The 72,089-nt window shown below is 42.9% G+C and overlaps 2 protein-coding genes across 6 annotated transcripts; both read left to right on the forward strand.

Moving 5' to 3' along the window:
- Window positions 1-4,427: 4,427 nt before the first annotated feature.
- On the forward strand, window positions 4,428-47,252 carry LOC110487638 (protein PRRC2A). Of its 4 annotated transcripts, none has more exons than XM_036971665.1 (16): window positions 4,428-4,563; window positions 7,748-7,899; window positions 16,730-16,907; window positions 17,221-17,317; window positions 17,413-17,506; window positions 17,647-17,790; window positions 19,495-19,751; window positions 24,047-24,287; window positions 24,813-24,936; window positions 25,186-25,390; window positions 25,568-25,666; window positions 27,974-28,568; window positions 31,331-31,587; window positions 42,189-42,531; window positions 42,787-43,009; window positions 43,452-47,252. In XM_036971665.1, exons 2-16 carry the CDS (start codon window positions 7,785-7,787, stop codon window positions 46,492-46,494), a joined length of 6,015 nt encoding a protein of 2,004 aa, XP_036827560.1. In that variant the 5' UTR covers window positions 4,428-4,563; window positions 7,748-7,784; the 3' UTR covers window positions 46,495-47,252. The 4 variants fall into 4 exon arrangements, with proteins under 4 accessions (XP_036827560.1, XP_036827561.1, XP_036827559.1 ...); XM_036971666.1 differs by having other exon boundaries at window positions 4,449-4,759; window positions 24,092-24,287; XM_036971664.1 differs by having other exon boundaries at window positions 4,450-4,759.
- Window positions 47,253-57,387: 10,135 nt separating this feature from the next.
- Window positions 57,388-64,608, forward strand: LOC110488421 (casein kinase II subunit beta). 2 transcript variants are annotated; one of them, XM_036971229.1, is made up of 7 exons: window positions 57,388-57,544; window positions 58,247-58,327; window positions 58,597-58,699; window positions 62,239-62,354; window positions 62,471-62,546; window positions 62,889-63,078; window positions 63,327-64,608. In XM_036971229.1, the coding sequence occupies exons 2-7, from the start codon at window positions 58,256-58,258 to the stop codon at window positions 63,415-63,417; spliced, it is 648 nt and encodes a 215-aa protein (XP_036827124.1). In that variant the 5' UTR covers window positions 57,388-57,544; window positions 58,247-58,255; the 3' UTR covers window positions 63,418-64,608. The 2 variants fall into 2 exon arrangements, with proteins under 2 accessions (XP_036827124.1, XP_036827125.1); XM_036971230.1 differs by lacking the exon at window positions 57,388-57,544 and adding an exon at window positions 57,616-57,765.
- The last annotated feature ends 7,481 nt before the right edge of the window (window positions 64,609-72,089 follow it).

The raw sequence follows: 72,089 nt of genomic DNA on the forward strand, positions 1-72,089 counted from the left end.
AACTGTATTTTTTTGTGAAGAATCAACAACAAGTGGGACACAATCATGAAGTGGAACGACATTTATTGGATATTTCAAACTTTTTTAACAAATCAAAAACTGAAAAATTGGGCGTGCAAAATTATTCAGCCCCTTTACTTTCAGTGCAGCAAACTCTCTCCAGAAGTTCAGTGAGGATCTCTGAATGATCCAATGTTGACCTAAATGACTAATGATGATAAATACAATCCACCTGTGTGTAATCAAGTCTCTGTATAAATGCACCTGCACTGTGATAGTCTCAGAGGTCCGTTAAAAGCGCAGAGAGCATCATGAAGAACAAGGAACACACCAGGCAGGTCCGAGATACTGTTGTGAAGAAGTTTAAAGCCGGATTTGGATACAAAAATATTTCCCAAGCTTTAAACATCCCAAGGAGCACGGTGCAAGCGATAATATTGAAATGGAAGGAGTATCAGACCACTGCAAATCTACCAAGACCTGGCCGTCCCTCTAAACTTTCAGCTCATACAAGGAGAAGACTGATCAGAGATGCAGCCAAGAGGCCCATGATCACTCTGGATGAACTGCAGAGATCTACAGCTGAGGTGGGAGACTCTGTCCATAGGACAACAATCAGTCGTATATTGCACAAATCTGGCCTTTATGGAAGAGTGGCAAGAAGAAAGCCATTTCTTAAAGATATCCATAAAAAGTGTTGTTTAAAGTTTGCCACAAGCCACCTGGGAGACACACCAAACATGTGGAAGAAGGTGCTCTGGTCAGATGAAACCAAAATTGAACTTTTTGGCAACAATGCAAAACGTTATGTTTGGCGTAAAAGCAACACAGTTGAACACACCATCCCCACTGTCAAACATGGTGGTGGCAGCATCATGGTTTGGGCCTGCTTTTCTTCAGCAGGGACAGGGAAGATGGTTAAAATTGATGGGAAGATGGATGGAGCCAAATACAGGACCATTCTGGAAGAAAACCTGATGGAGTCTGCAAAAGACCTGAGACTGGGACGGAGATGTCTTCCAACAAGACAATGATCCAAAACATAAAGCAAAATCTACAATGGAATGGTTCAAAAATAAACATATCCAGGTGTTAGAATGGCCAAGTCAAAGTCCAGACCTGAATCCAATCGAGAATCTGTGGAAAGAACTGAAAACTGCTGTTCACAAATGCTCTCCATCCAACCTCACTGAGCTCGAGCTGTTTTGCAAGGAGGAATGGGAAAAAATTTCAGTCTCTCGATGTACAAAACTGATAGAGACATACCCCAAGCAACTTACAGCTGTAATCGCAGCAAAAGGTGGCGCTACAAAGTATTAACTTAAGGGGGCTGAATAATTTTGCACGCCCAATTTTTCAGTTTTTGATTTGTTAAAAAAGTTTGAAATATCCAATTAATATCGTTCCACTTCATGATTGTGTCCCACTTGTTGTTGATTCTTCACAAAAAAAATACAGTTTTATATCTTTATGTTTGAAGCCTGAAATGTGGAAAAAGGTCGCAAAGTTCAAGGGGGCCGAATACTTTTGCAAGGCACTGTATATGAAATCCCACTACGACCTCCGACGAGCCATCAAACAGGCAAAACGTCAATACAGGACTACTACACCGGCTCTGACACTCATTGAATGTGGCAAGGCTGGCAAGCTCTCACAGATTACATGCGTACTCAGAGCATGAGCTGACCAGCTGGCAGGTGTCTTCATTTTCAACCTCTCAACCTCTCTCTGTAATACGTACAGGTTTCAAGCAGACCACTATAGTCCCTGTGCCCAAGAAAGCCAAGGTAACCTGTCTAAATGACTATCGCCCCATAGTATTCACATCTGTAGCCATGCTGGGCATTTATGAACATTTGAACATCTTGGCCATGTCCTGTTATAATCTCCACCCGGCACAGCCAGAAGAGGACTGGCCACCCCTCATAGCCTGGTTCCTCTCTAGGTTTCTTCCTAGGTTTTGGCCTTTCTAGGGAGTTTTTCCTAGCCACCGTGCTTCTACACCTGCTTTGCTTTCTGTTTGGGGTTTTAGGCTGGGTTTCTGTACAGCACTTTGAGATATCAGCTGATGTACAAAGGGCTATATAAATAAATTTGATTTGATTTGTAGCCATGAAATGCTTTGAAAATCTGGTCATGGCTCACATCAACACCATCATCCTAGACACCCTGGACCTCATATAGAGACAATGAGACCTCATATAGAGAGAAGGTGAGTGACCTGGCATTGTGGTGCCAGAACAACAACATCTCCCTCAATGTCAGCAAGGCAAAGGACCTGATCGTGCAATACAGGAAACTGGCTGCTGAGCACGCCCCATCCACATCGACGAGATTGTAGTGGAGCGGTTCGAGAGCTTCAAGTTCCTCGAGGTCCACATCACTAAAGAATTAACATGGTCCACACACACCAACACACGGTAGTGAAGAAGGCACGACAACGCCTCTTCCTCCTCAGGAGGCTGAAAAGATTTGGCATGGGCCTTCAGATCCTCAAAAACTTCTACAGCTGCACCATTGAGAGCATCGACTGGCTGCATCACAGCTTGGTATGGCAACTGCTTGGTTTGATTAATAAATGCATTTCTATAGCTTTCAAAAAAAATGTACAATAGTGAGGGAGTGCAAATATTTAGGTATGGTGGCTTCAACACAGCACCCCTTGATAGTCATCTAGTTAAGATATAAAACACTGTGAAAATGGCTGAACTGATTTTTAAGCTTTACATTTTAAAATGACACTAGTGACCGGGGCTTTCAAAAAATTATAACACACAGACAGGCAAAGAAACTTCAAACTTATTTTACAATGTATTTTCCTACTGGAAACAAGTGAAATAAATGAATGATGCATATGGAGGATAATTTCAAGGTAATGACACATTAAAAGTGGATGGAAAAGAAATGTGTTGCATTACGATGACCACCAGGGTGTACCCTTTCCATGCATACAAAATGTTTACACTTTTGGTGACTTGATCTAAATTGAACATGACCATTGCCACTGGTGGAAAAAGTACTCAATTGTCATACATTAGTAAAGATACCTTTAATAGAAAATGACTCAAGTATAAGTGAAAGCCACCAAGTAAAATACTACTTGAGTAAAAATCTAAAAGTATTTGCTTTTAAACATACTTAAGTATCAAAAGTAAATGTAATTGCTAAAATATACTTAAGTATCAAAAGTAAAAGTATGAATCATTTCACTTTCCTTATATTAAAGCAAACCAGACAGCATGATTTTCTTGTGTTTTAATTTGCTGATAGCCAGGGGCACACTACAACACTGACATAATTTACAAACAAAGCATTTATGGTTAGTAAGTCCGACAGATCAGAGGCAGTAGGGATGACCAGGGATGTTCTCTTGATAGGTGTGTGAATTGGATAATTTTCATGCTTGCTAAGCATTCAAAATGTAACGCAAACTTTTGGGTGTCAAGGAAAATGTATGAAGTAAAAAGTACATGATTTTCTTTAGGAATGTAGTGGAGTAAAAGTAAAAGAAGTACAGATTTTAAAAAAAACGATTTAAGTAGTACTTTAATGTATTTTTACTTAATTACTTTACACCACTAACCATAGCTGGTGATTTACGGCCTCTGGCCAAAATTGACAGAGTGGGTACCACTTAAACTCCGCTCAGAGTTTAACAGGTTGAACTTCTGGTCTAAAAAACATGTTAAAAACCGCTACAAAACACTCCAAGCCAACTCACAATACATCAATCAACAATAGGTTTGGAGTGTTTTGGAGCGTTTTCTAACATGTTTTAGACACATTTTCATAATTAATTGTAATCAATGGCAATGTGACAACCATTTTTTTTCTGTAATGAAACAAAATATTTAAAAACTGTTTGGGTGATCAGCTACAAGCACAGAAAGATTGAACATGTAAACATGGGTGAACTTCTCCTTTAATTATATGGTCATGCATGAGAGATGATCAAGAGGGATAAACCATAAACTATTGAATTGCATTATAGTGAGAATGAAAAACACACACTTGATTTTGTTTTAGTGTTCATAAATAGCAGCCAGACAGTGTGACACGATAAACAGTGCGTTCAAAACAACTGGGGACTCTGGAAAAATATGAGGTCAAATCAGTGATCTTCAAGTACGACAGTCAAAGTTCTCGAAAGTGGTCCGAGATCCCCAGTTGGAAATTCGAGTTGGGATGACCGTTCAAAATGAGTTTCCCTCGTCTGACCACATTTTTCCGAGTTCCCAGTTGTTTTGAACGCGGCAACAGTAGACTGTTCACTGGATGAACTGCTACAAATACATTACGTAAATGTTTCCACGACATGACAATGTAGGGTACAGGGCGTGATTTAAATCCATGCAAATTGAAAATAATCCAACATTTTAGATCTGATAGGCCAAAATGCGGATTCGGAACTCATTATTTTAATCTGACCCCGCCCTCTTTGCGTGCCCTCCGCCCCCCTCTGCACTACGGTCTGTAGTAGCCGTTGACGGCTCTTGTAGTGACGGATCAAGTTCTCCTGTAATATTTTTATTTTGTTTTGTGGAAAAAGAAAAAGGAGTACAAGTAAGCCGCTTTTACACACGTCAATCTACAGTACCCCCTCTCTGGTTTTATAATATAAATACATTTGTAGTTTCAGCTAGCAAGCTAGGGTAAACGTTACTTTATAGCACCAGCGTGAGCAATAAGCTAGTGTAGTGAGCTAACGTGATTACATTATTCTGCCGTACAACCTCGAGACAAGTCGGGACAAGACCAGGTTAGTAGCTACATATTGTATTTCCTGATGTAAAAAAAAGCTAGTTATATTATAGTGGATATGTAACGATGGCAACCGCAATAGATGTGTGCTAATGAGGTAACCTTAGTTAGCTAGCTAATGTTAGCGTCGGCTAACAGTCACTCGCTAGCGAGAATAGTGTTGTTTAACAATCTGCTCAATTGCTGTCTGGTTTGGTTCTTAACAGGACGAGTTGTAGGAAGATATATTGGAGATGGCTAGGTTACTATTTTCGATTCGATAGTTATACAATAATCTGGTTACACAACAGCCAATTGTGTTTTCACAACGTGGGTGAATGTTCAATGTTCGTAACGTTAGCTAACTAGCTAGATTCATTTCTCACCGGTTTGTTCTAAAGATGGGCCTACCCGCACCGCCATTTTGTTTTGTTATCTTAATGAAATAATTTGCCAAATCGCCTAGTTCCTAGTATTTGGGCTTTATACGATCATTATTATCGCATTAAATGTGAGTTATGATTGACGTATCCACTGTGATTCCACGAGGAATGCAACTAAATTAATTTCACCAACTGGATATGCATTACGAAACATCGCAGCCCCCCCCCCCCCCAACGTGAATATGGAGGCCGCATTAACTACCTGGCTAGCTGTTCACTGAGCTAACGTTGGCTACAGTGAATTATATGTGCTAACAAACGTTCTTGTTTAAGCATATTCTTGGGATGTGTGTGTGTTTGACTATTGCCGTTGAGGGTACTGTGTTGGCGGTTATGATGCTGATGATGACAGGCTGTAGCTGGTCCTGAACTCCTTTCTGTGTTAAAGGCCCTTTCCTGGTGTATTGTAGCGATGGCTTCCATAGCTGCCCTGTTAATCCCCGCACAACATGCAATTTGCCGGCCATCCCACGACCTAATTTTCTAATCTCATTGGGCTACTTAGGCACACGAGGTTCATTGCTATTTGGTAGTTTTTGAGACAGTAGTATGACTTTCAAGTATATTTAAATCATTAAGGCAATCTTCACTAAATACAATCGTGCATTGAAAACATTCTTGATTCATCATCTGGCATAGTTATTGATGGGTGCCTTCCTGTCTTTATTGTTGCAGTCTTTAAATGTGTCAAGTTATCTTGTCAATTGCTCTTGTGGTTTGCAGTGCACTATTGAATACCCATCTAACATGACACTGTTTATGCTGTGTACTCATGGCTTGTCACTGCTCCTTCTCTCTTGATATAACTACATGAAATCACAGTATAGTGATGCTGCCCATTTTCTGGCAAGATTGTCAGAGCTCAACATTTCAGTTACAGCCTAAACAGTTACTGTTTATTTCAATCTTGCAAGAAAATGTTACTGAAATGTTGAGCTCTGACAATCTTGCCAGAAAATGGGCAGGATCACTATATATATTATGTGTTTGTATATATATATGTATATATATCTCACACACACAAAAGTTTGGATACGCCTACTCATTCCAGGGGTTTTAAATGTTATTTTACTAGAATAATAGGGAAGACATCAACTATGAAATAACACATAACTATCCTGGCATTGCAAATACCATGCTCTACCACCTGAGCTACAGAGGACCTCCGATAAGCATATATTAATTTGATATTCCTCAACTCATTGTGCATCTTCCAATTTATCTCCATCTTGTTAAATTACATTGAGGGCAACATTTACCTCTAACAAGATGGCACTGCCTACAAGACTGAGATTGTTTTTGTAATGTTTGACAGGGTTTGTACTGAACTAAATTATAATCAATCGCAACATGTAAGGTGTTGGTCCCATGTTTTAATGAGGTAAAATAAAATACCCCAGAAATGTTAAATCTCTCTCAAATTGTGTGCACGGAGTTGTTTACATCCATGTTAGTGAGTATTTCTCCTTTGCCAAGATATTTCATCCACCTTACAGGTGTGGCATATCAAGAAACTGATTAAACGGTATGATCTTAACCCAGGGACACCTTGTGCTGGGGACAATAAAAGGCCTCTCAAAAATGTGCAGTTTTGTGACACAACACAATGCCAAAGATGTCTCAAGTTTTGAGGGAGCATGCAATTGGCATGCTGACTGCAGGAATGCCCACCAGAGCTGTTGCCAGATACTTTGTTAATTTCTCTACCATAAATTGCCTCAACATCATTTTAGATCATTTTGTATTATGTCCAACCAGCCTCACAACTGCAGACCACGTGTATTCACGCCAGCCCTGGACCTCCACATCTGTCTACTTCACCTGCGGGATCATCTGAGGGGTGGGGGGGTGCTGAGGAATATTTCTGTCTGTAATAAAGCCATTTTGCGTGAGAAAAAACATTTCTGATAGGCTGGGCCTGGCTCCCCAGTGGGTGGGCCTATGCCCCCCCCCCCCTTGCCCACCCATGGCTGCTCCTCATGAAAAATCTGTAGATTAGGGCCTAATTTATTTATTTCAATTGACTAATTTCCTTCTATGAACTCAGTAAAATCTTTGGAAGTTTTGAGTGTTGTGTATATATTTTTGTTCAGTATACATACACATAACACCTCTAGCTGTCACCAAATCTTTGAATTGGACAGATGTCAACCCAGTGGATTGTATTGGTGAGCAGTACAATTGGCTCAACCCTGGTGTTGCCATGGAGGCAACCCCTCTCAAGGCAAACCTAGTAGAACTGAACATAATTTATAATGCATCACCATGGCAACTGTGCCATGGATTGCATTATTCTCTCGGTACAGTATTTCCTGTGTTGACGTGTTTATGGCAATGTACTAGCTCTGCTCACACACACAGGTCTCTGTAATGCTACTGACCTGTCCTGAGCACGGTCTTCTCCCTCTTTGTCCACACTACAAACTTTGTCACGCACACACTGCAAACCAAAGACTGGATATCTGGACGTGTTTTGTTTAGATACCTGCGTGAACTCAACACCACATTTACCCCCACGTTCTAGTGCTGCATCAAATGTCTCCATTTCTTTCTCTCTCTCCCAGTCTCAGGGCTCACCATACTCAATGAGCGGACAGCGCAATGTCAGAGCGCTCTGGGCAAACTGCAAAGGGGAAGGATGGCAAATCCAAGTATGCGTCTCTCAACCTGTTTGATACCTACAAAGGAAAGAGCCTTGAAGCACAAAAGCCTGTTGGTGAGTATTCTCGTTTCCGTTGTCCAAGTTTTCTGTGTGCGGATAGTGCAAAGCCTTCCCTTTTAAAAGTCGAACATTGTCAGGTGTTGATGAGAGGTGTCCCGATCGGACCGTCGTGTTCTGATCATAGTTTGATTGTTCTTGTTGATACAAGTTATAATAAACGGGTCATATTATACACTAATTTTGTCAACATAGGATCTATGGGCCGACTTGGTTGTGCATGCACACCTAGTCCACTTGTTTTAGCACGTTGCATCAAATACATCCTTCACAAGAACTGGAGTTATTGTGTCCCCATTACATATGAATGCCTACATTATTTTTTCCCCCTTTGATCACTTAAACTCGGTTATTGATTTAAAAGAAAACAGACTCTGGCATTGTGTTGTGTGACAACTGCACATTTAAGAGTGGCATTTTATTGTCCCCAGCACACCCGTGTAATGATCATGCTGTTTAACCCTAAGGTCGATGTCCACGCCCCCTCTGGATTCAAACTTTCCTCCACATCCGCCTATGAAACATTGAATGGCAGTATATATGGAGACAGTTTAGTGCCAAAAAATAAGGGGATAAGTACATCAACAACAAAAAAAGTTTCCTGATCTCTCACATGACAGACACTTCAAAACAAACTTCCTTTTGATTTGTTTTGGGACTTTTGTGATCTGTTGTTCCATGTAGTGAATCTGTTGTTGACTTGATTTGTGTGGGCTAATAGCAGGTGGGTCCCAAAAAATGTTTTTGTCAAATAATTGTTATATATTTTCTTAAAATTCTAAATCAAATAGCAAAATGATCCTTGGTATGACCTTGAAACAATTCCATATACAGTGCATTCAGACCCCATTACTTTTTTCACATTTTGTTATGTTCCAGCCTTATTCTAAAATGGATTAGATAGTTTTCCCCACCCCCCTCATCAATCTACACACAATACCCTATAATGTGAAAGCAAAACAGTTTCAGATTTCTTTTGCAACTAAAAAAAAAATAATAATAACTTAAACATCACATTTACGTAATTATTCATACCATTTACCCGGTACTTTGTTGAAGCACCTTTGGCAGTGATTACAGCCTCAAGACTTCTTGGGTATGATGCTACAAGCCAGGTTGGGTGCAGATCATTGGTGCACAGCTATTTTCAGGTCTCTCTGATTGGGTACAAGTCCGGGCTCTGGCTGGGCCACACAATGCCATTCAGAGACTTGTCACAAAGCCATCTCTTGGCTGTGTGTTTAGGGTCGTTGTCCTGTTGGAAGGTGAACCTTCGCCCCCAGTCTAAGAACCTGGTCCCACCGTAGTTTCCTCCAGACAGGATGCTTGGCATTCAGGCCAAAGAGTTCAATCTTGGTTTCATCAGACAATAGAATCTTGTTTCTCATGGTCCGTTAGTCCTTTAGGTGCCTTTTTGGTAAACTCCAAGCTGGGTGTTATGTGCCTCTTACTGACGAGTGGCTCCGTCTGGCCATTCTACCATAAAGGCCTGATTGGTGGAGTGCTGCAGAGATGAGCGAACCTTCCAGAAGGACAACCATCTCCACAGAGGAACTCTGGCGCTCTGTCAGAGTGACCAATGGGTTTTTGGTCACCTCCCTGACCAAGGCTGCAAACATTTTTTGTTACCATTCCCCAGATCTGTGCCCCAACAAAATCCTTTATCGGAGCTCTACGGACAATTACTTAGACTTCATGGCTTGGTTTTTGCACTGACATGCACTGTCAGCTATGGGAACTTAGACAGGTGTGTGCCGTTCCAAATCACGTACAATCAATTGAATTTACCTCAGGTAAACTCCAATGAAGTTGTAGAAACGTCTCAAGGATGATCAATTAAAATGTGATGCACCTGAGCTCAATTTTCGAGTCTCTTAGTAAAAGGTCTAAATACTTATGTATGGTATTTCTGTTCAAAATTTTGTTAATTCAATAATAAAAAACTAACAGCCAGTTTTCGCTTCGTCATTACAAGGTATTGTGTGTAGATTGAGGAACATTTTGTATTTAGTCAATTTTATAATAAGGCTGTAATGTAACAAAATGTTGAAAAAGTCAAGTGGTTTGAATACTTATCGGATGCACTGTAGTTTCTTAGAACCTGTCTCCCGGCTTAGACGGGGCTTAGACTCTTATGGGTTAATGAGCTTCATGATATGCCACACCTGTCAGGTGGATGGATTATCTGGCAAAGGAGAAATGCTCACGAACAGGGATATAAACACATTTTTACACAGAATTTGAGAGAGAGGGCTTTTTGTGCTAAAGAAAACGTAGGGGATTTTTTCCCTTCAGCTCATGAAACATGGGACCAACCCTTTACATGTTGCGTTAATATTTTTGTTCAGTGTATGAGAAAATGACCCGTTCTATGCAGTGTTGTTATCTTCTTATGGCTTGAATCCCGTTAACGGCCAGTGAAAGTGCAGGGCGCCAAATTCAAACAACAGAAATCTCATAATTAAAATTCCTCAAACATACAAGTATTTTTACACCATTTTAAAGAAACTTGTTGTTAATCCCACCACAGGGTCCGATTTCAAAAAGGCTTTACAGCGAAAGCACACCAAACAATTATGTTAGGTCACAGAAAACACAGCCTTTTTTCCAGCTAAAGAGAGGGGTCACAAAAAGCAGAAATAGAGAAAATTAATCACTAACCTTTAATCTTCATCAGATGACACTCATAGGACTTCATGTTACACAATACATGTATGTTTTGTTCGATGAAGTTCATATTTATATCCAAAAATCTCTGTTTACATCGGCGCGTTATGGTCAGTAGTTCCAAAACATCCGGTGATTTTGCAGAGAGCCACATCAATTTACAGAAATACTCCTAATAAACGTTCTTAATTTTTTTTTTTTTTAAACATAAATCTTCAGTAATGTTCCAACCGGAGAATTCCTTTGTCTTTAGAATTGCAATGGAACGCAGGTCGCTCTCACGTGAGCGCGCGTGATCAGCTCATGCCACTCTGGCAGAGCCCTTACTCAAACAACTCTTATTCCCTCCTCCTTCACAGTAGAAGCCTCAAACAAGGTTCTAAAGACTGTTGCTATCTAGTGGAAGCCTTAGGAAGTGAAATATGACCCCATAGACACTGTGTATTCGATAGGCAATGACTTGAAAAACTACAAACCTCCTTCCACCTTCCTGGTTGGATTTATCTCTGGTTTTTGCCTGCCATATGAGTTATGTTATACTCACAGACATCATTCAAACAGTTTTAGAAACTTCAGGGTGATTTCTATCCAAATCTACTAATAATATGCATATATTTGCAACTGGGCCTGAGTAGCAGGCAGTTTACTCTGAGCACCTTATTCATCCAAGCTACTCAATACTGCCCCCAGCCATAAGAAGTTATCTAGTGAACAGTGTTCAGTTCAATTCAATGTATTTTGTATTGAGTAAAAGTGTGAATATCAGTGACCATTTCTTTGTGTAGCACATGCTCATAATGTTTAGAAAACGGGAACAAGCATAAGGGAACAAGCATATGCTATGCCACTGAATTTTTCCCTTTTGGTATTGCAATGCTACTCGCTATCGTGATACTTGGCCTGGTATTGGATCTTCAGTAAAATGTTGATATTGTGACAACACTGTGTTGTGCTATTTTTGTGAAACCAAATGAGACACTTCGCCTATAGCTGTGTCCTCAACTGGAATCTGCTGCCTTTTGCACTGAAACATACCAAGCATTTAGGGTGTCATACATGACTCTTACTGTCAGTGAAAGAGAGATCTCCAATACATGGTGACAAGCCATATTAGCTGCCATCTAGGCCCCTGTATAAGGAATATCGATGGAATTGTTTTGGCTTGGTGCAGTCGATTGCGCTGATTGCAAAAAACTGTCTCTAGAATGATTTCAGCATTCGATGAGTCTGAGGAAAAGTTAACTGAATATTCACCTTTTCTTCACTGAAAAGCAACATTATATGGGAAGTGATTGACAAGCCTTGTATGAACTGTAGTCGCTGGGCGCAGGCCCCATGGTCTGGTGGTCTAGGCATATGCAAACTCAATTATAATGTAAAAAATGTTTTGTCACATTCCCCGGTGCAGTGAAAGGTGGTGTTTTACATGATCAGCCATAGTAGTATGGCATCCCCGGATAAAATTAGGGTTTTACGTGCCTTGCTCAAGAGCCAGCGACCTTTTGGTTACTGGCCCACCGCTCTAACTACAACGCTACCTGTCACCTTACCAGGGCACTTAGAGCTGCCCCGGTCAACTATCAGGGCAGAAAGTTGACGAACTGACTTGTTGGAAAGGTTGCGTCATATGACGGTGCCACTTTGAAAGTCACTGAGCTCTTCAGCAAGGCCATTTTACTGCCATTGTTTGTCTATGGAAATTTGAATAGTTGTGTAAGATTTTATACACCGGGCAGCAATGGGTGTGGCTGAAATAGCCGAATCCACTCATTTGAAGGGGTCTCAACATACTTTTGTATATACAGAGCACTCAAAGACATATTTAGATCGCTTCCCAATTTTCACATTTTGTTACGTTACAACCTTATTCTAAAATGGAGTAAAAAAAAACAACTCTTCAATCTACACACTACCCGATAATGATAAAGCGATAATAGGGTTTCAGACATTTTCAAATGTATTTAAAATAAGAAAACAAATACCTTATTTACATAAGAATTCAGACCTTTTGCTATGAGACTCAATTAAGCTCAGGTGCATCCTGTTTCCATTGATCATCCTTGAGATGTTTCTACAACTTGATTGGAGTCCATCTGTGGTAAATTAAATTAATTTGACATGATTTGGAAAGGCACACACCTGTCTATATAAGGTCCCACTGTTGACAGTGCTTGTTAGAGCAAAAACCAGGCCATGGGGTCGAGGGAATTGTCCTTAGATTTCTGAGACAGGATTGTGTCAAGGCACAGATCTATGGAAGGGTACCAAAAAATGTCTGAAGGATTGAGGGTCCCCAAGAACACAGTGGCATCCATTATTCTTAAATGGAAGAAGTTTGGAACCACCAAAGCTGTGTTCGAATACCCATACAAACATACTGTTTACGCCATACTTAATGAGTATATACTTAAACTATGTACTATTATTTCATTTTAGTATACTGTAAACTAACAGTATCCTTTCAGTTGAGCGTACCAGCGCTTCGTCTGTCTACCGTAAGTTAATGCAGTTTCTATGCAACTTCTAGCTAGCTTGTTAGCATAACAAATTAATAGCTAGATATCTTACAATTTCGGGTGTGTTCGTAAATTCAATCTGGAGTGCCAAAGTGCGCTCTGGGTGTTCATCAATTCAGAGCGTTTTGCTCGCGGAGCGTTGAGAGTGCACACTGGACGCTCTGGCCAAGGTGTAGTGAGGTCAGAACGCTCTGATCAACCCAACGGCACCCAAGCTAACTTGCTAACAGATTCCAGGAAACAAATGAGAGAACACCTCACTCTGACCATTTTACTCACCCTAGCAGAGCTGGTTAGGCTGTTTTCATGTTATCCAGCGTGTTGGTGACTGTAACTGTGCTGCTGGCAGCAATTTAATGACACTTTTTTGCCGGCGTTTACACACCGGCCATATTCAACAGGTGTTGTGCGTTCGTAAATTCATCTGTTATTCTGTGCTCTGGCACAGGTACACGTCAGACGAGGGTGCTCTGAAGTCGGAGTATATAGCCAGAATTAACAATGTTCACTGAGAACGCATAATGACTTTACCATTTAGATAAGCTAAGAATTACGTGAATAATCAAGTCAATAAATAGTTACATAGCATACGGTTAATATACTGGCAAGTTCGGCAATCTATTAGTAGCCAACTAACGCTAGCTAACATACTGCTACATATTGCTGTAGCTAACAAATTGACAGACAACGTATCCTGTAACGTAACTTATTTGAAAAGTCATTACTTTATTACATTGCTCAACATATTTTCTTTTGTCATAATTAGTTAATTTAATTTGTATACACTCTTGTCGGACTTCGGCTGCATATTTTCCGCCATTTTCATCAAATCTGATAACGTTATGAAGTCATGACATTTGCATTATTGGCTCTAAAAGCACAAGAATAGTGTCCAATGCTTATATACTTTGTGTATTTTGGCGAATTTAGTACGACGTCCGGGAACTTTTGGCATACTAACGATATCCATGCTATGACCAATAATCATACTCAATTTACGTCACAATAGTACAGTTAGTGTGGTTAGTATGAGTATTCGAACACAGCTCAAGACCCTTCCTAGAGCTGACCGCCTGGGCCAAAATGAGCAATCGGGGGAGAAGGTCCTTGGTCAGGGAGGTGACCAAGAAGCCGATGGTCACTCTGACAGAGCTCCCGAGTTCCTCTGTGAAGATGGGAGAACCTTCCAGATGGACTACCATCTCTGCAGCACTCCCCCATTCAGGCCTTTATGGTAGAGTGGCCAGATGGAAGCCACTCCTCAGTAAAAGGCACATGACAGCCTACTTGGAGTTTTCCAAAATGCACCTAAAGACTCTTACACGGAACCCAAACCGGCTGCGCTCATGCGCCATCGTGCATAAATGTATTTTGTCCCCCCACACCAAAAGCAATCACGACATGCAGGTTAAAATATCAAAACAAACAATAAACCAAATATATTAATTTGGGGACAGTTCAAAAAGCATTAAACATGTATGGCAATTTAGCTACATAGCTTGCACTTGCTAGCTAATTTGTCTTATTTAGCTAGCTTGCTGTTGCTAGCTAATTTGTCCTGGGATATAAACATTGAGTTGTTATTTTACCTGAAATGCAAAAGGTCCTCTACTCTGACAATTTATCCACACACAAAACGGTCAACTGAATCGTTTCTAGTCATCTCTCTTCCTTCCAGGCCTTTTCTTCTCTTGACTTTATAATGCGATTGGCAACTTTCATAAATTAGGTGCATTACCGCCACTGACCTTGTTCGTCTTTCAGTCACCCACGTGGGTACCTGCTTCTATAAACAAATGAGGAGATGCAGAGAGGCAGGAATTGCAGCGCAATCTGCATCAGAAATAGAACTGACTTCTATTTTAGCCCTTGGCAACGCAGGCGCTCGCGAGCTGTGTGGGTGCAATAATTGAATAACATAGACTTCTACATTTATTTTGCAACGCGCGGCGAGCAGTGTAGTCACTCTGTCAGACCATGAGAACCAAGATTCTCTGGTTTGATGAAACCCGAGCTTGAACTCGTTGGCCTGAATGCCAAGCGTCACATCTGGAGGGAACCCGTCGCCAACCCTACGGTGAAGCATGGTGGTGGCAGCGTCATTCTGTGGGAATGTTTTCCAGGGACTGGGAGACTAGTCAGGATCGAGGGAAAGATAAACGGAGCAAAGTACCCAGAGATCCTTGATGAAAACCTTCTCCTGGGTGCTCAGGACCTCAGACTGGGCAATGGTTCAGCTTCCAACAGGACAACGACCCTAAGTACACAGCCAAGACAACGCAGGAGTGGCTTTGGGACAAGTCTCTGAATGTCCTTGAGTGGCCCAGCCAAAGCCCGGACTCGAACACGATCAAACATGTCTGGAGAGAGCTGAAAATAGCTCTGCAGGGTAGGTCCCTATCCAACCTGACAGATCTTGAAAACTCCCCAAAAACAGATGGGCCAAGCTTGTAACGTCATACCCAAGAAGACTCGAGGCTATTAACACCGCCAAAGATGATTCAACCAAGAAATAGGTAAAGGGTCTGACTACTTATTTAAATGTGATTTTTCAGTATTTAAAAAATAAATACATTTGCTAATTGATATTCCGTAGACTCACTTTTTACAGAAGGTGCCCGTATAAAATGGCTGCAGCCTTTCCAACATTGCTTGAGCACAATTTCTTTCTACTGGCCTCGAGCAAACAAAAACTAAAATCTTCTATGCAGTTGAAGGCAACTGCTACATTTTAGTGATGGGCACGATTATTTGAATATCCAAACATACGTTTGTGTATACTCTCCGAAGTAATAGAACACTATTATTTATGTGACATTGCTATGTAGTCTACAAGGATGCACCATTACATTTGACATTTTCAGTACAACTGTTTTATGACAGGTTTTGTGAATGCGCCCTATTAAAGACTCACTGGTAGCCTACATGTGTAGCTTATTGTCAACGTCGGTCAATCAAAGCAGCGCTACAGTCAGAGGCTCCATGTGTAGCAAGTGAAATGGGACATCTTTTTTATCAATGCAAAATGTAATTAAAGTTACAGAATTACGTTTGCTAAGTGAGGAGTAGGCTAGTGTTTCATATGAATAGAGTTGTTATAGACATTGGACAGGTAGTGCCACAAAATATCCTCAATCAGCCTTGCTACTTTAGCTAGCTAGCTGGCTAACTTAGCTAGCTAGCTTAATTAATTACATTTTGCATTGATAAAAAAAGATGTCCCATTTCACTTGCTACACATGGAGCTACACTCGAGTTACCCTCCCCCACATTCTGCTGAAATAAGAGGAGCGCAGCTCACCGGCTCTCTCAAGCCAGCGCGAGCAAGTCTCTATTTGAAGTATCTCTCCAAAAAATGTCCCTTTAAAACATGTATTCCGACTATCCAGATATCCAGAAAAAAATAGTGACATCATTTGAATACCGAAATCATTTCAAATGCCGTCCCTATTAATTATAACCCAGCATATGTCAACTCGTGTTGTAAAGCAGTTCTCTATCGAATTCCTACATATTGTGTCGGCGATCACCACTGTCGTTCTCATGTCCCCCTCTCCCCTCCATTTTATTCTTAGTGGTCTCGAGTTACTTTGGTCTTTCTGCTAATGACCTCATCTCACTCCTCTTTTCCTCCCCCTAATCAGTTCCCCCCCGCCATGGCCTTCAGTCTCTTGGTAAAGTTGCCTCTGCGCGGCGCATGCCACCCCCTGCCAGCCTGCCCAGTCTGAAGGCAGAGAACAAAGGCAACGATCCCAACGTCTCGCTCGTTCCAAAAGACGGCACAGGATGGGCAAGCAAGCAGGAACCAGCAGACCCAAAGAGGTGAGGAGGCCCCCCTGACATGAATATACCAAATCCTTGTCAGTGTTCGCTCTAATCTTCACTATGTTATCTGCAGTAAAAAAAAAAAAAAAGAAGAATTGACTAGCACATCTACTAGTGATTTGAATGCGCAGATGCTATATTATCTCAAGAAATAGCAGCAATAATGATGTGGAACATCACTAATAGGCCCCTACTAGCTCGGTAATTGGCGCAATTGTCTGTCTGACTGACTGGTGCATCTGACACTTACCACTTCTGGTGTTTCTCTCCTTTTTCTCTCTCTCTTCCTCTCTCTCTCTCCATCTCTCAGTACCGATGTATTGTCAGCACCGCAGCTGGAGTCGCAGCAGCCTGTGGTTTCACAGACGCCTGCACCGACCCGCCCGAGAACCCCGCCAACTCCAGAGGTACACAACAATTCGATGCCAATGTAAACCGAAACACAAAATGGTTCCATCCTGCCAATGGTGCTTAATGTTGTGCTTTTTTGTGTGTCTCTCAGGTTCCACCTCCGGTTCCGGCCACGGTTTCAGCCCAGGCCGCAGGGGCAAGGTCCTGGGCTCAGGCCAGTGTTACACATGGAGCACAAGGAGATGGTGAGTATCTTTACATCTGTCTGTCACTTCCCTCTCCTATGGTACTTTGCAGCAGACTTGACTGCCGCATCAATTGCCTAATTAACTCACGTTTGGAGATTCGACGTTGAGCAACCCCTCCTCTCTCTCGCACCATACAGGTGGAAAGGGATCAAACCAACGGTCGCCATTCTCTCGCGAGGAATTTCCCACCCTGCAGGCGGCTGGCGACCAGGAAAAAGCTGGCAGGGAACAGGGCACTGCAGATCAGTTGTATGGGCCCGGACCAAGCCTCCGCCCCCCGAGTGAGTAACGCTAAATCTCCTCTTTGTATTGTTTATTGTAGACCACACGTACAGTGAAGAGGGTTGCCGACAGAACAGAAGAACCAGCGTTCAGAGCAAGAGCTTATTTTAACGACTATGATTACAAAATTCCGGTAACTGTCCTAAAATTTCCACATTTTCCAGAAATACCAGTTGTAGGATTGCCACTTGGAGGATTAACTCCCTGCTTATTCACACCTGATACTGAGAATCCTCCAACTGGGAGGAGAGAAAAAAGGATTTCTGGGAACAGTTTTATTAGTGATGCATCGTCATGATGTTTTTGGCCGATATCCGATATTTTTTTTTGCCCCCCAAAAAAACCTGATACCGATATTTGAATTTTTAGCGGCCTTTTAACTATTTAACTGTACTAGAATGCTTAACATACACACACACATGGACGCAACGGTCTAAGGCACTGCATCTCAGTGCAAGAGGCGCCACTACAGTCCCTGGTTCGAATCCAGTCTGTGTCACATCCGGCTGTGATTGGGAGTCCCAAAGGGTGGTGCACAATTGGCGGTCATTGTAAATAAGAATTTGTTCTTAACTGACTTGCCTAGTTAAAGAAAGGTTACACACACACACCACACTAACCAAAAAGTTATTTTGTTAGCATTTACGTATGTCCCCATTACCAGTAAAGCATAATCAAAACCTATTTCTTTCACTTACTTTCTGTGTTTCATTGTTCATTTGTTCAGTCGTTTCATTCTCAACCAGGATTTCTCATACTATGGAATGCCGTTTGGGTCTTTGCATGTCAAATAAACTTGTTGACCAATCAGGACCTGAATATGACTGCACGCCACATAATAATTTAACGCGTCCATACCTTTTTTTACGTAGTTATTCCACATAGATTACACTCACTCGTATTTCATATGTCACAACGATTCATCGATACGTATGCTATGATGCTGGTAGAGTTGTCTCACGCACCTACAGTGCTGGTCATAAATAAAAGCTAGCTTGCTCATGGATGCAAACAATGGCGTTTTGCTATGTTTTTGGGGAAGAACAATCTGTTTCAGTAGCTATAGCTAGCTAACTATATAGCTAGGTGTCATATAAAATAATCCTCATTTATAAGACCGGTCTTATTTGATTAATGGTAGTCGGACCTATCTAGATGAAGCTAGGTCGTTATTGCGTTGGACTAGTTAACTGTAAGGTTGCAAGATTGGATCCCCCGAGCTGACAAGGTGAAAATCTGTCGTTCTGCCCCTGAATGAGGCAGTTAACCCACCGTTCTTAGGCCGCCATTGAAAATAAGAATGTGTTCTTAATTGACTTGCCTAGTTAAATGAAGGTATAAAAAAAAAATGGCGCCCAGAAATACCGATTTCCGATTGTTATGAAAACTTGAAATCGGCCCTAATTAATCGGCCATTCCGATTAATCGGTCGACCTCTAGTATGCACATCAGCTTTGACATCGGTTTTGCACATCGCCGTTAAACTAGACATCGGGCTGTTGGCATTTTTTAGCTAATATCGTCCGATTCCGATATGTTCCCCAATATATCGTGCATCCCTAATTTTTATAACTATGACATTCGCTGTGGCATGATTCTATTGCATGTCTATTATTAATTTCTGAATACAAACGCTGGTATAAGTGGCTCCTATTCCATCCATTTTTTAACCTTTTTTCCTCGTTTTCCCTTTCTCTCCCCAGACATGACGAGCTGGCGGGACGGTGGGGGCCGTGCCTTGGCGCCCACCGGAGAGGGGGTCGCAGAGGGTGGCCCGGACGGGGTGCTGGCAATGGAGGGGGCTGCCGGTGGTGGCCAGGCAGGCCCCCTTCTTCTCCAGCAGCAGCAAAACCCCCAGTCCCATGGGCTGCCTAGGAATCCCCCCGCTGGCAGCCCTGGCGTGCCCCAGCCCCCCATGGGCCCTGGGTTCCCCCAGTACAGAGGGATTATGCCTCCATTCGTAAGTCTACTCCTGAGCTGTGTTTGAATACTCATACTAGACATACTATTTGTGACGTATATGGAATGCTGATTAGTCATAGTATGGATATAGTTAGTATGTCAAAAGTTCCCGGATGTCATACTACATTCGTATACAAGCAGTGGACACTATTTCCGTGCTTTTAGGGCCCATAATGCAATTCTTCCAAAAATGGGCGTGGCCTCATAACGTTTTCAGATTTGAAGAAAATTGCGGAAAATATGCAGCCGTGAGTAAAATGGTCAGCGTGAGGTGGTCTATCATTGTGCCTTGAAGTAGTTAGCAAGTTAGCCAGTTAGCTTGGGTGCTTGACTGCCGTTGTGAGTTAAGAACGCCCGGATCAACCCTACTCCTCGGCCAGAGTGTCCAGTTTGCGTTCTGAACGCTCCGAGAGCGAAACGCTCTAAATTTACAAACAGACAATCTGACAATGCTCTGAATTTGCGAATGCCCAGAGCGCACTCTGGCACTCCAGATTTAATTTATTAGTAACACACCCGAAGTCATAAAATGTCTAGTTAGTCATTTATTATGCTAACAACCTACTAAGAGGTTGCATAGCAACAGCATCAACTTCCAGTAGAGAAGCAAAGTGCTGGTACGCTCTCAACTGAAAGGATACCGTTTGTTTACAGTATTCTAAAATGAACTAATTGTATGTAGTGTATATACAGTGCTTTGCGAAAGTATTCGGCCCCCTTGAACTTTGCGACCTTTTGCCACATTTCAGGCTTCAAACATAAAGATATAAAACTGTATTTTTTTGTGAAGAATCAACAACAAGTGGGACACAATCATGAAGTGGAACGACATTTATTGGATATTTCAAACTTTTTTAACAAATCAAAAACTGAAAAATTGGGCGTGCAAAATTATTCAGCCCCCTTAAGTTAATACTTTGTAGCGCCACCTTTTGCTGCGATTACAGCTGTAAGTCGCTTGGGGTATGTCTCTATCAGTTTTGCACATCGAGAGAATTACATTTTTTCCCATTCCTCCTTGCAAAACAGCTCGAGCTCAGTGAGGTTGGATGGAGAGCATTTGTGAACAGCAGTTTTCAGTTCTTTCCACAGATTCTCGATTGGATTCAGGTCTGGACTTTGACTTGGCCATTCTAACACCTGGATATGTTTATTTTTTAACCATTCCATTGTAGATTTTGCTTTATGTTTTGGATCATTGTCTTGTTGGAAGACAAATCTCCGTCCCAGTCGTAGGTCTTTTGCAGACTCCATCAGGTTTTCTTTCAGAATGGTCCTGTATTTGGCTCCATCCATCTTCCCATCAATTTTAACCATCTTCCCTGTCCCTGCTGAAGAAAAGCAGGCCCAAACCATGATGCTGCCACCACCATGTTTGACAGTGGGGATGGTGTGTTCAGCTGTGTTGCTTTTACTCCAAACATAACGTTTTGCATTGTTGCCAAAAAGTTCAATTTTGGTTTCATCTGACCAGAGCACCTTCTTCCACATGTTTGGTGTGTCTCCCAGGTGGCTTGTGGCAAACTTTAAACGACACTTTTTATGGATATCTTTAAGAAATGGCTTTCTTCTTGCCACTCTTCCATAAAGGCCAGATTTGTGCAATATACGACTGATTGTTGTCCTATGGACAGAGTCTCCCACCTCAGCTGTAGATCTCTGCAGTTCATCCAGAGTGATCATGGGCCTCTTGGCTGCATCTCTGATTAGTCTTCTCCTTGTATGAGCTGAAAGTTTAGAGGGACGGCCAGGTCTTGGTAGATTTGCAGTGGTCTGATACTCCTTCCATTTCAATATTATCGCTTGCACAGTGCTCCTTGGGACGTTTAAAGCTTGGGAAATCTTTTTGTATCCAAATCCGGCTTTAAACTTCTTCACAACAGTATCTCGGACCTGCCTGGTGTGTTCCTTGTTCTTCATGATGCTCTCTGCGCTTTTAACGGACCTCTGAGACTATCACAGTGCAGGTGCATTTATACGGAGACTTGATTTCACACAGGTGGATTGTATTTATCATCATTAGTCATTTAGGTCAACATTGGATCATTCAGAGATCCTCACTGAACTTCTGGAGAGAGTTTTCTGCACTGAAAGTAAAGGGGCTGAATAATTTTGCACGCCCAATTTTTCAGTTTTTGATTTGTTAAAAAAGTTTGAAATATCCAATAAATGTCGTTCCACTTCATGATTGTGTCCCACTTGTTGTTGATTCTTCACAAAAAAATACCGTTTTATATCTTTATGTTTGAAGCCTGAAACCTGGCAAAAGGTCGCAAAGTTCAAGGGGGCCGAATACTTTCGCAAGGCACTGTACTTATTAAGTATGTAGTATTTAGTTTATGTATTATTATTTTTGTTAACCTTTTTAACTAGGATAGTCAGTTAAGAACAAATTCTTATTTTCAATGGCGGCCTATCCCGGCCAAACCCGGACGGTGTGGTGCCAATTTTCCGCTGCCCTATGCGACCGGTTGTGATACAGCTTGGATTCGAACCAGGGTGTTTGTAGTGACACATCTAGCACTGAGATGCAGTGCCTTAGACTGCTGTGCTGTGCAGACTGCTGTGCCACTCCCTCGATTGTATGTTAGTATGGATATTCGAACACAGCTCTGGTATAATCTCTGCATGTGTGCTATCTATTATAGCTACAGTGTATTTGGAAAGTTTTCAGACCCCTTGACTTTTTCCACATTTGTTACATTACAGCCTTATTCTAAAATAGATTCAATTGTTTTTTTGTTCACACAATACCCTATAATGATAAAGCCGTTTAGAATTTTTTGTAAATTTAAATTTAAAAAATCAGTTACATATGTATTCAGACCCTTTGCTTAGTACTTTGTTGACGCACCTTTGTCATTGATTACAGCCTTGAGTCTTCTTGAGTAAGACACTACAAGCTTGGCACACCTGTATTTGGGGAGTTTCTTCCATTCTTTTCTGCAGATCCTCTCAAACTTTGTCAGGTTGGATGAGTTGGACAGCTACTTTCAGGGCTCTCCAGAAGTGTTAGCTCGGGTTCAAGCCTGTGCTCTGGCTTGGCCACTCAAGGACTTTGAGACTTGTCCCGAAGCCATTCTTGTGTTGTCTTGGTTGTGTGCTTAGGGTCGCTGTCCTGTTGGAAGGTGAACCTTGGCCCCAGTCTGAGGTCTTGAGCACTCTGGAGCAGGTTTTAATCTGTGATCTCTCTGTACTTTGCTCACGTCATCTTTCCCTCCATCCTGACTAGTCTCCCAGTCCCTGCCGCTGTAAAACATTCCCACCGTGTAATGCTGCCACCACCATGCTTCACTGTAAGGATGGTGTCTGGTTTACGCCAGACGTGACGCTTGGCATTCAGGCCAAAGAGTTCAATCTTGGTTTCATCAGACTTGTTTCTCATGGTCTGAGAGTCCTTAAGGTGCCTTTTGGCAATCTCCAAGTTGGATGTCATGTTCCTTTTACAGAGGAATGGCAGAGTGACCATCGGGTTCTTGGTCACCTCCCTGACCAAGGCCCTTCTCCCCCGATTGCTCAGTTTTGCCAGGCAGACAGCTCTAGGGACAGTCTTGGCAGCTCCAAACTACTACTTCAATTTAAGAATGGAGGCCACTATGGTTTTTTGGGACCTTCAATGCTGCACAAATGTATTGGTACCTGTCCCCAGATCTGTGCCTCGACACGATCCTGTCTCGGCGCTCTACATACAATTCCTTTGACCTCATGGCTTTGGCTCTGACATGCACTGTCAACTATATAGACAGGTGTGTGCCAAATGTCCAATCAATTGAATTTACCACAGGTGGACTCCAATCAAGTTGTAGAAACATCTCAAAGATGATCAATGGAAACAGGATGCAGCTGAGCTTAATTTCGAGTCTCATAGCGAAGGGTCTCCATACTTATGTAAATAAAGTATTTATGTTTTTTATTTGTAATGCATTTGCCAAATTTCTAACAACCTGTTTTCGCTTTGTCGTTGTGGGGTATTGTCTAGATTGAGGAAATGTTTCTATTTAATCCATTTTAGAGAAAGGCTATAACGTGACTTTTTCAACATTTTGTTAAGGCATCTAAATGCTTTCCGAATGCAATGTATGTTTCCATCCATTTGGCAAATATTTTCAAGAGAATATACAAATGGTGGCACAGAAGCAGTGTTAAAACATCTCACTGTTAGAGGTGTGCGCACAGATGGGCTCTCACCCTGTTACCCACCAGTGTAGCATTAGTGTACTGTCAATCTCTGCTTTTGTGCATCTCAGGGTCTCTAAATGTTTTCTACCCTCTTTCTGTGTCTCTCGGTCTCAGATGTACCCTCCCTTTCTGCCCTTCCCGCCTCCCTACGGCCCCCAGGGGCCCTACAGGTACCCCCCTCCTGGTGAGGCCCCTCCCAGGTTTCGCCAGCAGGGTCAGGACGGCCGCGGGCGTCCCCAGGGCGGTCCCCGTGGTGGGGGAGGGGAGATGGTGAAGCGACCCTCCATTCTGAAGCAGGATGACCTGAAGGAGCTAGATGAACTAGACCACCAGGACGGAGACGAGGGCTGGGCAGGTGAGAGAGAGGAGACGTCAGGACTCATGAACACTTGTAATTATTGGTAGAGTATACTGCTCAGAAAGCAGTGGCAAGTGCAAAAAGCCATCACATTAAGAGTAGAGACCTGTACACTGTTAAATTGATATGAGAACCTTAAACAACGTGGGACAATTGACTGGATAGCCTGAAAGTATTACAAGAAAGCCAGCCACCTTCATTATTTTAGAATCCGAGAGACTATCACTCTCTATCATATCAATTGTATGATGCTGATATGGTGGGAGTTTGCTAATACATGGAGAAACACAGTGGGTAGCACATTCGACGGCATCATCTCATCTCATGGACTCAGTAGTGCTTTGTGTGGGGGAGGGGAGACATCAGGTTTATCCAAGTGAGGGAGAGATGAGAAGCATGCATTGTTTCAAGTCTCCCTCATAGTGTGTGTGGCTGTGTATAATGGTCGAGGATGGCAACGGTGCAAATGCGGTCCGCATGCCTATTATGCTTCCCCTCTGAACCATTGAGTCTGTCAAACAGGGGCACACGAGGAGATCGACTACTCGGCCAAGTTGAAGTTCAGCGACGATGAAGGAGAGGAAGATGAGGAGAGGAACGAGAGACCCGAGAGGAGTGAAAGAAGCGAGAGCAAGAACGGTGCACGGTATGTCCCACAGTACCTGCCCAACATAAGATTCACATGGTTTGGAAAATACAGTTTAAACGTTTAAAACTATTTGTACTGTGCTGTGCTAGCAATCCTCCTTTCTGCCACGAAGAGCCACACGCTCACATAAATTGTTTCTGAATTAATAAATGACGGAGCCAGAATGTAATGAATTCTTGAAATGGTTGTTGAATGTGGGATTGCTTTTGACGTGACAAATGTGTCGTCTCTTATTTCCTTCCCCAGGGAGATGCAAAGGTCTCAGGAAGGTCCCCCTCAGGTGGTGCAGCGCTCCCGAGTCTCTGACAGCGGAGTGGACAGGGACACCCGCCGCACCCCTCCCTCCAACGCCGACCACGACGGCCCCCCACCCCCCTCCAGCAAGCCAGGATGGGCCGAGGAGGGGGGCAAGAGCGGCTGGGGGAGCCAAGGCGCCCATGCCACCTACCAGGTACGACCCTCTGCAAGGGCTAGTCTTGTGGACTTTCAGAGGCATCTCAAGTGAACAGTGACCATTTTATAGTAAAAAGCAGGATTGCTTTGAGGACATGGATATTAGCGTATTTAGCATAATAGTTAACTAGATGCATCTGGCTAACTGTAACCTGTGGCTGCCTGTACACTACAGGGGCGTAGGCCTGGACTGGGTGGGTCCCGGGAGCAGCTCCCCCCCCCACCAGGGCCTCTCCTCCACCAGGGACAGGGGCCTTACTCCTACTACCGACAGGTATCTGCCTACCTGGGGAGAGAGAGGGCCTCGTGTGTGTGTGTGTATATATATGCGAGAGTGTGTGTACAAAACATTAGGAACACCTGCTCTTTCCATGACCGACTGGGTGAATGCAGGTGAAAGTGATGATCCCTTATTGATGTCACTTGTATATCCACTTCAATCAGTGAGTGCGTTCAGAAAGTTATCAGACCCCTGACTTTTTCCACATTTTGTTATGTTACATCGTTATTCTAAAATGTATTAAATTGTTTTTTCCCTCATCAATCTACACACGATACCCCTTAAAGACAATGCAACATTTTTGCAAATGTATAATTAAAAAAAAAAACTGATATGATATTTACATAACTATTCAGACCCTTACTCAGTTTTTTGTTGAAACACCTTTGGCAGCGATTACAGCCTTGAGTCTTCTTGGGTATGATGCTACAAGCTTGGCACACCTGTATTTGGGGAGTTTCTCCCATTCTCTGCAGATCCTCTCAAGCTCTGTCAGGTTGGATGGATAGCGTCGCTGCTCAGCTATTTTCAGGTCTCTCCAGAGATGTTCGATTGATTTCAAGTCCGGGCTCTGGCTGGGCCACTCAAGGACATTCAGAGACTTGTCCCGAAGCCACTCCTGCATTGTCTTGGCTGTGTGCTTAGGGTCATTGTCTTGTTGGAAGGTGAACCTTCAACATAGTCTGAGGTCCTGAGCGCTCTGGAGCTAGTTTTCATCAAGGATCTCTCTGTACTTTGCTCCGTTCATTTTTCCCTTGATCCTGACTAGTCTCCCAGTCCCTGCCTCTGAAAAATCCCCACAGCAGGAAGCTCCCACCACCACCATGCTTCACCGTAGGGATGGTGCCAGATTGTCCCCGGATGTGATGCATGGCGTTCAGGCCAAAGAGTTCTGTCTTAGTTAATTCAGACCAGATAATCTTGTTTCTCATGGTCTGAGTGTCCTTTAGGTGTAATTTGGCAAACTCCAAACGGGCTGTCATGTGCCTTTAACTGAGTAGTGGTTTCCGTCTGGCCACTCTACCATAAAGGCCTGATTAGTGGAGTGTTGCAGAGATGTTAGTCTTTCTGGAAGGTTCTTTCATCTCTACAGAGGAACTCTGGAGCTCTGCCAGAGTGACCATCGGGATCATGGTCACCTCCCTGACCATGGGCCTCTCCTGCTCAGTTTGGCCGGGCGGCCAGCTCTAGGAAGAGTCTTGGTGGTTCCAAACTTCTTCCATTTAAGAATGATGGAGGCCACTGTGTTCTTGGAGACCTTCAATGCTGCAGAATTGTTTTGGTACCCTTCCCCAGATCTATACCTCGACACAATCATGTCTCGGAGCTCTGCGTAGAATTCCTTTGACCTCATGACTTGGTTTTTGCTCTGACATGTACTGTCAACTGTAGACCGGTGTGTGCCTTTCCAAATGATGTCCAGCCAATAGAATTTACCACAGGTAGACTCCGATCAAGTTGTAGAAGCCTCTCAAGGATGATCAACGGAAACAGGATGCATCTGAGCTCAATTTCGAGTCGCATAGCAAAGGGTCTGAATACTAATGTAAATATCTATCTGTTTTTTTATCTTCAATACATTAGCAAAAAATTCTAAAAACATGTTTGCGCTTTGTCGTTAAGGGGTATTGCTTGTAGATTGATGAGGAAAACAATTTATTTAATCATTTTTAGAATACGGCTGTAATGTAACAAAATGTGGACAAAGTCAAGGGGTCCGAATACTTTCTGAATGCGCTGTAGATGAAGGAGAGAAGACTTGTTAAAGGATTTTTAAGCCTTGAGACCATTGTGTATGAGACATGGATTGTGTGTGTGCGCCAATCAGAGGGTAAATGGGCAAGACAAAAGATTTAAGTGCCTTTGAACAGGGTATGGTAGTAGGTGCCAGGTGCACCGGTTTGTGTCAAGAGCTGAAACGCTGCTGGCTTTTTCACGATGAATAGTTTCCTGTGTGTATCATGAATAGTCCACCACCCAAAGGACATCCATACACAACTGTTTGAATCATTGGAGTCAACATGGGCCAGCATCCCTGTGGAACGCTTTCAACACCTTGTAGAGTCCATGCCCTGACTAATTGAGTGTTCTGAGGGTAAAATATTAGGTGGTGTTTTTAATATTTTGTACACTGTGTATAGCCGGACAGCATTTTCACACACTTTTTTTGCGGATCAGTTATTTGGAATTATTCATACCATCCTAGGAAAGTTTTTTTTTTAAAATTATTATTATTTTTTTTATTTTTTTTATATTGCAGCAGAGTTTGTTGTCATGTGTGTCCTCATTCAATCTCTCCAGGACCGCAACTCCCCTAATCAGTCCAGCCCGGTGGTAGCCCCTGAAACTGTCTCCCTGGCCCCCGGGAAGGTCGCCCCCTCCTCGCAGCTCCAACAGCAGCAGGCTACTTCCCCCATCCCCGGAGGCCCCACCCCTCCACCTCAGACGACTGGCCAGCTGGCCCCGCCCACCGGCGAAGATGAAGAGGAGACATGGCGCCAGCGCAGGAAGCAGTCCTCCTCAGAGATCTCGGCCGCTGTTGAACGCGCCCGCCGGCGCCGCGAAGAGGAGGAGCGAAGGATGGAGGAAGAGCGGCGTGCGGCCTGCGCTGAGAAGCTGAAGAGGCTGGATGAGAAGGCCCAGCAGGGTGGTGGTGGGAGCAGCGGAGGCTCCAAGCCCCCCAGTCTGGACGGCAACTCCACCACGGCCGGAAGCCCCAGCCCTTCCCTGTCGGCCTCAGCCTGCTCCCCCAACATCAGCCAGCCCCCGTCCCCCTGCGTGGACCTTGAGGAGCCCCCCCTGGCTGCCCAGGCTGTTACCAGGGACCTAGTGCCAGGGCCCAGTCCCACCGACCGACAGAGGGCCAATAGCAATAGCAGCTATGATTCCAATGCTGGTGAGTTCTGACAAGAGCTATGGCGGTCCTAAAATTGTCAGCAGGTGATTGTCATACAAATAACTGCAGGTTGCAAGGTAATTTACCATTTAATTAACATAAACATGTTTAGCATGTTCTGGCTTCCATGCACAGCCTACAAGCCAGTGATGCAGCGCTTTTGAACATCTACATTTTAAAGTATAATAAATCCATTTAATAAAGCCTACACATCACAATAAATCCATTATTTATTGTGGGCATGCCTAAAGAAACATGATATTAAGAAAATATAGCCTACTTCAGAAGAGCATATTCTGAGTCGTTCTTATGTTAGGCCCTGATCTGGCTCTGCCATATGGCTGTGGGCCACAGTAGTTTGCAAGACAAGATTTGCTTATAATTCCCGTGGCATTATATTATAGTAAGAAGAATACAATTGAACAAAGCTGAATAAAATAGAAGATATATTTAAAAGAAACAGGTTCTCCTAAATTATTAATTTTGTTATTTATTCAACTTTAGTTGTGATTCTAACGTTAGGCTATGTGTTTAAGGCTGCATGATATAAAAAGTCGCATCAAAGCCATGAGCTCTGCTCTGTTTCTTGCGCAGGCTGCACACACTAGAGGTCGACCGATTATGATTTTTCATTATAGATACCGATTATTGGAGGACCAAAAAAAGCTGATGCCGATTTTTATATATATTTGTAATAATAGCAATTACAACAGTACTGAATGAACACTTTTATTTTAATATAATACATAAATAAAATCCATTTAGTCTCAAATAAATAATGAAACGGGCTCAGTTTGGTTTAAATAATGCAAAAAAAACTGTGTTGGAGGAGAAAGTATAAGTGCAATATGTGCCATGTAAAAAGCTAACGTTTAAGTTCCTTGCTCAGAACATATAAAAGCTGGTGGTTCCTTTTAACATGAGTCTTCAATATTCCCAGTTAAGAAGTTTTAGGTTGTGGTTATTATAGAAATTATGACGTGTCGATTATTTCCCTCTATACCATTTGTATTTCGTATACCTTTGACTATTGGATGTTCTTGTAGGCACTTTACAATTGCCAGCCTAATCTCGGGAGTTGATAGGCTTGAAGTCATAAACAGCACTGTGCTTCAAGCATTGCTAAGAGCTGCTGTCAAACGCAGTAAAGTGCTGTTTGAATGAGTGCTTACAAGCCTGCTGCTGCCTACCACCGCTCAGACTGCTCTATCAAATCATAGACTGAATTATAATATAATAAACACACAGAAATACGAGCCTTTAGTCATTATTATGGTCAAATCCGGAAACTATAATTTCGAAAACAAAACGTTTATTCTTTCAGTGAACTATGGAACCTTTCCATATTTTGTCGAACGGGTGGCAACCGTAAGTCTAAATATTGCTGTTACATTGCACGACCTTCAATGTTATGTCATACCATGTCGACCCTGCTTGCACTGAAAAGTGACACCATTTCCCTAATTAATATGGCCTGCTAACATGAATTTATTTTAACTAAATATACAGGTTTAAGAAAATATACTTTGTGTATTGATTTTAAGAAAGGCATTGATGTTTATGGTGAGGGACAACGCATGGTATTTTTTCGCGAATGTGCTTTTGTTAAATCACCCGTTTGGCTAAGTTGACGTAGGCTGCGATTCGACGATAAATTAACAGGCAACGCATTGATTATATTGAACGTAGGACAAGCCAGTTAACGTAGTAATATCATCAACCATGTGTAGTTAACTAGTGATTATGTGAAGATTGATTGTTTTTTATCCGATACGTTTAATGCTAGCTAGCAACTTAACTTGGCTCCTTGCAGCCACAAGGTCCTTCGATGTTGCACTCATGTAACAGGTGGTCAGCCTGCCACGCAGTCTCCTCATGGATTGCAATATAAACGGCCATAATCGGCGTCCAAAAAGGCCGAATTAATCGGCCATGGCGATTAATTGGTCGACCTCTAGCACACACATAGCTGTCATCAAGGCAAAGGGTGTCTACTTTGAAGCATCTCATGTAAATTATATTTAGATTTGTTTAACACTTCTTTTGGTTAGTACATGATAATAACATGTGTTATTTCGTAGTTTTTATGTCTTCACTATTTTTCTACAATGTAGAAAATAGTAATAAAGAAAAATAACTGGAATGAGTAGGTGTGTCCAAACCTTTGACTGGTACTGTATGTGTGAAATTTTGATTTAGAATGGGCCATTATCATGCACCTGTCGGTCACGGGCAGGGGGAAAAAATACATGTAATCCGTATGCACTTAAATATCAAATGGAGGATGCTTTTTCCGCAGTTCATTTTCATGCCAGGCCAGGTAGGCTACTCCGGTTGTAAGGCGAAGCAGTCTGCTTAATATTAGGATAGTTGAGAAGTAAATATAGTAGGCCTAGCCTATAGCGGCATCAGAGTGCAGTTTTTGAGAAGCCTATTTACTGTGACTGCCAGTGTGGTGGTAATAAGGTCACCCACCGTAACAGCCCTATTTTTTTACCCAGCATTCTGGTGTTGTCTTCATATTTCAACTTGTATCTCTAAAAAGGTATGTTTGGGCCAGTCGACAAAAGGCTGTGTGTTTCGCCAAACGATTGTTCATCTTTGAAGTTGTTGTTTTTATCACGTCTTAAGTTCACAATAGTACCTTTTACTGACCTTCCTTAATTGTATAGCACATGACTTGGTATTATTCACATCTGCTTACCTCTTCCAACAACCAGTGGCATATCATTGCTATATTCTCTCCCCTTCCTCCCATCCAGACGCCCAGGTGTGTCCCCAGCCCCCCACTCCCCAGCTGCAGCAGCCCCCTCTGGAGGTCCTGGTGCCTGGGGAAGGGAAGGAGGATATCCTAGATAGTGCTCACGTCCGCAGCGGAGGAGGTGGTGGAGGGGTGGTAGACCCAGTGAAGGTAGAAAGCATGGGAGGAGGAGCAAGTCGCCAAGCCAGCGGCCCCCCGGGACAGGGCTACTCCAAGTACCAGAAGTCCCTGCCTCCCCGCTTCCAGAGACAGCAACAGGTCAGTCTAATAACCTACTGAAGTCATTACCGAATGGTAAATCTATGGATAATGATCTTATGGACAATATTTATCTTCGCTATGCTACTCCCCAATTGCAGCTCCTCTGAAATATATATTTAATTGGTCACTGGAAAACAGTCAATATCCAAATGTATGGGAGCATGCTAAGGTGTGTCTAATCCCAAAAGACGACAACAAATTCCTTACGTCTGCTAATAGTCGACCAATTACTTTACTCCCTTCAATCAGTAAGATATTAGAGGGTATTGTGAGTAAACAAATAAGCGACTACATGGAAAATATTTATTTGATCACAGCCAATCAGCATACTTACATCTGTTTTTTTTCATGAGACTGACCAGGTCAAAATAGAATCCCTTGATTTTGTCACTTGTTAAATCCACTTCAAGACCAGTTAAAGTCTTGAGAATAGAGGTCGACCGATTATGATTTTTCAATACCAATACTGAATATTGGAGGACCAAAAAAAGCAGATTCCGATTAATTGGCCGAGTTAAAAAATAATAATAAAATAAAAATGTATTTATTTGTGATAATGACAATTACAACAATACTGAATGAACACTTATTTTAACTTAATATAATACATCAATAAAATCAATTTAGCCTCAAATAAATAATGAAACATGTTCAATTTGGTATAAATAATGCGAAAACAAAGTGTTGAAGAAAGTAAAAGTGCAGTTTATTCTTTCAGTGAATTACGGAACCGTTCTGTATTTTATCTAACGGGTGGCATCCATAAGTCTAAATATTCCTGTTACATTGCACAACCTTCAATGTTATGTCATAATTACGTAAAATTCTGGCAAATTAGTTCGCAACGAGCCAGGGGGCCCAAACTGTTGCATATACCCTGACTGCGTGCAATGAACGCAAGAGAAGTGACACAATTTCACCTGGTTAATATTGCCTGCTAACCTGGATTTATTTTAGCTAAATATGCAGGTTTAAAAATATATACTTCTGTGTATTGATTTTAAGGCATTTTAAGAAAGGCATGTTTATGGTTAGGTATAGTCGTGCAACGATTGTGCTTTTTTCGCAAATGAGAATTTGTTAAATCATCCCCCGTTTGGCGAAGTTGGCTGTCTTTGTTAGGAAGAAATAGTCTTCACACAGTTTGCAATGAGCTAGGCGGTCCAAACTGCTGCATTTACCCTGACTCTGTTGCAAGAGAAGTGACACCATTTTTCCTAGTTAGAAGAAATTCTTGTTAGCAGGCAATATTAACTAAATATGCAGGTTTAAAAAATATTTACTTGTGTATGGATTTTAAGAAAGGCATTGATGTTTATGGTTAGGTACACGTTGGAGCAACGACAGTCCTTTTTCACGAATGCCACCGCATCGATTATATGCAACGCAGGACACGCTAGATAAACTAGTATTATCATCAACCATGTGTAGTTAACTAGTGATTATTATTGATTGATTGTTTTTTATAAGAAGTTTAATACTAGCTAGCAACTTACCTTGGCTTCTTACTGCATTCGCGTAACAGGCAGGCTCCTCGTGGAGTGCAATGTAATCAGGTGGTTGGACTAGTTAACTGTAAGGTTGCAAGATTGAATCCCCGAGCTGACAAGGTAAAAATCTGTCGTTCTGCCCCTGAACAAGGCAGTTTACCCACCGTTCCTAGGCCGTCATTGAAAATAAGATTGTGTTCTTAACTAACTTGCCTAGTTGCCTAAAGGTGTAAAAATGTATTTTTTTTAAAATATAATAAAATTCTGCAAAATCGGTGTCCAAAAATACCGATTTCCGATTGTTATGAAAACTTGAAATCGGCCCTAATTAATCGGCCGACCTCTACTTGAGACATCAAATTATATTTTATTGGTCAATTACACTTGTTTAGCAGATGTTATTCCGGGTGTAACAAAATGCTTATGTTTCTAGCTCCAACAGTGCAGTAATATCAAACAAGTAATATCTAACAATTTCACAACATATACCCAATACACACAAATCTAAGTAAAGGAATGATGAATTATAAATATATGGATGAGCAATGTCAGAGCGGCATAGACTAAGATACAGTAAAATAGAATACAGTATATACATATGAGATGAGTAATGCAAGATATGTAAACATTAAAGTGGCTAGTGATTTCAAGTCTATGTATATAGGCAGCAGCCTCTAATGTGCTCGTGATGGCTATTTAACAGCCTGATGGTCTTGAACTATAATCTGTTTTTCAGTCTCTCGGTCCCAGCTTTGATGCATCTGTGCTGACCTCCCCTTCTGGATGATAGTGGGGTGAACAGGCAGTGACTCGGGTGTTGTCCTTGATTTATCTTTTTGGCCTTCCTGTGACATTGAGTGCTGTACGTGTCCTGGAGGGCAGGTAGTTTGCCCCGATGATGCGTTGGGCAGACCACACCACCCTCTGGTGAGCCGTACCAGGCGGTGATACAGCCCGACAGGATGCTCTCAAGGACTTGAGTTCCTGTATGTTATCTCAATTGCACCATGAGTTGTTAATCATGAAACATATAGCCCCGCCCTTCTTCTTCCCGGAGAGTTGTTTATACCTGTCCGCGCGATGAACTGAGAACCCAGCTGGCTGGACCAACTCAGACGGTATATCCCGGGAGAGCCATGTTTCTGTGAAACAGAGTATGTTACAATCACTTGTGCTTCTCTGGTAGGAAATACTCGCCCTGAGCTTGTCAACTTTATTATCCAGAGACTGAACATTAGTGAGTAATATACTCAGAAGCGGTGAGTGGTGTGTGGACTAAGTCAGACTAGAAGATCCCTCCGAGTACCTACCCTTTGCCGGCGTTGTTTTGGGTCGGCCTCTGGAATCAGTTCAATTGCCCTGGTGGGTGCGAACAAAGGATTCGCTTCGGGAAAATTTTATTCCTGGTTGTACCTGCAAGCCTGCAGGCGCGACACAAAACACAGAAATAAAAATATTAATCATGCCTTACCTTTGACGAGCTTCTTTTGTTGGCACTCCAATATGTCCCATAAATATCACAAATGGTCCTTTTGTTTGATTAATTCCGTCGATATATATCCAAAATGTCCATTTATTTGGCTTGTTTGATCCAGAAAAACACTGGTTCCAACTTGCGCAACGTGGCTACAAAATATCTCAAAAGTTACCTGTAAACTTTGCCAAAACATTTCAAACTACTTTTGTAATACAACTTTAGGTATTTTTTAAAGTAAAAAATTGATCAAATTGAAGACGGGATGATCTGTGTTCAATACAGGAAGAAAACAAACTGACACTACCTTTCTGGTCATGCGCCTCTATCTAACAGTACACTTGAAGTGACCCTCGTTTTGAACAGGGCTACTTCTTCATTACTCAAAGAAAAAACCTCAACCAATTTCTAAAGACTGGTGACATCCAGTGGAAGCGGTAGGAACTGCAAGAAATCAGGATTCCCAATGAAAACCCATTGAAAAGAGTGACCTCAAAAACCAAAATCTGAATGGTTTTTCCTCAAGGTTTTGCCTGCTACATAAGTTCTGTTATACTCGCAGACATGATTCAAACAGTTTTAGAAACTTCAGAGTGTTTTCTATCCAAATCAACTAATAATATGCATATCTAATCTTATGGGGATGAGTAGCAGGCAGTTAAATTTGGGCATGCATTTCATCCGGACGTGAAAATACTGCCCCCTGTCACCAAGCAGTTAATGCTCAACAGTTTTCTGTGTGTATCAAGAATGGGCCACCACCCAAAGGACATCCAGCCAACTTGACTCAACTGTGCCAAGCATTGGAATCAACATGGGCCAGCATCCCAGTGGAACGCCTTTGACACCTTGTAGAGTCCATGCCCCAACAAATTGAGGCTGTTCTGAGGGCAAAATGGGGTGCAACTCAATACTTGAAAAAAAAAACACAAGATAGAGAGAGAGATGGATGGATGGATATTCATTCCCTAAATAAGCTTTGTTGCACAATTAAGTCAACACACTACATTTCAAACGGTCAGCATTCTAAAGAATTCAGGGATTGTCAAATTATACCTAGGCTAAATTATAAGCCTTTCACAACCATAAGACCAACTAATAATGCAAATATTTTATAATAGTTCAACCTTTTTTTCTCTCAATCACTCATCTGGCGTCCATGTCTTATCTATGAAAATCCCCCTTTTGTGACAAATTCAACCAAAACCATGCACATCTAATAATGACAAACAGGGTATTACAGAAAATGAACACATGATTCCAAAACAATCTTTTAAGCACCGGCCCATGTGCTAGTGAGTAGCCTGCTAATCTTTTGTATTTCAAGTCTAGCTAACTTGGATCTATTTGCTAGCTAACAAGGTAGAACAGTTATGAACCCTCCTGTCCATCTCCAACTGTTTGAACTGTCCACTTTGTTTAGATGTTAATTAAGTGGCCTACCTGGCTATTATTTCTCAGAATGAGAATTTGTTGTCAATTCCTGACATAAATCTGTATTTTTATGCTCATTGCACATTTGACAGACTACACGGCTAGCACGTCTGGCTAAAATGCTGCCAGCTAGCGGTACTGTAAGGCTGCACGCAACAAACTGAGCATTCATTTTCCAGAATCAATTGTCTTTGAGTAGTGTATGCTCTCTGTCAATTTTGTTAGTTGAGCCAATAAAAGGGGTATCCTCTCTTACAGTAAAATGTCTTAATGTGTTTCGGTGTACATTTGACCGATTTCTGTTGGACCAAACCTCAAATTATTTTTATTTATTTATTTTTCTTCTTGGGCCTCTATAACTATATCTATTGTTTTTATTTTTGTTGTTGTTGTGTGATTTGGATTAATCCCCTCTACCACACGGAAACCCACTAATCTACTGACGGAACGCAAGAGTTGGCTAATAACAGACCTCCATCCTATGCTAGCTTGCTCCTATGCTAGCTTGCTACCGATTTAGCTGTCTAAATTGCCCGTGACCCCCAACCAACCTCTCCACTCACTGGACCCTTTTGATCACTCGACTGAGCATGCCTCTCCTTAATGTCAATATGCCTTGTCCATTGCTGTTCTGGTTAGTGTTTATTGGCTTATTTCACTGTAGAGCCTCTAGTCCTGCTCATTATACCTTATCCAACCTATTAGTTCCACCACCCACACATGCAATGACATCTCCTGGTTTCAATGATGTTTCTAGAGACAATATCTCTCTCTTCATCACTCAATACCTAGGTTTACCTCCACTGTATTCACATCCTACCTTACCTTTGTCTCTACATTATACCTTGATGCTATTTTATCGACCCCAGAAACCTCCTTTTACTCTCTGTTCCAGACGTTCTAAACGACCAATTCTTATTGCTTTTAGCCGCACCCTTATTCTACTCCTACTCTGTTCATCTGGTGATGTAGAGGTGAATCCAGGCCCTGCAGTGCCTAGCTCCACTCCTATTCCCCAGGCGCTCTCTTTTGACGACTTCTGTAACCGTAATAGCCTTGGTTTCATGCATGTTAACATTAGAAGCCTCCTCCCTAAGTTTGTTCTATTCACTGCTTTAGCACACTCTGCCAACCCGGATGTTCTAGCTGTGTCTGAATCCTGGCTTAGGAAGACCACCAAAAATTCAGACATTTTAATTCCAAACTACAACATTTTCAGACAAGATAGAACTGCCAAAGGGGGCGGTGTTGCAATCTACTGCAAAGATAGCCTGCAGAGTTCTGTCCTATCCAGGTCTGTACCCAAACAATTTGAACTTCTACTTTTAAAAATCCACCTCTCTAAAAACAAGTCTCTCACCGTTGCCGCCTGCTATAGACCACCCTCTGCCCCCAGCTGTGCTCTGGACACCATATGTGAACTGATTGCCCCCCATCTTTCTTCAGAGCTTGTGCTGCTAGGCGACCTAAACTGGAACATGCTTAACACCCCAGCCATCCTACAATCTAAACTTGATGCCCTCAACCTCACACAAATTATCAATGAACCTACCAGGTACCTCCCCAAAGCCTTAAACACGGGCACCCTCATAGATATCATCCTAACCAACTTGCCCTCTAAATACACCTCTGCTGTTTTCAACCAAGATCTCAGCGATCACTGCCTCATTGCCTGCATCCGTAATGGGTCAGCGGTCAAACGACCTCCACTCATCACTGTAAAACGCTCCCTGAAACACTTCAGCGAGCAGGCCTTTCTAATCGACCTGGCCGGGGTATCCTGGAAGGATATTGATCTCATCCCGTCAGTAGAGGATGCCTGGATATTTTTTTTAAATTCCTTCCTAACCATCTTAAATAAACATGCCCCATTCAAGAAATTTAGAACCAGGAACCGATATAGCCCTTGGTTCTCCCCAGACCTGACTGCCCTTAACCAACACAAAAACATCCTATGGCGTTCTGCATTAGCATCGAACAGCCCCCGTGATATGCAGCTGTTCAGGGAAGCTAGAAACCATTATACACAGGCAGTTAGAAAAGCCAAGGCTAGCTTTTTCAAGCAGAAATTTGCTTCCTGCAACACTAACTCAAAAAAGTTCTGGGACACTGTAAAGTCCATGGAGAATAAGAACACCTCCTCCCAGCTGCCCACTGCACTGAAGATAGGAAACACTGTCACCACTGATAAATCCACCATAATTGAGAATTTCAATAAGCATTTTTCTACGGCTGGCCATGCTTTCCACCTGGCTACTCCTACCCCGGTCAATAGCACTGCACCCCCCACAACAACTCGCCCAAGCCTTCCCCATTTCTCCTTCTCCCAAATCTGCTCAGCTGATGTTCTGAATGAGCTGCAAAATCTGGACCCCTACAAATCAGCCGGGCTAGACAATCTGGACCCTTTCTAAAATTATCTGCCAAAATTGTTGCCACCCCTATTACTAGCCTGTTCAACCTCTCTTTCGTGTCATCTGAGATTCCCAAAGATTGGAAAGCAGCTGCGGTCATCCCCCTCTTCAAAGGGGGTGACACTCTTGACCCAAACTGCTACAGACATATATCTATCCTACCATGCCTTTCTAAGGTCTTTGAAAGCCAATTACCGACCATTTCGAATCTCACCATACCTTCTCTGCTATGCAATCTGGTTTCAGAGCTGGTCATGGGTGCACCTCAGCCACGCTCAAGGTCCTAAATGATATCTTAACCGCCATCGATAAGAAACATTACTGTGCAGCCGTATTCATTGATCTGGCCAAGGCTTTCGACTCTGTCAATCACCACATCCTCATCGGCAGACTCGACAGCCTTGGTTTCTCAAATTATTGCCTCGCCTGGTTCACCAACTACTTCTCTGATAGAGTTCAGTGTGTCAAATCGGAGGGTCTGCTGTCCGGACCTCTGGCAGTCTCTATGGGGGTGCCACAGGGTTCAATTCTTGGACCGACTCTCTTCTCTGTATACATCAATGAGGTCGCTCTTGCTGCTGGTGAGTCTCTGATCCACCTCTACGCAGACAACACCATTCTGTATACTTCTGGCCCTTCTTTGGACACTGTGTTAACAACCCTCCAGGCAAGCTTCAATGCCATACAACTCTCCTTCCGTGGCCTCCAATTGCTCTTAAATACAAGTAAAACTAAATGCATGCTCTTCAACCGATCGCTACCTGTACCTACCCGCCTGTCCAACATTACTACTCTGGACGGCTCTGACTTAGAATACGTGGACAACTACAAATACTTAGGTGTCTGGTTAGACTGTAAACTCTCCTTCCAGACCCATATCAAACATCTCCAATCCAAAGTTAAATCTAGAATTGGCTTCCTATTTCGCAACAAAGCATCCTTCACTCATGCTGCCAAACATACCCTTGTAAAACTGACCATCCTACCAATCCTCGACTTTGGCGATGTCATTTACAAAATAGCCTCCATTACCCTACTCAACAAATTGGATGCAGTCTATCACAGTGTAATCCGTTTTGTCACCAAAGCCCCATATACTACCCACCATTGCGACCTGTACGCTCTCGTTGGCTGGCCCTCGCTTCATACTCGTCGCCAAACCCACTGGCTCCAGGTCATCTACAAGACCCTGCTAGGTAAAGTCCCCCCTTATCTCAGCTCGCTGGTCACCATTGCATCTCCCACCTGCAGCACACGCTCCAGCAGGTATATCTCTCTAGTCACCCCCAAAACCAATTATTTCTTTGGCCGCCTCTCCTTCCAGTTCTCTGCTGCCAATGACTGGAACGAACTACAAAAATCTCTGAAACTGGAAACACTTATCTCCCTCACTAGCTTTAAGCACCAACTGTCAGAGCAGCTCACAGATTACTGCACCTGTACATAGTCCACCTATAATTTAGCCCAAACAACTACCTCTTTCCCTACTGTATTTAATTTATTAATTTATTTTGCTCCTTTGCACCCCATTATTTGTATTTCTACTTTGCACATTCTCCCATTGCAAATCTACCATTCCAGTGTTTTACTTGCTATATTGTATTTACTTTGCCACCATGGCCTTTTTGCCTTTACCTCCCTTATCTCACCTCATTTGCTCACATCGTATATAGACTTGTTTATACTGTATTATTGACTGTATGTTTGTTTTACTCCATGTGTAACTCTGTGTCGTTGTATGTGTCGAACTGCTTTGCTTTATCTTGGCCAGGTCGCAATTGTAAATGAGAACTTGTTCTCAACTTGCCTACCTGGTTAAATTAAAAGTGAAATAAAAAATAAATAAAAAAATACAAATAGCGAGTTTAAACTGCTTGTCAGATAGGAAGACGTGGTATTTCATCTCTTGTTGCTTGGTGTGTGTGTGTGGTTGTGATTTATTTATTTTTTGTGGGAAGGTGCACACAGCACAGAACGAGCCAAGGAGACGAGACCAAAAAGACATGAGAACAAGCGGACATAAACGCTGATAAAAACAAAATAATGTGATTCTTGTGATACTGGCATTTGAAATTTTGCGCTAAAACATACATTCAAATTAATCGAATTAATGCTTTATCGCCCAGCCCTACACGCATGATTAAGTAGCTTTGGATAAAGCATCTGCTAAATGGCATACGGTGCATTTGGAAAGAATTCAGTCAGACCCCTTCACTTTCTCCACATTTTGTTACATTACAGCCAATTCCAAAATGGATTAAATAGTTTTTTCCCCCCTTATCAATCTACACACAATACCCCATAATGACAAAGCAAAAACCTGTTTTTTATAAATGTTTGCAAGTAAATATTCATACCCTTTACGCAGTACTTTTTTGAAGCACCTTTGGCAACGAGTCTTCCTGGGTATGATGCTACGCTACAAGCTTGGTGAACCTGTGTTTGGGGAGTTTCTCCCATTCTTCTCTGTAGATCCTCTCAAGCTCTGTCAGGTTTGGTGGGGAGCGTTGCTGCACAGCTATTGTCCGTTCTCTCCAGAGATGTTAGATCGGGTTCAAATCCGGGCTCTGGCTGGGCCACTCAAGGACATTCAGAGACTTGTCCCAAAGTCACTCCAGCGTAGTCTTGGCTATGTGCTTAAGGTCATTGTCCTGTTGGAAGGTGAACCTTCGCCCCAGTCTGAGCGCACTGGAGCAGGTTTTCATCAAGGATCTCTGTACTTTGCTCCGTTCCTCTTTCCCTCGATCCTGACGAGTCTTCCAGTCCCTGCTGCTGAAAAACATCCCCACAGCATGATGCTCCCACCACCATGCTTCACCGTAGGAATGGTATTGGTCAGATGATAAACGGTGGCTGGTTTCCTCCAGACGTGACGCTTGGCATTCAGGCCAAAGAGTTAAATCTTGGTTTCATCAGACCAGAGAATCTTGTTTCTCATGGTCTGAGCCCTTTAGGTGCCTTTTGGCAAACTCCATGCAGGGTGTCATGTGCCTTCTACTGAGGGGCTTCCGTCTGGCCACTCTACCATAAAGGCCTGATTGGTGGAGTGCTGCAGAGATTACTGTTCTTCTGGAAGGTTCTCCCATCTCCACAGAGGAACTCTGGAGCTCTGTCAGAGTGACCATCGGGTTCCTGGTCACCTCCCTGACCATGGCCCTCCTTCTCCGATTTCTCAGTTTGGCCAGGCGGCCAGCTCTAGGGAGAGTCTTGGTGGTTCCAAACTTCTTCCATTCATGAGTGATGGATGCCACTGTGTTCTTGGGGAACGTCAATGCCGCAGACATTTTTTGGTACCCTTCACTAGATATGTGCCTTGACATAATCCTGTCTCAGATCTACGGACAATTCATTCGGCTTGGTTTTGGCTCTGACATGCACTGTCAACTGTGGGATCTTATATAGACAGGTGTGTGCCTTTCCAAATCATGTCCAACCAATTGAATTTACCACAGGTGGACTCCAATCAAGTTGTAGAGATTTCTCAAGGATGATCAATGGAAACAGGATGCACCAGAGCTCAATTTCGAGTCTCATAGCGAAGGGTCTAAATACATTTATATAAATATGGTATTTGTTTTTTATTTTTTTAGATATTTTTTAAAAACATTTTTTTCCCTTTGTCGTTATGGTGTATTGTGTGTAGATTGATGAGGAAAAAATAAATAATAATAAATTTTAAAAAATTAGAGTAAAGCTGTAACATAACAAAATGTCAAAAGTGAAGGGGTTTGAACACTTTACGAATGCACTGTATATTATAACATCTCTCCCATTTGGTGTCTTCAGGAGCAGCTGATGAAGCAGCAGCAGCAGTGGCAGCAGCAGCACAGCCAAGCAGCCCAACAGAGCCAGCAGCAGCTCCCACCCCAGCAGCCTCAGCAGGCCCCCCAGCAGCAGGGCCCTTCTCCGGGGGCCACCACTCAGACCCAGGGTCCCAAGCAGCAGCAGTCAGGGTCCCTTCAGTACCCGCCACAGGGCTCCATGGGCCGTGGCCCCCAGCCCCTGCCCATGAACTTTGACCCGCGCTGGATGATGATGCCCTACATGGACCCCCGGATGATGCAGGGGGGCATGCAGGGTCGACCTCCAGGGCCCATGGACTACTACCCGCCCAACATGCAACATGCAGGTGGGTACTCATGGTAGTCTGGTTTGATATATAAAATATTCAGTCAAGGAGTTGGTATTTTGCCATAGGGCAGAATCTGAATTTGCAGGTCAATGGCAGATTTGTGCAAACCAGATTCAAATGTTGAATATTTAGATTATGATAATGCAATAATGTTTATACGTTATAGGAAATAGCACCAGCTATTTGCTATGGTTGCCAGCTATAATTTTTATAATTGAGTATGACTTTTTTTCCTAACCATTTCTGTTTCAGGGATGATGGGGCGAGAGCGCTCCGATTCGGGGGGCTCTGGTTCGGACACCTTCGACAGGCAGCAGCACCCGGGACACCCCAACCGTGGGACACCTCCCATGGATCCCAAACTGGCCTGGGGGCCTGAGGTGTTCCCTGGGGGCAGTGAAGGCAGGGGACTGAGCTCCCCTCTGAGACAGAAGCAGGCACTGGAAGAAGATGATGTCAGTGGCAAAGGGCCTAGGTAAGACGGACGGAGGGGGGGGGGGGGGGGGGGGGGGGTCAGATGTCACTCACGATCATTTAAAGGGATATTTTTGGCAATGAGGCCCTTTATCTCCTTCCCTAGAGTCCGATTAATTCGTGGATACCATTTTTATTTCTGCATGTAGTTCGAAGGAAGTTGCTAGTTAGCTTTGGCTCGTGAAACTACCTCTAATTTCCTTAATACTTGACACAGAGACATAAAAGTGGTATCCACAAGTTCATCTGACTGTGTGGAAATAGATAAAGGGCCAATCCTCAAGCATCCGTTTAATGAGCAAATCATACAATACTGTTTGAATAGGAAAATATGTATTAGTTGAAATCAAATTAGATTAATATATGAATCCAGTCAGTTTTATAAGTACAGTATACGGTTTATGGAATAAAGGTTTTTATTAAATCGCTGGTTTTTATTTTAGGAGTGACACCCCTCCAGTCCGTGGTATGCGAGAGGGAGGGCCAGGCCCCATCCAGCAGCCCAACTCTGTTTCGGGCTCCTCCAACCAGACCCCACCCCCTGTGGGCACTCTGGTGGGGGGCCAGGGAGGAGGCAGCCACCACCCCCACCACCACCAATCCTACATGGGTGGCCGGGGCAACTACAGCAACTTTCCCGACCAGGGCTCCCGCATGGCCCTACACCAGCAGCAACAGAGGGGGAGTGGTGGAGGCTTCAGCCACCAGGATGAGGGCCAGGGCCACAAGGGTGGCCAGCAACAGGGCCAGGTCTGGGGGGCCCCCCACCCCCACTACGACCGCAATGGGCGCACTGACCTCTCCCCCCTGGAGAATAACAACCTCCACCACCCTCAACACCAACAACACCATGGTCATCAACAACACCAAGGCCCTTCCCACTTTCCCCTCCACCCCCACAAGCCCGAGAATGGCCGCGGTGAGAGAGGAGGCGAAGCCCCCAAGAAGGGTGACCCCTCGCCCCCACTCCAACAGCCGTCCCTCTCCTCCTGCTCATCATCCTCCTCGTCATCCTCAGCCAGGGACGACGGCAGCGGCAAGGCGGTCGTGCATCTCCTCCCACCTCAGCGCAAGGCTGACACAGGAACCGGGCAGAGACATGATGCAGGAAGCAGCAGAGAGATGAAGCAGGATAAGATGGGCCACAGCCACTCTCAGTCCTCTGTGACGTCTCAGCAGTCCCAGCAGCAGCCGCAGAGGCAGGGCCAGGAGCAGCACCACCACCGTGATCCTAAGCCCAACCAGCGGGAGCGAGGGGGGAGGGAACACAAGACTGAGACCCAGTGGGGGCCACGGCCCGGCAGCAGCAACGCAGGAGGCCCCTCGAACAACAGAAGAGGAGGGAGCGGAAACAACCGCGGAGGGGAGGATTCATCCAATCACCCAACAGCGTCTGACCACAACAAACCTTCCGGCGGCAGCAACACCAATAAGAGGGCAGGGCCTATCAAGAGGCCTGTGCTGAAGGAGATGAAAAGAGAGGGTGGGGAGGGCGAGGGAGGAGAAAAGACCAGCGGAGGAGGCTCTGGAAAAGACAAAGACGGAGGCAATTCATCAGTCAAGCAGGAAACATCCTCTGGCCCACAGAGCTCCTCTGTAGTGTCTGGTAAAGAAGAACTGGCTCAGACTGGTCCCAAACCCAGAAACGGATGGAAGGACCGAGCGGCGAACGAACGAGGAGGAGTGGGCAAAGGTCCCAAAGACGGTGTCAACCCCACCCCCTCATCAGGGTACTCCGGCCCCCCATCCAATAGGCGGGACAGAGAGCGCTCGTTGGAGAGGGGCGGGGGTGCATCATACCACGGCGGCTCGGCCCGTGGTAGCAGAGCCAGCCGAGGACGAGGTGGCGAGTTCTACGGGCGTGGCCGAGGTTACCGGGGCACTTACACGGGCACGGCCGGGGGTGGCAGTGTTAACCGTGGCAGGGCAGCAGGCAGCAGGAGCAGCCGGGACTACCGAGCTGGCGGCGGCTACCACCAAGAATTCAATGACGAGGCATCGGGGGCAAGGCGCAACCGAGGGGGGTCGCAAGCCAACCCGGGGCGCGCGCGTAACCACAGCGAGACCCGCAGCGAGGGTTCAGAATACGAGGAGGTCCCCAAGAGGAGGAGGCAGAGGGGGTCGGAGACGGGCAGTGAGAGTGCCGCCAGCGACCTGGCCCAGTCGGACAAGGAAGACCGCAAATCCAGCACCAAGAATGGCAGTGGCACAGATAACTTTACCAGTGGCGGCTCCGCCCCATCCAGAGGCTCCCAGGCCCGGGTGTTCACCCCCAGAGGGGTGCCCTCTAGGAGGGGTAGGGGGGGTGGCGGAGGGGGAGGAGGAGGTGGCAGCATCTATAGAAGTGGTGGAGCCGGAGGAGGAATGGCTGGAGGTCATAGGTCAGGATCCAGGGCCGACCCTCAAGGCTGGGCCTCCAAGTCCTCAGCCTCGGTCCGCAAGCAGCAGGGCCCAATGCAGTCGTCTGCACCCAAAGACACGGGTCGTGGAACCAGTGGGGAGGAGAAGTCAGTGGACGGAAGCCAAGCTCAGAATCAGGGAGGAGCAACCCCTCCACAATCTATCCTTGCTGCACCTACTCCAGCCCCGCAGGGCTCCATGGAGAATGGAGGAGTTGGGACCCAGCAGTCCACGGCTAATCCCACTACCAACTCCAGCGGGCCCCTTCCTCTCTCTGGCTCGGACGGGCGTGGCTTTCCTTGCGTCCCTCGGGATGGCTTTGAGCGCCCCCCGAGACGCCGTCGCCACGGCCGCTCCCAACACCAACAGGACAAGCCACCGCGCTTCCGCAGGCTGAAGGAGCGAGAGAACGCCGCTCGCATCAACGGAGGAGGACGACCCTCCTCGCCCTGCCAGAATTACATTCAGGATGTCACTGAAGGCGCACACAAAGCGGTGCCCTCGACCGGCACTGCCCCCAACGCTAACCACATTGCTACCACAACTACCAACAACAACAGCAGTACCGGCACCCATCTTGGAAGCTCTAACGCAAACAGTCACCACCATCACTACAACCAGGGCAACTCTGGTCCTGCCCACTCTCAGCAGCACCACAACCCAGCAGGAGGCGCCAAATCCCCTGACTTCTCTAACCAGAACTCAGACCAGGCCAATGAGGAGTGGGAGACCGCCTCCGAGAGCAGTGACTTCACCGAGTTCCGGGAGAGGGAGGGAGGAGGAGGGAAGTCCTATTCCTCCCATCACCATCATCACCCACCCGGAAGAGGAGGTGGAGGTGGGGGAGGAGTCGGAGAGCGAGAGATGACTGCGAAGGAGCAGGCGGCAAACAAGAGAAGCTTCTCCAGCCAGCGTCCCGGTATGGAGCGACAGAACAGGAGGGTCAACGCTGGAGGAAGAGAGGGAGGTGGGGGAGGAAGAGGCCCACGGGGCCCGCCCAGTGGGGGAGGAGGCGGAGCTGGAAACGGAGGGGGCCAACGCGGTGAGCGCCGTGGAAACTGGCCCTCCCCCAAAAACAGGAAGTGAAGTAGAAGATCTGAAAACATTTCAAATGCATCCCCCTGCCCCACCCCTCTTCTTTATCCCTTTCTGTATCTATTGTTCCCTCAGCCTCTTATCTGTTCTCATCCCTTAACATATTAGCACATAGTTATGGAGACAGTGTACACACTCATGTTAAACCCCCCCCTCGCTTCTTTCTCCATCCGATTGCAATCTACCGTCCGTTATTGTAGTGTCAACTCTGCTCCCTCCCTGTCATGTCCCCCCACCCTACAGAATTCCACCCAAATTTAGGTTTGATTAGACACCCTTGTTCGTTTCGAACACACACCTCTTTTGACTGAGAACACAACTACAAAAAACATGTTTGCATTTACAAGCACAATATGACATATAACAGACATACACAACCACGCGCAGTAGTGTGTGTACGCAGTGTGACATGTCATGATAAACATGTTGGAGGAATTGGCTAGCCAGGAGAAGGCAGATTTTTATATTGATGTTACCTGTGTATATTTCTACCATGCTTTTGGTTGGGGTGGTATTCGGTAGGGCAGTTAACTTCATTATATTTTCCCACACGGGGTGGGGGGGGGTTTCATGTTCTTCTTTCAACGAGAACAATTGTACCATAGATTATAATAAAAATTCTCTACCTTGTTTTTTTCCCTCCTTGGTCAGTTTTGTTTCACCCCCACCCCCCACCCTTTAAAAAGTTAGGTATGTGTATTTTTTTCTTCTACAAAGCAGGTCATTAAAATACCTTTTTATACAACTCCCCCCACCTCTTGAGTTTTTGATCTCCTGATCTGTTTAATTACTGTGACAGCCACAGTAGACCAGTTGAAATACTACTGCTCACCCATCCACACTCTCCTCACATTGATTGTATCTCGAATATCAATGTCTTTGCTGCTTGTTCAGAACTAGGCTGTGTGATTGAGTTTTTGTTGACCTGCTCTTATTACTTTCCAATGCTCTTTTGGTTCTGTTAGATAAAAGGCTCTCTCAACATAGCATTCTCTTCTCTGTTTTGCAGAAGAAAGATTCTCTCCTGTTCATTTTGAAGTTTGTTTACCCTAAGAAGACTGAATTGATAGCTTGAATGCTTTATATACACACACACACACACACACACACACACACACACACACACACACACACTACCGGTCAAACGTTTTAGAACAACCTACTCATTCAAGGGTTTTTCTTTTTTTTCCTCTTTTCAACATTGGATAATAATAGTGATAACACATGGAATCATGTAGTAACCAAAAGTGTTAGACAAATCAAAATATATTATATTTGAGATTCTTCAAATAGCCACACTTTGCCTTGATGACAGCTTTGCACGCTCTTGGCATTCTCTCAACCAGCTTCACCTGGAATGATTTTCCAACCGTCTTGGAGTTACCAAATATGCTAAGCACTTGTTGACTGTTTTCCTTCTGTTTTCCTCTGCGGTCCTACTCATCCCAAACCATCTCAATTTGTTTGAGGTCGGGGGATTGTGGAGGCCAGGTCATTTGATGCAGCATTCCATCACTCTCCTTCTTGGTAAAATAGCCCTTACACAGCCTGGAGGTGTGTTGGGTCATTGTCCTGTTGGGGGAAAAAATGATAGTCCCACGAAGCCCAAACCAGATGGGATGGCGTATCACTGCAGAATGCTGTGGTAGCCATGCTGGTTAAGTGTGCCTTGAATTCTAAATAAATCACTGACAGTGTCACCAGCAAAGCACCCCCACACCATAACCACATCCTCCATGCTTTAGGGTGGGAAATACACATGCGGAGATCATCTGTTCACCCACACTGTGTCTCAAAGACAGCGGTTGGAACCAAAAATCTCTCATTTGGACTCCAGACCAAAGGACAGATTTCCACCGGTCTAATGTCTTGCTCGTGTTTTTTGCCCAAAGCAAGTCTCTTCTTATTGGTGTCCTTTTAGTAGTGGTTTCTTTGCAGCAATTCTACCATGAAGGCCTGATTCCCTCTGAACAGTTGATGTTGATATATCTGTTGCTTGAAGGATTTATTTGGGCTGCAATTTCTGAGGCTGGTAACTCTAATGAACTTATCCTCTGCAGCAGAGGTAACTGGGTCTTCCATTCCTGTGGTGGTCCTCATGAGAGCCAGATTCATCATAGCGCTTGATGGTTTTTGCGACTGCACTTGAAGAAACTTTAAATGTTCTTAATGTTCCGTATTGACTGACCTTCATGTCTTAAAGTAATGCTGGACTGTCATTTCTCTTTGTTTATTTGAGCTGTTCTTGCCATAATATGGACTTGGTCTTTAACCGAATAGAGCTATCTTCTGTATACTTCCCCTACCTTGTCACAACACAACTGATTGGTTCAATAAGAAGGAAAGAAATTCCACAAGCTAACTTTTAACAAGGCGCACCTGTTGTATTACATTCCAGATGACTACATCATGAAGCTCGTTGAGAGAATGCCAAGAGTGTGCAAAGCTGTCAAGGCAAAGGGTGGCTATTTGAAGAATCGCATCTCAAATATATTTTGATTTGTTTAGCACTTTTTTTTTGGTTACTACATGATTCCATATGTGTTATTTCATAGTGTTGATGTCTTCATTGTTATTCTATAATGTAGAAAATAGTAAAAAAAAATAAAGAAAAACCCTTGAATGAGGAGTAGTTCTAAAAATGTTGAACAGTAGTGTGTGTGTGTATGTATATGTATGTATATATATATACATACATACATACATACATACATACATATATATATACATATATATATATATATATATATATATATATATATATATATATATATACACACACACACACTACCGTTCAAAAGTTTATATATATAGATATTTTCGCATGAAATTTCTTGTTAGGGAAAAATCTGTTCATTGAAAATGCGAGAAGTAAATGCAAAGTTATTTAATCTTATTTTAAGATGCTGTTTATTCTTTTTACCTTACTTTTTTTTTTTTTTGCTTCAAGAGATGAGTCCACACCTATAGTATAAAGAAATGGTTGGTGTATTTTTATTGAGCAAAGATGTTACATTATGCAGCTAGGTATCGTACTCAGTGTTAAGTTTGGCCATGGGCATATTGTGCTTTTATTATATTCATCTGCTGTCCTACTCGATGCAGGAAGGCTCTCTACTTAAACACAACTAACTGCACTGTGCTGTAGAAGAGACACTTGTAACCAAAGTAAGGCGGGCAAGAGCTCCATATTGAGGAAGTATTTTCAACGCATACATTAATTCAAGATGGCCTTTCCAAAAACCTCTGGCAACTAAATAGCTCAATTGAACTGAATCTTGGACTATGGTGGGAAGGGGCAAGGGTGGTCTGTGTTCACACCACTGATTTACAAATACATTTGCAAAGTATAATATTATTCTCCAAGAGTATTAGAGGGAATACAAGGGTTTAGAGCTTTTGATTTCACAGACGGATGTATCACACGACGAACGAAATGGCACACAGCTTGTTTTGAACATTTTGATGGGGGAGGGAGGGAGGGAGGGGGGGGCGGGCGCATCCTACCAAATAATAGATTAATTTCTAACTTTTATTTGTATTTTTTTATCTTCATCTGCATACATTTTTCACAGCTTGTAAGTTGGGGTTTGTTTGTTTACTGACACCCACCGTTTTAAGATTCGCTTTGGGATGTTGTGAGTAGGGAATTTGAGTGTATGTGTGTGTGCATTTTCTGGTGTCTGTATTATCTTATTTTTGGGGGGGTTATGTGGATGGCGAACACTTTTGCCTTGTTTGCCCACACTTAGTTTTAACAACTATTAAGGCAATTTACAGTTTTTTTTTCTTATATACATTCACGTATATACATTCAAGTGTGTGTGTGTGTGTGTGTGTGTATATATATGTTTATCCAAATGAAGTACATAATCAGTTCTTGGGGTGTATTGAAATGTTTACCATACTCTCTTAAGGCAGTCAAAATGAAGTGGGTATATTTTATTTTTCACTATGACTTCTACTAAGCATGACCACATCCACGGGTGCAGCTCACCTTGCCTGTGAAAACAACAGTGGTAGCCATACACTTAACACAGGCTTGTATGAGCCCTGCATCCTTCCCTAACACTTACTGTTGATGTGCTCATATTGTATGTACCCATGTTTAAAGAAAAAAATAGTGTATTCTTGAAAACCTCAAAGATTGTACTATATTTCCAGCATCACACCAAGGTACCTGGAGTGGTTAAAGCTGTTCTATAATTTATGGTTTATTAATGGAACCGTATTATACACACATGTATGTATATTGGTATGTATCTAAGTTTTTGTCTACCCCAACTTACAGTCCCACAAACTAATGTTGCCATTTCTTAAGTTCAAGGGAGCAATGTACAAGCAGAGGAGTGTCTTATTATAATAAAATTATACAGAGAAAGTTAAATAAACTTTTTGTTTTAATGGAAAATCTGGTTTTGTTTTGATTTTATTATGAATTGCCACCCCCTGTAAAGAAGAGGTGGACACAAATTAAATCTATTATTTTAACCACCTGGGCAATGGTAGGTGGTTCTCTGCACTGATATGTACAGTGCATTTTTCCACATTTTGTTACGTTACAGCCTTGTTCTAAAATTGATTAAATAGTCCCCCCCCCCCCTCAACAATCAACACACAATACCCCATAATTACAAAGAAAAAACTGGTTTTTAGAAATGTTAGCAAATGTATTAAATAAAAACTTAAATTATCACATTTGCATAAGTATTCAGACCCTTTACTCAGTACTTTGTTGAAGCACCTTTGGCAGCGATCACAGCCGGCAATCACAACCCCAGTCTGAGGTCCTGAGTGCTCTGTCGAGCAAGTTTTCATCAAGGACCTCTGGGTACTTTGCTCTGTTCATCTTTCCCTCGATCCTGACTAGACTCCCAATCCCTGCCGCTGAAAAACATCCCCACAGCATGATGCTGCCACCACCATGTTTCACCGTATGGATGGTGCCAGGTTTCCTCCAGACGTGACGCTTGGCATTCAGGCCAAGGAGTTCAATCTTGGTTTCATCAGACCTAGAGAATCTTGTTTCTCATGGTCTGAGAGTCTTTAGGTGCTGTTGTGCCTTTTACAGAGGAGTGACTTCCATTTGGCCACTAACCATAAAGACTTGATTGATGGAGTGCTGCAGAGATGGTTGTCTTTTTGGAAGGTTATCCAATCTCTACAGAGGAATCTGGAGTTCTGTCAGTTTCCATTGGGTTCTGGGTCCCTATCCTGACCAACGCCCTTCTCGCCCAATTGCTCAGTTTGACCGGGCGACCAGCTCTAGGAAGAGTCTTGGTGGTTCCTAACTTCTTCTATTTAAGAATGATGGAGGCCACTTTGTTCTTGGGGACCTTTAATGCTGCAGGCATTTTTTTGGTACCCTTCCCCAGATCTGTGCCTCAACACAGTCATGCCTCAGCTCTACAGACAATTCCTTCGACCTCATGGCTTGGTTTTTGCTCTGACATGTAGTGTCAACTGTGGGACCTTTGTACATAGACAGATGTGTGCCTTTCCAAATGTCCAATCAATTGAATTTACCACAGGTGGCCTTCAATCAAGTTGTAGAATCATCTCAAGGATGATCAATGGAACAGGATTCACCTGAGCTCAATTTCGAAAGAGTCTGCAAAAAAGGTATTTCTGGTTTTCATCTTTTATAAATTTGCCCAAAAATCTGAACCTGTTTTCGCCTTATGTGGTATTGTGTGTAGATTGAGGGAAAACATATTTAATCCATTTTAGAATAAGGCTAACGTAACAAAATGTGGGAAAAGTGAAGGGGTCTGAATTCTTGCCGAATAAACTGTAGCTAATAGAACACGTTTGTAAACCCACTACAATCATGCAGTACAGTGTACAGTCAAATAGTTACACCGGCAGGGCCTGGTGGTATGACATTAGTCAAACCAAAAGCATACCTTGACTTGTTAGAGTTCAAGTGTTGGATAGTCATAGCCAGCTAGGTAACATAGCATCCCTCTGTTTGAGCCAGGTGTTTTCTAACTAGCTGCATTTGCTAAGTGAAAGTGAAAAATGACTAAATATATCTAGCTCTCTTTCTCCTCCCTTTTTGAAGAAATGTATTTGTTTAAAACTGTTCAACTACTGTCTTTCTCTCTTTGAGTCAACTCACCACATTTTATCAAATCACATTTTTTCATATGCGGCTTCTAATACAACAGGTATACCTTACAGTGAAATGTACACTTACAAGCCCTTAACCAACAATGCAGTTTTAAGAAAATATGAAATAAAAAAAATTAAGAGAGAAGAATAACAATTAAAGAGCAGCAGTAAAATAACAGTAGCAGGGCTATATACAGGGGGTACCGGTTCAGAGTTAATGTGCGGGGGCACCGGTGTCGAGGTACTTGAGGTAATATGTACATGTTATTAATGTGACTATGCATAGATAATAACAGAGTAGGAGAAGTATTGAAGATGGGGAGGATGCAAATAGTCTGGGTAATGGTTTGACTAGATGTTCAGGAGTCTTATGGCTTGGGGGTAGAAGCTGTTTAGAAGCCTCTTGGACCTAGACTTGGCGCTCTGGTACCGGTTGCCATGTGGTAGCAGAGAGAACAGTCTATGATTTGGGTGTCTGGAGTCTGACAATATTTAGGGCCTGGTATAGAGGTCCTGGATGGCAGGGAGCTTGGCCCCGGTGATGTACTGGGCCGTACGCACTACCCTCTTGTTAGGAATTTTATGAATAATGACTAAACAATATCTACATTTAAATAGAACTATAACTAATTAAACTCTACTCTGTTTTATATCTGATTAATAATGTTAATTCATAAGGAAGGGATTGTGTAGCATGAAACAGGGGGTAATTAAACATAATAAATACCATTCCAGCTGGGTTGGGGAGGAATGGATTGTGGGTTTTTAAGTAAGCAAAGAAGGTCGTTAACCTGTGGTTGAACCGACTCAACTTAGCTCTGGGATGTTTAGATAAGGCAGCGAGTGTCTCCCTAGGTTTTCCATTATCTGGAACTGTCTGCTGAATAGTGATAGATGAAGACTTCAGAAGTTAACCTTTAAATAAGTGTGTGTCTGGAGTGAGCGAGCTAGGGGGTTGGAATAAACTTTTGAACCTGCTTTGTCCTGGTCGATAGGAGGAAGGACATTTTATAACCTATGACATCATATTCTGTATATAAACTGTAGTTTGTGGTTCCATGGGAGCGAGCTCCGAGAATAAATACTATTATCTAATTTTGATAAGACTGGTCTCTGTCTATTTTATGCAAATAGGAATCTTACAAATTCTTATAAAATAGACTGAGTGAATTTAATTATAGGAATTATGAAATTCCGATGACACCTCTGTAGTGCCTTGCGGTCGGAGGCCGAGCAGTTGCCATACCAGTCAGTGATGCAGCCGGTCAGGATGCTCTCTGGTGCAGCTGTAAAACATTTTGAGGACCCACGGCAAATCTTTTCAGTCTCCTGAGGGGGAATAGGTTTTGTTGTGCAATAGATTGGATCATGTCAAGTCAATGTACCCAGAGGAGGACGAAAGATAGCTGTCCTCTGGCTACACCATAGTGCTACCCTACAGAGTGCTGCTGAGGCTACTGTAGACCATTGCAGAAGTGTTTTACTAAGTTATTTGGTGATGTGGATATATGTTGTCTAGTTTTATGTAAAAAAGGATAAACATTTAAAAAGTTTCCATTTTTATTAAATTCGCTGAGGAGGATGGTCCTCCTCTGAGGAGCCTCCACGGCTCTATGCCACTACATGCTCAGCCATGCATTGAACATTGCAGTATTTTTTGTGAACAGTGATTGAGTTAGTGTGCCTTCAGAAAGTATTCATACCCCTTGACTTATTTCTAATTTTGTTGTGTTACAGCCTGAATTCAAAATGGATTAAATAGATTTGTTCCTCACACAATCACGCAAAATCCCCATAATGACAAAGGAAAAACATGTTTTTAGAAATGTTTGCAAATATATATATTTTTTTAAATGAAATACAGAAATATCTGATTTTTATAAGTATTCATACCCCTGAGTCAATACTTTGTGGAAGCACCTTGGGCAGCGATTACAGGTGTGAGTCTTTCTGGGTAAGTCTAAGAGTTTTCCACATCTGGATTGTGCAACATTTGCCCATTATTATTTTCTAAATTCTTCAAGTTTTGTCAAGTTAGGTGGTGATCATTGCTAGACAACCATTTTCAAGTTTTGCCATAGATTTAAACAGATTTAAATCAGAACTAACCAGGCCACTCAGGAACATTCACTACCTCCTTTGTAAGTATCTCCAGTATAGGTTTGGCCTTGAGTTTTAAGTTATTGTCCTACTGAAAGGTGAATTCATCTCCCAATGTCTGGTGGAAAGCAGACTGAACCAGGTTTTCCTCTAGGATTTTGCCTGTGCTTAGCTCCATTCCGTTTCTATTTAATCATAACTTTCCAGTCCTTAACCATTAAAAGCATACCCATAACATGATGTAGCCACCACTATGCTTGAAAATATAGAGCTATGGAGTGCTCACGTCGGTAGCCATGATGTGCTTTGAAAGTCTGGTCCATGGCTCAAATCAACACCATCATCCTGGAAACCCTAGACCCACTCCAATTCGCATACTGACCCTAACAGATGACGCCATTTCAATCGTACTCCACACTCCACTTTCCCACCTGGACAAAAGGAACACCTATATGAGAATGCTGTGCATTGACTACAGCTCGGCGTTTAACACCATAGTGCCCACAAAGCTCATCACTAAGCTAAGGACCCTGGGACTAAACACCTCTCTGCAACTGGATCCTGGACTTCCTGACGGGCCACAACCTCAACCTCTCCCTCAAAGTGAGCAAGACAAAAGAGATGATTGTGGACTACAGGAAAAGGAGGGCCGAACCAGACCCCATTCACATCGATGGGGCTGTAGTGGAGCGTGCCGAGAGTCTCAAGTTCCTTGGTGTCCACGTCACCAACAAACTATCATGGTCCAAACACAGAGAAAGTTGTGAAGATGGCACAATAATGCCTTATCCCCCTCAAGACACTGAAAAGACTGGGTGTATTGATACACCATTCAAAGTGTAATTAATAACTTCACCATGCTCAAAGGGATATTCAATGTCTCTTTTTACTATTACCCATCTACCAATGGGTGCCCATCTTTGAGTCATGTGAAAACCTCCCTGGTCTTTATTGTTGAGTCTGTTTGAAATTCACTGCTCGATTGAGGGACCTTACAATTATCTGTATGTGTGGGGTACAGAGATGGTCTGGTCATTCAAAAATCATGTTAAACACTATTATTGCACACAGAGTTAGTCCATGCAACATATTATGTGACTTATTTAGGCTTGCCATTACAAAGTGGTTGAATACTTATTGACTCAAGACATTTCAGCCTTTCTTTTTTTATTAATTGTAAATATTTCAAAAAACATATTTCCACTCTGACATTATGGGGTATTGTTGACAAAATATCTCAATGTAATTCATTTTAAATTCAGGCTGTAACGCAACAGAATGTGGGAAAAAGTCAAGGGGTGTGAATACTTTCTGAAGGCACTGTATATTATTAGCCTAAATTATGACTCCAATCTGCTCAACATAGTAGAAATAGTAGGCTATTTTACATAAGCCTCAATGCAATGAAAGATGCATGAAATGCTTGATTATAAAGGTGCATTTTTATGGTGAGAATATGCGTCCCCCAACTTAAATCATGCGCTGCCTATGGGAGCGAGGAGAAGGACAGAGGAAGAGAGAGGAACCCGACTCAACTCAAACTAAACTGTTTATTGTCCAGCAGAATACATGTCTGACTCCAAACCCCTACAACTGAAAAGATAAGAGCATATAACCGCTTTAAAAACAGAGCTGAGAGCTCTCCATACAGAATGGTTCCCATATATTCTATAAATATCCAATGTTTTTTTTGTCTACCCTACCCCAAACCCATGATAATTTATATCAATAATGTAAATTAAATGTTATGTTCTTTGACACATTATTGCAGTTACCATCTCACCAACAGGGGGTGCTGCAGCACCTCCAGCACCCATACTTTGCATGTCTATGCCTGTATGTACATGCATGTTCACACACACAAATAAACAGTCTTGCACATCAGATATAAGCCCTTTGTGACTATTCCTTCACATTGTATAGTAAACAATCGCAGATCAGGCAGATAGACATACCAAAGTGATCTGCATGTATTATCCAGCTCATCATTGACACCACCATTGACATCATTGACACCACACCAAGAGACAGAAGAACAGCTGTATCTGATGGGTTTGTTATATTTCCAGTATCGGACAGGAAATGAATGAGAAGATTAGTGTACATTTTCACAATTCTCAAGATGCTCACAGAAATGCTGATTTGCAGGGCAGCTAGCTATGTATACTAGTGGCTTCTCTGTGATGCCACAGAACAGTGCAGTATCAAACCTATTGAGCGGTATCTCTTTATTAAAGTGGCCTGAATACTTTCCAAATGCACATCATGGTCTTGCAGATTGATGATTAGTGTATGGAGGACAGGACCTTGCAATTTATTTGATTGGGGAATACTGTTCAGCTATGGTGTTATTGAAATCTGGATTAAGAAAACTGCATTAATAAGAATTGACTGGCTACTGCAAGCCATGTAAAGTCAATCCCACCACTACAGAACTTGGTCACCTTTGTTACAGCATGATTCATGAAGGACCCAAAAATATGAGGAACCGTATTCCTGCATTGCCCAAAGTAGTAAAGTCAATACAAGCAAAGGAGGAAATATCAAATACATTTGTTATAACTTCTGTTCCCACCCTATATTTAATACTTAACAATATATTAGTCATATAATAAAACCTACGTTTTTCAGATTTTCAGTTGATAACTAAAAAAAAGTAGTTGTTGAAAAACTACAGTATCCATAGACGTGTCTCTGAATTTGTACGTCATCAATTTGCCTACAACGAAAACGAGTACCTCTGCAGTGGTTAACTGGGAGGTGGTGTCCTTTTAATTTACAACACTAAATATAAAATTTTATTGGTGTGAAAATCACGTAACAGGGGGTAAGTTACCCAAATTGCTATATGTTTTCATATGAGATATGATATAGCTTTAGAGGACTTGCGGCTAAAAACTGAACAAATTTCATCCGGCCTAGTTTGGACGTTGCGCCATATTGAATGTAACTGCTAGCTAGCTAAGGATGTAGCTAACATTTTCTCCTGCTGGTCATTTCTCATAACTCTTGTGTATGCTACTAACTACGATTGTTGATGTGACATAGGTAATATCCTTATTTATTACACTTCCAATGTCAACTACCAATTTTATTTTAACTAGCTACAGTAACTTTAGTCACACATTTGAACGGTGGGTTGCGCGAGCTAACTAGTAGGTAAGCTTCTTATAGTTAACATGTTCTAAGTTAGTTATCTAGCTAATTGCTCTGTTATGTTTTAGAAAAGAGTCTTGAGTGTAGTTAGCGACCTATAATAAGTTTGTGTTGCTAAACTATCAAGTTCAGTCCATTTTCACATAACTGAATTCAATCGACCCTTCAAACTCAACTCTGGACCTCAAAGTCAAGTCCACTGTATTTTTGTCATTGTTCCCATCTAATCATGGACTGCGTTAGACCTGGGACACCATGTGGGTGCAATAAATGATCAAGTAGAACAGAAAATCAGCAAGCTCCGGGGACCTCTTAGGGTACGAGTTGCAATAGGCTCAAATCTATGTCTGTGTTGAATGTCTTTACCCATTAGTCTCCCGAGATGAGCAGTTCAGAGGAAGTGTCATGGATCTCCTGGTTCTGTGGACTGAGGGGAAACGAGTTTTTCTGTGAGGTCAGTATCTAATAGCACCCAGAGCAATATTGTCACTCATTGACCAAAAAGTTAATGTCAGCTAAGACATGGGTGGCCAACCCTTATCCTGTGTGTGCAAAAACCTGATTCGGCTAAGCAAGGACCTGATGGACAGGTGGTGAGTTGAGGGCTGGAACAAAATCGTATTATTCAAAGCCACCTCTTACTACACAAACTCTTTCAAGAAGGAATAGGTCTGATATTTTTCTAATTTCTGTCACCCCTTCTGTCCTCTCCTCCATTGACAGGTGGATGAGGACTACATCCAGGACAAGTTCAACCTGACTGGGCTCAATGAGCAGGTTCCCCACTACCGCCAGGCTCTGGACATGATCCTGGACCTAGAACCAGGTCAGACCAACTCTAGAACCATCTCTACCGCACTCGGAAGAACAGAACATTCCACACAATCGTGATCGGAATACCAATGTTATGGTTGCATCTAGGGTTGTGGCGGTCACAAAAATTGTCAGCTGGTGATTGTCAAGGAAATAACTGGTTGGTCTCACTGTAATTGACCGTTAATTAACTAAAACATATTTAGCATCTCCTGGCTTCCCAACAAGCCACTGATGCAGGCCTTTGGAACATCTACATTTTAAAGAGTCTTATATAGCATACACCTTCACAATAAATCCATTATTTATTTTAGACAGGTCTAAAGACCCATGATATGAAGAAAATGTAGTCCATTTCAAAAGAACAGAATAGTATACTCAGTTATCCTTATGTTAGGTCCTGATCTGGCTATGCCAAATGGCTGTGGGCTACACTAGTTCATATAGCAGACAAACTTGCTTAGAATTCCGTGGTGTTATTTTATAGTATCAAGAATACCATTTTTATTTATTTTTTACTTTAGTATTTTTAGTAAATATTTTATTTAATAAAGTAAGCTTTTCACGCTAGGGCCTAAACCTGTTATATTTGGCATAAAATTTGATTTTAGCGTAAACTGCACCTCAGATTGCAGCCCAAATAAATGCTTCGGTGTTCAAGTAACAGACACATTAACATCAACTGTTCAGAGGAGACTGTGTGAATCAGGCCTTCGTGGACGAACTGCTGCAACAAAACCACTACTAAAGGACAAGAAGAAGAGACTATTAAAAAGAGATTGATTGGACCAAGGAACACGAGCAATGGACATTAAACCGGTGGAAATATGTCCTTTGGTCTGATGAGTCCACCGTGTCTTTGTGAGACGAAGAGTTGGTGAACGGATGAACTCTGCATGTGTGGTTCCCACCGTGAACCATGGAGGAGGAGATGTGGGGCTGGTGACACTGTCAGTGATTTATTTAGAATTCAATGCACACTTAACCAGCATGGCTACCACAGCATTCTGCAGTGATACGCCATCCCATCTGGTTTTAGGGATAGTGGGCCTATCATTTGTTTTTCAACAGGACAATGACCCAACACATCTCCATGCTGTGTAAGCGCTATTTGACCAAGAAGGAGAGTGATTGAGTCATGCATCAGATGACCTGGCCTCCACAATCCCCCGACCTCAACCCAATTGAGATGGTTTGGGATGAGTTGGACTGCAGAGTAAAGGAAAAGCAGCCAACAAGTGCTCAGCATTTGTGGGAACTCCTTCAAGACTGTTGGAAAAGCATTCCTCATGAAGCTGTTTGAGAGAATTCCAAGAGTGTGCAAAGCTGTCAAGGCAGAGGGTGGCTACTTTGAAGAATCAAAAATATATTTTGATTTGTTTAACACTTTCTTGGTTACTACATGATTCCTTTTGTGTTATTTCATAGTTGATGTCTTCACTATTATTCTACAATGTAGAAAATAGTAAAAATAAAGAAAAACTTTAAATGAGTAGCTGTGTCCAAACCTTTACTGGTACCGTAGGTACTCCTATTTGATTAATTCAGAGTTACTAATGTAACTTTAGTTGTTCTACAAACGTTGGGCTATACAGTGCCTTCGGAAATTATTCAGACCCCTTTACTTTTTCCACATTTTGTTAGGTTACAGCCTTATTCTAAAATTGTTTTTCCCCCAATCTACACACATTACCTCATAATGACAAAGCAATAACAGGTTTTTAGAAATGTTTTCAAATTCATAAAAACAAACAAATAATATTGACTTTACTCAGTACTTTGTTGAAGCACCTTTGGCAGCTATTACAGCCTTGAGTCTTCTTGGGTGTGACGCTACAAGCTTGGCACACCTGTATTTGGGGAGTTACTTCCGTTCTTTGCAGATCCTCTCTAGCTCTGTCAGGTTGGATGGGGCGTGTCACTGCCCAGCTATTTTCAGGTCTATTCAGAGATGTTCGATGTGGGTTGAAATCTGGGCTCTGGCTGGACTACTCAAGGACATTCAGAGGCTTGTCCCGAAGCCACTCCTGCGTTGTCTTGGCTGTGTGCTTAGGGTCGTTGTCCTGTTGGAAGGTCAACTTTGGCCCCAGTTTGAATTCCTGAGAACTCTGGAGCAGGTTTTCATCAATGATCTCTCTGTACTTTGCACCATTCATCTTTCAGAGTGACCCCAGCCCCTGCTGCTGAAAAACATCCCCACAGCATGATTTCCTCCAGACGTGACTCTTGGCATTCACGGCACAGGTTTCCTCCAGACGTGACTCTTGGCATTCACGGTATAGAGTTCCTCCAGACGTGACTCTTGGCATTCACGGTATAGAGTTCAATCTTGGTTTCATCAGACTAGAGAATCTTGTTTCTCATGGTCTGAGAGTCTTTTGGCAAAATCCAAGTGGGCTGTCATGTACTTTTTTACTGAGGAGCGAAAGCACTGGCCTATGTTAAGCTACTATCCCCCATGGTATAAAAGTTGACCTATTCTGTCCGAGGAAATAAATATTCCAAACATAGTCCGGGACAGATGTGGGATGCGATAGATCCCAAATTAATACAACTAGCATCAAAAAAACTGTTTTACGCAATGTGGCTGACGCAACAGATCAGAACATTTCAGCTTAAAATGTTGATAAACCATTACGCTATTTCTTCACATTCATAAGGACAGCAATGCACACATGGCAGTTAGACTATAAGCGTGAATGTTCCATTAGCGGAAAACAGTGACAGCAAATGCGATTATGCATGTAATGTTTTAATTATAAATGCATTTTTATGTTAAATTCTCTTCACCAAACTTGAAACTCACACACTGCTTATGTATGCCAGTTAGGCTCTATACGCCTTGTAAAGCGGATTCATGTGCTTCATTTTAAGAAGTTACTTTTAGTTGTGATACAAACCTTATCAAAATATATAGGCCTATGGGCTAGGCTGCGACTGATTCGAAAAAGTCGCCCAAAAATAGGCAGTAATTTTGCTGGGCATCATTCACAAGTGACAGGCTAATATTGTCACCCATCAGACTATTCTTGATTTAATATTGTCTTTACATATACTAAATATATGTGAAATTTGTTTTGATTTAGAATGGACCATTTATCACGCACCTGCGTCTAAAGCCTTACAGAGTACAGATGAGTTTATTATTAATGTAAGTTCACATGTTCAAGAAGGGATTTCTGCAGAAAACATTAAGTTGAAATGCCTCTCCTGTGAAGTGTCATATGCCCAGCTTTCTGTAATGGGTCTGTACCCATTATTATGTACATGTGCACAATTCTGCTTTTGTGAGTAATCTTTAGTAATTTTAAAATCAAATCAACATTTATTTATTTTTAACTAGGCAAGTCAGTTAAGAACAAATTCTTATTTTCAATGACGGCCTAGGAACAGGGGCAGAACGACAGATTTGTACCGTGTCAGCTCGGGGGTTTGAACTTGCAACCTTCCGCTTACTAGTCCAACGCTCTAACCACTAGGCTACCCTGCCGCCCCATATGAATGGCCTCTTCCCCTCTCTCTTATAACCTGTTCTATCTCTTTGTTTTACAGATGAGGAGCTGGAGGACAACCCTAACCAGAGTGACCTCATAGAGCAGGCAGCAGAGATGCTCTACGGGCTGATCCATGCACGATACATCCTCACCAACCGGGGCATCGCTCAGATGGTACAGCAACTACCCTTTTCTGTTTCCAATGTTTGTTGAAAGGCTGCATGTCAAATATATGCAGCATTTTTCTGGAAACGTTTTTCACGTTCTCAATTTATATCTCTCTTTCTCAGTTGGAGAAGTATCAGCAGGGGGACTTTGGCTACTGCCCCCGAGTCTATTGTGAGAACCAGCCCATGCTTCCCATTGGTGAGTGTGTGTTGGTCTTGTTTGAACCATTACCACTCAGTTGACACTGTGTGTTTGTTTTGATCCACCTCCGAGCACTATTTGCATCATGGCTTTGCATGTTCAGTCTTTATCATCCAGCCACATTGCAGCATTCATAACCCAAACTATGCAAAGCAGATCCTCTATACAGTACAGTATCTCTGAATCCTCTGTGTAAGGTTTTTATGTATCATATCACAACCAATCTAATTTCCAAGAGACATGGATGAATACAATAGTGTGCCCGAGCATTTCCTAATAACTTCAGACCAGTAATGTGTCAAAATTATTTCCCCTCTCCTTCCCCCTATCCCTCCCTAGGTCTGTCGGACATTCCGGGCGAGGCTATGGTGAAGCTGTACTGCCCCAAGTGTATGGACGTGTACACTCCCAAGTCCTCCCGGCACCACCACACGGACGGGGCCTACTTTGGCACTGGATTCCCCCACATGCTCTTTATGGTGCACCCCGAGTACAGGCCCAAGAGGCCCGCCAACCAGTTTGTGCCTAGGTCAGTACAACTGTGTCACCCTACAATAGGGGTGTGCATTTTCAAGTCATGTCAACGTAATGCACTGAAAGCAAAAAGGTCCTTGATTAATTTCTACTCATTGATAACAGATAACTTTCTAAGAAATTCCAAGTACATACCAGAGGAAAGAGTCATGTAAATTAAATGTTACCATTAATGCTAATCTCTTTATAGACACCTGTCACACTCTCATCAAGATGTAATGAATTCTCATGTCCTCACAACAGGCTCTATGGATTCAAGATCCACCCCATGGCTTACCAGCTCCAGCTGCAAGCTGCCTCCAGCTTCAAGAGCCCTGTCAAAGCCATCCGCTAAAGCCCAGAGCGAGAGTGGGAGAAAGAGAAAGGGATGATTGAGGAGACGGGTCATCTGCACAAAGCTCCTTACAGATGCCTCCTCTCTGTTCTGCAGACTTTATTATTTAGTTTAGATTAGGATGATTGAGAACAATGTGTAAAGACAAAAATGCCCAGCTTCGATCCCAAACCCTTACACATACATACGCATTTAGGATTCCATGCATCTACGTCACCAAACTCATCAGCGTCGAAACATAAAAGGGGTAGGGGAAGAAAGTCCATGGATGTTATTGGATTTGACGCTGCTGTTTCTTTTAGTGATATTACCACATGTTGCCCCTATGAACTCGCTCCACGTTGAGTTGTTTTCGGTCCTGTCTTTGGCACAGTTTGGTAAAGGCCCCCCCCCCCCCCCCCCCCCCCCCATACCCATGTACACTGTGGCTGGCACTCAGAGACCGCTTGGTTGATGATGATGATAAGGACAAAGTTTGTCACTGAGGGTGTTGCCATTTCACCTCTTCTGTAAACCATTGTTTTACCAAGGCACTCGTGCAGGCTTGTATCACTCTTTTATTGTGTGATACTCAGACGCCAGTGTGTCAAGGCGGTCATTCACAATACAAGTGTTCTGTCAAATTTGCCTTAAACTTTGAGAAACTGCACAGGTGCTGTGGTTAACAAGGAAGTCCACATCTAGGGCATAGTATAGCTGTGCATTTTTACACGCTAGATGTAGGATAGACACGAATAAACCTGAAATGAATTAAATGTTCTAGAAGGACCGGGAAAATACATAACAAAATCACCTGCTGTCTCTGTGTGTCACCCAAAACAACAGTCCTGTTTGTGCGGCACAGTGAGAATGTCAGCTCTGTCACATGTTGCTGGGTTAGTATCACTGCAACAGTACCCATCTCTCCACAACTGCACTGATTTAACTGGTGTCCCTCCACACATTATTATAGTATTATTTATGTAAAATCTAGTGACAGAAAATCCGTTTTTATTTTGTGATGCAGTTGGGGTTTTGGCGCCCTACTACAGGTGTACTTTTGATTCCTTATTGCAAAAAGTAGAACTCTTGATATGTTTTGATCCAGAACAATAAGGAGGATTTGTCAAGATTATGATTAATGTGTGTCTGTGTTTTTTTGAAGAGTGACCAGGATTCAGAATTCTCAATAAACGTTTTCTTTTCATACAATTGTGTTGATTGGTTTATGTATAAATTAGGTTGTTATTTCTCCATACTCACCATGACATTTTTATCTAAAAAAAATAGAATCCCTTGAAAGTATGGGTCTACTGTATGTCCCTCTGAATCTTTTAAGAGACACCACTCAATAGGTTTGATACTGCACTGTTCTGTTACCTCACTGTGGCCAGTAGTATACATAGCTGGAAGTCAGCAGTTCTGTGGGCATCATGAGAATTGAGAAAATGTTTATTCTCATATACCGGAAATATTTTAGCAAACCACACAGATACAGCTGTACTTCTGCCTCTTGGCCAAATGGTGTCAATGGAATTTTGGAATGTCTGATCTGTGAAGGAGAGTGATGGAGTGCTGCATCAGATGACCTGGCCACCACAATCACCCGACCTCAACCCAATTGAGATAGTTTGGGATGAGTTGGTCCCCAGAGTGAAGGAAAAGCACCCAACAAGTGCTCAGCATATGTGGGAACTCCTTCAAGACTGTTGGAAAAGCATTCCAGGTGAAGCAGGTTGAGAGAATGTCAAGAGTGTGCAAAGCTGTCATCAAGGAAATGGGTGGCTACTTTGACTGGCACTGTACATCAGTATCATTGGAGAAAGGGATTTCGGCAAGGCAATTTTCTTGCCTGCCAAAATCCCACTGCCCCCTTCTATCTTGGGACTGCAAGGCCTGACACACTTCAGAATAATTTTGGTAGCTCATGTTGACCAGTAGTGTGTGCCCCAGAAAGTATTTTCTTCTAGCCACAAAATTAAGGAAATTAGAAAGGGGGCGAAAAAGAAAGTTCAAATATGTAAGTCAACATGAGTGCATGTCCATAATCACAGTAAACTGTTATAATAATAGAAGAAAACAATAATAATAAATGTATAATAATATAATAAACAAAACTATGACTATTTGTATTTTGTATTTATTATGGAACCCCATTAGCTTAGTTCAGAAAAATGTAGGCAGTTTATACAATTTAAAAACATTACAATACATTCACAGATTGCACAACACATTCTGTGCCCTCAGGCCCCTACTCCACCACTACCACATCTACAGTACTAAATCCATGTGTATGTATAGTGCGTATGTTATCGTGTGTGTGTGTGTGTGTGTGTGCATGTGTGTGTATGCATCTGCCAATGTTTGTGTTGCTTCACAGTCCCCGCTATTCCATAAGGTGTTTTTTTAATCTGTTTTTTTTTTATCTAATTTTACTGCTTGTGTCAGTTACTTGATGTAGAATAGAGTTCCATCTAGTCATGGCTCTATGTAGTACTGTGTGCCTCCCATAGTCTGTTCTGGACTTGGGGATTGTGAAGACACCTCTTGTGGCATGTCTTGTGGGGTATGCATGGGTGTCCGAGCTGTGTGCCAGTAGTTTAGACAGACAGCTCAGTGCATTCAACATGTCAATACCTCTCATAAATACAAGTAGTGATGAAGTCAGTCTCTCCTCCACTTTCAGCCAGGAGAGATTGACATGCATATTATTAATAAACAGCTACCCAGGGGAATTCCTGATTCTAACTGGATTATATTTGAGAGGCTTCCATTAAAGAACACCCTCTGTGTTCTGTTAGACAAGTAACTCTTTATCCACATTATAGCAGGGGGTGTAAAGCCATAACACATATGTTTCTCCAGCAGCAGACTACGATCGATAATGTCTTACAAGACAGCCCCCACAATCATTTGATCATCAATTTCTCTCAGCCAATCATCAGTCATTTGTGTAAGTGCTGTGCTTGTTGAAATTCTGTTTTTCAATTTATTTACTTTGAAATAGCATTGTCTGGTCAAACACCACTTTTTCCAGAAGTTTACTAAGGGTTGGTAACAGGCTGATTAGCTGGCTATTTGATCCAGTAAAGGGGATTTTACTATTCCTGGGTAGCGGAATGGCTTTAGCTTTCCTCCAGGCCTGAGGGCAAACACTTTCTAGTAGGCTTAAATTGAAGATGTGGCAAATAGGACTGGCAATGTTGTCTGCTATTATCCTCAGTAATTTTCCACCCAGATTGTCAGACCCCGGTGGCTTGTCATTGTTGATAGACAACAACAATTTTTTCACCTCTTCCACACTGACTTTACAGAATTCAAAAGTACAATTCTTGTCTTTCATAATTTGGTCCAATATACTTGGATGTGTTGTGTCAGCATTTGTTGCTGGCATGTCATCCCTAAGTTTTCTTATCTTGCCAATGAATGAGTCATTAAAGTAGTTTGACTGAATGTGCCTCCTTGAAGAATCCCCACCCCAATAAGTCTCTCCACCCTCAAGAGGACATCCCCAGCACCTCCCCCATCCCCATCAACCTCCCCCCACCCTCAACCACAAAACACAATAATGATAATAATAATAATAATAGAAATTCAAATTTAAATTAAAAAAAAAAATATATATATATATACACATAGACACACATATACATAAACATATTCACTGGACACTCAATTTATCTCTTATCTCTTTTCCTACACCAGTTATGCAGGTGACATTTCTGCCTTGATGACAGCACATAATCAACAAGACGGAGATGCTCTTCATCCGAGGGAATGCCTGCCCGTTCTCAGATGTTAGATAATACGAGATGATCACATGTCATTTACATTCCTGCCCTTGTCAGCACCAGAATTGGCTACTTCAACTCACACCCTGCTGGAATCTCTGCATTCTCAGATTCCCATCTGTTATTAATCTCTATATTGTAATCAATAAAGTGTTTCAAAATGCTGTACTTTTATTAACATATATGTTCAGATCATTCCTGAGAGAGAAGGGTTGTAATATCTCCAGATGGGTGTTACGCCCTGACCTTAGTTATCTTTGTTTTCTTTATTATTTTGGTTAGGTCAGGGTGTGACGATGGTGGTATGTGTGTTTTTGTCTTGTCTAGGGTTTTTTGTATCTATGCGGTTTTGGTATTGCCTAGGTAAATGTAGGTCTATGGTGGCCTGAATTGGTTCCCAATCAGAGATGTTTATCGTTGTCTCTGATCCTATTTAGGTTGCCATTTTGGTTTTGTGGGTTATTGTGTCTGTGTAGTTGCATGTGTCTGTGTAGTTGCATGTCAGCACTCGTTATTATTATCATCACGTTTGTCTTGTTAGTATGTTTAGTGTTCTTCATGTTCAGTAAATAAAATAATGTATTCAAATCACGCTGCGCCTTGGTCTCATCTTTACGACGAACGTGACAATGGGTGTGTGGTACCCTTCCTCACCATGCCAACAAGATGTTACTTCTTGTGGGGTCTTTGCCTTGGAAGTAAGTGAGAGTATAAGTGATGTACAGTTAACCTACTGAAAGTCTGAAAACCTACTGAAAACTGTCAAATTATATTTTAGCTTTGTCGTTGTATACTTGAGAATTAGTGTAACACAATTTTGTTGGGGGTAACTGAAATGCCCATCATACTTTTTTCCCCAGTTTGCTGAATGTGTTCTGAAGGAGGAGTCGATTGTCTTTTTATAAATGGGGACAAAAATGTTAACATCATGAGAGAGGAAATAGCAGTCACTCTCCTCAAACACTGGTATGTTCAATTTCTAATTTAATATGCTTCTACACCTGCATTGCTTGCTGTTTGGGGTTTTAGGCTGGGTTTCTGTACAGCACTTTGAGATATCAGCTGATGTACGAAGGGCTATATAAATAAATTTGATTTGATTTGATTTGATTTTGAATATAATTGTAGATTAAAAAAACAAAAAAACGTATGGCTCTTTCAAGGTTCTTAGATCCATCTTCTGACTAGATGGCCACTAAAACTTGTATTTAAATAACTATGTTATAAGAAACCTATACTATTCCCTTGTTTCCTGTTTGCGCTGAAAAATACATGTAAAGATGTATAGACTACTAGACATTATGTTTTGCTAGATGACCTGAGCCAACTGTGCCACTTCTGTGGGGAGATGGACAATGAAGACACTAACTGGGTAATTACTTGTTCACTTCATTAAGGCACATTTTTAGGTGTATGAATTTGCATAAGCAGTAATATTTCTAGAGGTAGTACCATCTGTTTTTTCTGATAATGAAATAATTGTAATTCAATAATGTTTTTAATGTGTTAAATATATTAACATTTTTATCATAAATTTCAGATTGGTTGTGTCCGCTGCCCACGATGGTTCCAACAGTCCTGTATGAAAACCATCCCACCATTGGAGGATAATGTCTGCGCTGCCTGTCAGGACTAGGTTAGGCTTGAGTTCCATAAATATAGAGATTAAACTTTCCATAAAAATTGGACTAAATGTTCAGTTGAGCTGTTGCAGCTTTTCAATATTTGTTTATGCTATTTATTGTCATTTAATATCTTATTATGCAAAGATTGAAATTTGTATTTCATATTTAATGTTTGTTATCAAACTTAACTTTCTGTGTTATTGTGTGATATTTGTATTCTATTTCTTAAACACACTATTTCAGAAACATTATGTTTGTTTATACTCTAAATTTGCTTTCTGTGGCACACACTACTGGCCAAAATTATTCTGAAATGTGCCAGGCCTTGCAGTCCCAAGATAGAAGGGGGGGATTTCGGCAGTCAAGAAAATTGCCTTGCCGAGATCCCTTTCTCCAATGAAACTCTGACGTGCAGTACCAGTCAATGTAGCCACCCTTTTCCTTGACAGCTTTGCACACTTGGCATTCTGTCAACCAGCTTCATCTGGAATGGTTTTCCAACAGTCTTGACGAAGTTCCCACATGCTGAGCACTTGTTCGTTGCTTTTCCTTTACCCTGCGGTCCAACTCATCCCAATCCATCTCAATTGGGTTGAGGTCGGGTGATTGTGGAGGCCATGTCATCTAATGCAGCACTCCATCAATCTCCTTGTTGGTAAAATAGACATTACACAGTATGGAGGTGTGTTGGGTCATTGTCCTGTTGAAAAACAATGGGCTGGCGTATTGCTGCGGCAGACATGAATTCTAAATAAATTACTGACAGTGTCACCATCAAAGCACCCCCACATCACACTTCCTCATCCATGCTTCGTGGTGGGAACCTCACATGCGGAGTTCATCCGTTCACCTATGCTGCGTCTCAAAGACACAGCGGTTGGAACCATAAATCTTAAAAGGACAGATTTCCACCGGTCTAATGTCCATTGTTTGTGTTTCTTGGCCCAAGCCAGGTTCTTATTATTATTGGTGTCCTTTTAGTAATAGTTTCTTTGCAGCAATTTGACCATGAGCACGCAGTTGATGTTGAGATTTGAACTCTGTGAAGCATTTATTTCTCGGCTTTAATTTCATGTGTTCCCTCAGTCTGGTGAACACGACATCCAACTTCTCACAGTGCTCATCGAAACCCTTTGAAAAAACAACATCATCCGGATACACTAGCAGAGTCAAGGGCCAGGTCTTCCAAGCACCACCTTCATGAGGCACTGGAATGTTGCCGGCGCATTGCGTTACCTGAAGGGCATACGGGTCCACTTGAACCGGCCAAAGGGAGTGGTCACAGCAGTCTTCATTTGATCCTCACTCACCTTAACCTGGAAGTATCCAACGTCGAGAAGATGCAGGATTTGCCCAAAGCATCTAGGAACTCCTCCACATGGGGAAGGGGGTAAGCATCCTTGCAGGTCACCTGATTCAACCTCCTATAATCGCAACACGAGTACACGACCATTCTTGATGAAGATGACTGCTAGCGAATCCTGCCGACTGCAACTTCCCTTCAGTGTTCCTTGTGACACCAAGTTGAACACCTGTTTTACTTTCTGGAGAACTTGAGGTGAGATCCATCTATGTTGTTGTTTAATTGGCTCCGTAAATCTCCCGTTGGTATACAATGTATCACCACTACTGCATGGCCAGCGTAATTTTCAGTCTTGGAGAATACATCCTTGTGCTCTTCCAACAACGCCCTCCAGGTTCACTCCAATTGACACAGGTAAGACGTCAGCCTTTACCTTGGTTACGCCAGTTTCAACCTTGTTCAGCACCTGGATGTGCAGGGCATTATCTTCTACCTCAATGGTAATTGGCTCTTTCAGATGAACCTCCAGGGGTTTGCAAATTTCAGCCAGTCTAATCTGGGGCAGCAGCCTAACAGTCTTGTCTGTAGCATTGAGCAGTCTCACATGCACCTTGCCCTCATGGGTGTGGGTAAGAACACTGGCCAACAGGACTCCATTTGGCAGGTTCGCCCCAGCCATCTTCTCTACCAAAACCTGCCACTTCTGCGTCGCAGGAACTCTGTATCGACCCTCAACAATCTTCTCACTGTACGGAGGGATTGTGACTTTCGATCTTTCCGCTACCTTTATAAAGCCAATCCTACCTGTTGGAGCAACATAACTGGTCTGCCTCTCAATTTTCGCCATGATGGCTTTCAGCATTGCTTTCTCTCGAGCCAGTTGATGGCGATCTAATTTTGTCACCCCTTCCTGGTAAGAGACAAGGAGTCCTTGAAGGTTGCTGAGGACATTCATTCCCACGATGCCGGGTACCCCTCGTTTCAGACGGAGGATCCTTCAAGATTAAGACACTTCCCAAGGAGGGTTCTTCCAATGCACTCGATGTTTGTCTCCAGACAGCCTATAACAGGAATCTCCAGCCCGTTGACGGCAGGGAGACGCACTCACTTTGCACACAAGTTCTGGATCACCATCCCCAACGTGCTTCTTAAAGTGTGTCTCAGTAATGGTGGTGACCTCTGACTCCGTATCAAGTAAACACCTCGCCTAGACTCCAGCGATTGCCACGTCAACTATCAGACGGTTACCAAAAGCTTTAGAATTCTGACTAGCCTGGGTTTCTTTCAAAGAGTTGTAAACAGCTGACTGACTACTGATGGTTGATGGGCTTCTCTCATCCTGGTCATCAGTGTCTGTTAGTTGGCCCAACATGGCATGGTCCTCCCTCTACCTGAACCCCCACCGAGATATATCTACCATTGTCTTTTAGTGGATTTCTCCTGCGTGGGACCTGATCATCTTGGGGGGTTCGCCCTCTCTTGGTCTGGCGAACTTTCTGAACCAGATCTTCCCGACAAGCAGCGATCTTCTGAATTGCTTCTTGGAGCCTTTCTATGGTTATAGAAGATGACTGGGTTACTGGCGCTACTGCCGCAGCTGCACTCACTGTGCTTCGTGTTTTGTTGCTGTTCAATGCCGGGGTTAGAGCGTGGTTCTCCTCCACCTCTGACCATCACATAAATGAAGGACATTTTCTTCTCGTTCAGGACTCTTTTTCATCTCCCGATGCAAGGCGTCATCCCGGAATCCCAACACCAGCTGTATTTCTTCAGTTTGAGATTTCTTTCTCACTCTAACTTTGTTTGCAGGTCATGCATAAGCCCAAATGGTTTTGCCAGCTTCTTGTAGTGTAAAAATGCTGGCAACATCTTCTAACATCAGCTTCACAATTGCACTGGCCTCTCCTTTCAGGTGCTGTTTGATTAGCTCAGCCCAATCACTCACTGGCACACGTGAAACCCGACTGGTCAACT

The sequence above is a fragment of the Oncorhynchus mykiss genome, chromosome 32 (genome assembly GCF_013265735.2).
Source record: "Oncorhynchus mykiss isolate Arlee chromosome 32, USDA_OmykA_1.1, whole genome shotgun sequence".
NCBI classification, from domain to species: domain Eukaryota; kingdom Metazoa; phylum Chordata; class Actinopteri; order Salmoniformes; family Salmonidae; genus Oncorhynchus; species Oncorhynchus mykiss.

Coding starts and splice junctions, on each gene's coding strand:
- LOC110487638 (XM_036971665.1), top strand. CDS start 7,785: ATGTCAGAGCGCTCTGGGCAAACTGCAAAGGGGAAGGATGGCAAATCC. Junction 28,569..31,330: donor CAGCTATGATTCCAATGCTG/GTGAGTTCTGAC, acceptor CCTCCCATCCAG/ACGCCCAGGTGTGTCCCCAG. Junction 43,010..43,451: donor GTCAGTGGCAAAGGGCCTAG/GTAAGACGGACG, acceptor TTTTTATTTTAG/GAGTGACACCCCTCCAGTCC.
- LOC110488421 (XM_036971229.1), top strand. CDS start 58,256: ATGAGCAGTTCAGAGGAAGTGTCATGGATCTCCTGGTTCTGTGGACTG. Junction 58,700..62,238: donor GATCCTGGACCTAGAACCAG/GTCAGACCAACT, acceptor TTTGTTTTACAG/ATGAGGAGCTGGAGGACAAC. Junction 62,547..62,888: donor CCAGCCCATGCTTCCCATTG/GTGAGTGTGTGT, acceptor ATCCCTCCCTAG/GTCTGTCGGACATTCCGGGC.